The following is a 52,624-nucleotide window of genomic DNA, read 5'->3' as shown; positions in this document are numbered from 1 at the left end:
TTTTTAAATGTAATTTTTGAGAACTAGCAATCACCAAAATAAAAGCTAGACAGTCAGACAGAGACTGAGCTAGACAGAGAATTGAAAATTCCCAAAACAATGATTTAAGCAGTATTGGCTGTGTTATGTTTGAGCAAAAGAACACAGTATATGCCATGGAAAAATCCATTTAATTGCAGGAAATTGGTTTTAAAACTGCAAAAATGTATCTTGGCTCCATGGACAAATGTGTATAATTGGCTTAAAAATGCAAAATGAAATGGGCAGTGACACACCTCACAGAGAGCGAGAGAGAGCTGGTTGACACTACAAGCTCTATTAAATCCATGGTGTCTCTACCTCCTCCTAAAATGTTATATTGGACCAGTCCTTCACTTTGCTTTATCTCTCTGACAGGCCACATGGACACAGAGCTGTTGCTAGGCTACGAAGTGAACCTTCCGAGTGATGTGTTGGTGATGGAAAAGAGACCATGGTCTCAGCATTGACTCCATGTCAAATTAAATGCTCAATTAAAAACTAAAATGCCTGAGCGTCTGACAATCCTGCTGGCTGTGCTGCTGACTGTGTTTGGGGTTGTAGGTAGGTGTTAAGTCGTTTAACTGATGGGGTTTCCTTTTGGGGGGTATTCATTGTTCCATTAGCATCTACTGGTAATGTTAGGACCTTATTAGATAAATGGGTTTTGAATGGTTGCTTAATGTTCTCATGTTTAGGTTCTTTAATCTGTAGTTTGCTTTGGGTGTTAAGTATAGCATGGTGTACCGTGTGTACAAGGTCTCTGGAGTCTGTCGTGGTAAATGCACACTTCCCAAATTCATCCTCATACTGAAGTTGTTTAGCCTCATAAATCATGGAAAAGACAAGATTGCAAGGACCCCCAAAAAATGAAAGAAAATGTTACATTTTTAATGGCAATGTTTTCATATCTGCTGGCAATGTCATGCAATGTAATGATCATGACTAACCTGTGACTGCACTGTATCACTACGATGATGTCATTTCCTTGTGCCCCCAGGCTCTGTTTCTGCTGATCTTCAGCCTGTTTGTGGGACTGCTCAGTCTGTGTCATCGTGGTCACCTGGGCAGAGAACCCCTGAACAGGACCACATGACCAGACAAGCCATGTACCTGCTCCATGGAGCCTAAAGGGAAAATGCTGCCAGATAAATCATATTTGGCAGCAAACCAGGACGCTATGACCACCAAACAGGCCAGTGGTAGGACCACAAGATCACTGCATCCAGACTCTGAAAGCAGAAGGCTGCCCAGTTACTGAATGTTGCTCTGATGAATTGAGTGAATATACTATACCTTCCTCTATACCGCACCATAGAAGAAGTCATAAAAATGCTTATCAACTATTTCATTATATGATCCATTTATTGTACTGTAAAATGTTAAATAAAAGGGAAACATTGTGATTTGTATAATTGACTTTGGTCTTTTGAGGACTGTTGTGATCTATTTTACTGTGGAATGATAATCACTCGAGCATGTTGTATGTGCGTATGTGTGTTTGATTGACAGCCATATTATTGACGTTGGGACAAACTCCAGTGTAGGGCTGGGGGTCCTGTCTGTAGCTAATGAAAGCCAAATGCCCAGTACGTTTCCAATCATGATGCTGTTTAGATTGTCTCGGCACCCTCTGGAACCTCTGGTCGCTGAACTGCCGCTTCTAATCTGAGGAATTAGGCTCACTGACTGGTCCCCATTTCCCTCCCAAAGCAGAGCAGGAGACCGCCCTCTCCTCACACCCCCAACCAGGGGTTAGGAGGCTCCCTAATCCAGGAAATCTCCCTGGTCTCCCCCATACCCCGCAGGACGTTCCTAGAACAGGCAGACAGCCTGCTGGCTATGAAAAATAACATGGGAGATCTGCTATCGTCAGGGATGTGAGTCATTGCTGGAGTATTCTGGTAAAGCTTTGCTAGTTTGGCTCTCATATACAGTGCCTTTGGAAAGTATTCAGACCCCTTGACGTTACAGCCTTCTACTAAAATGGATTAAATAAAACCATTTCCTCGGCAATCAACACACAATACCCCATAATGAGAAAGCAAAAAAAGGTTTAGGAATTTTAGCTAATGTATTAACTGAAATACCTTATTTACACAAGTATTCAGACCCTTTGCTATGAGACTCGAAATTGGGCTCAGGTGCATCCTGTTTTCATTGATAATCCTTGATGTTTCTACAACTTGATTGGAGTCCAACTTGATTGGAGTTGGAAAGGCACATATCCGGGGAAAGGTACCAAAACAAAATTTTTCTCCTTAATTTCGTGCTATCCAATTGGTAGTCAGTCCTGCCTCATCGCTGCAACTCCCGTACGGACTCGGAGAGGCGAAGGTCGAGAGCTGTGCATTCTCCGAAACACAACCCAGCCAAGCCGCACTGCTTGAAACAATTTCCGCTTAAACCGGAAGCCAGCTGCACCAATGTGTCGGAGGAAACACTACACCTGGCCACTGTGTCAGCGTGCATTGCGCCCAGCCTGCCACATTTGAAACAAAACAAAAAAATACAAACCTGTTTTTGCTTTGTCATTATTGGGTATTGTGTATAGATTTGATGAGGGGAAAAAACAATTTAATCAATTTTAGAATAAGGCTGTAACAAAATGTGGAAAAAGTCAAGGGGTCTGAATACTTTCCGAATGCACTGTGTGCAAAGATGTATACAATACCAGTCAAAAGTTTGGACACACCTACTCATTCAAGGGTTTTTCTTTATTTTTTACGATTTTCTACATTGTAGAATAATACTGAAGACATCTACTGTGAAATAAGACATTTGGAATCATGTAGTAACCAAAAAAGTGTTAAACAAATCAAAATATCTTTGATTCTTCAAAGTAGCCACCCTTTGCCTTTGCACACTCTTGGCATTCTCTCAACCAGCTTCACCTGGAATGCTTTTCCAACAGTCTTGAAGGAGATACAGTGCCTTGCGAAAGTATTCAGCCCCCTTGAACTTTGCGACCTTTTGCCACATTTCAGGCTTCAAACATAAAGATATAAAACTGTATTTTTTTGTGAAGAATCACCAAGTGGGACACTTGAATTTCTAAGCAAACAGCCGGAGGCAGGGCTTTCTTCTATAGAGCTCAATTTTTATGAAATGGTCTGCCTACCCATGTGAGAGACGCAGACTCGGTCTCAAGCTTTTAAGTCTTTATTGAAGACTCATCTCTTCAGTAGCTCCAATGATTGAGTGTAGTCTGGCCCAGGAGTGTGAAGCTGAACAGAAAGGCACTGGAGCAATGAACTGCCCTTGCTGTCTCTGCCTGGCCGGTAACCCTCTCTCCACTGGGAATGTCTGCCTCTAACCCTATTACAGGGGCTTACTGGCTTACTGGTGCTCTTCCATGCCGTCCTGAGGAAGGGTGCGTCTCTTGAGTGGGTTGAGTCACTGACGTGATCTTGCTGTCGAGGTTGGCGCCCCCCCTCGGGTTCGTGCCGTGGGGGTTATCTTTGTGGGCTATACTCGGCCTTGTCTCAGGATGGTAAGCTGGTGGTTGAAGATATCCCTCTAGTGGTGTGGGAGCTGTGCTTTGGCAAAGTGGGTGGGGTTATATCCTGCTTGTTTGGCCCTGTCCGGGGGTATCGTCGGACGGGGCCACAGTGTCTCCCGACCCCTCCTGTCTCAGCCTCCAGTATCTATGCTGCAATAGTTTGTGTCGGGGGGGCTAGGGTCAGTCTGTCATATCTGGAGTATTTCTCCTGTCTTATCCGGTGTCCTGTGTGAATTTAAGTATTTTCACTCTCACTCAGAGGACCTGAGCCCTAGGACCATGCCTCAGGACAACCTGGCCTGATGACTCCTTGCTGTCCCCAGTCCACCTGGTCGTGCTGCTGCTCCAGTTTCAACTGTTCTGCCTGCGGCTATGGAACCACTGCCTATTCACTGGAAGTGATACCTTGTCCCAGACCTGCTGTTTTAAACTCTCTAGAGACAGCAGATACTCTGAATGATCGGCTCTGAAAAGCCAACTGACATCTACTCCTGAGGTGCTGACCTGTTGCACCCTCTACAACCACTGTTTTTCCTAACCACCATGCTACTACATCTGCATTGCTTGCTGTTTGGGTTTTTAGGCTGGGTTTCTGTACAGCACTTTGTGACATCAGCTGATGTAAGAAGGGCTTTATAAATACATTTGATTGATGCATTACTCCATCACTCTCCTTCTCAGTCAAATAGCCCTTACACAGCCTGGAGGTGTGTTGGGTCATTGTCCTGTTGAAAAACAAATGATAGTCCCACTAAGTGCAAACCAGATGGGATGGTGTATCTCTGCAGAATGCTGTGGTAACCATGCTGGTTAAGTGTGCCTTGAATTATAAATACATCACAGACAGTGTCACCAGCAAAGCACACAGACACCTCCATGCTTCACGGTGGAACCACACATGTGGAGATCATCCGTTTGCCTACTCTGCGTCTCACAAAGACACAGCAGTTGGAACCAAAACTCTCCAATTTGGACAGAGGACAGATTCCCACGGGTCTAATGTCCAGTTCTTGTGTTTCTTGGCCAAGCAAGTCTCTTCTTCTTATTGGTGTCCTGTAGTAGTGTTTTTTTTTTTCTTCTGAAATTTGACTATGAAGGCCTGATTCACGCAGTCTCCTCTGTACAGTTGTTCTGTTATCTGAACTCTGAAGCATTTACTTGGGCTGCAATTTCTGAGGCTGGTAACTCTAATGAACTTATCCTCTGCAACAGAGCTAACTCTGGGTCTTCCTTTCCTGTGGTGGTCCTCATGAGAGCCAGTTTCATCACAGCGCTTGATGGCTTTTGAGCTGAAAAAGCATGTGCGAGCAAGGAGGCCTACAAACCTGACTCAGTTACACCTGCTCTGTCAGGAGGAATGGGCCAAAATTCACCCAACTTATTGTGGGAAGCTTGTGGAAGACTACCCTAAACGTTTGACCCAAGTTTTAAACAATTTTAAAGGCAATGCTACCAAATACTAATTGGGTGTATGTAATCTTCTGACCCACTGGGAATATGATGAAAGCTGAAATAAATAATTCTCTCTACGATTATTCTGACATTTCACATTCTTAATATACAGTGGTGATCCTAACTGGCCTAATACAGGGAATTTTTACTGGGATTAAATGTCAGGAATTGTGAAAAACTGAGTTTAAATGTATTTGGCTGAAGTGTATGTAAACTTCTGACTTCAACTGTACCTCCTGTGAGTCCTGTCCATCACCGGCAGCTAAAATGAAATCAAACGCTACAGCACGTGTGCCACTCTACACTCCCTTGCCTCCTCCACTGATGATACTGTCTGCACACACTAGAGTATCTAGTGTCCTGCCAAGCATATCTTTGCTCCAGGGGGATACTCCTTGCCTGCTCTAGTCTGTGTGCACCCCCCCCCCCCTCAAAATACTGCTGACAGATCTTTTTATATATAATTCTGATAAAACGTGGGCTTAAAAAATGTCATTCATATTACATCTGAACATTTTAAAAACAGGAAAATCTGAGGGGGCACGTGCCCCCTATGGGCATGACACCTCTGCTCTCATCTTGCCCATAACGACACAGATGTGTGACATCCAAACAGAAAAGTAATCATTTGTCTGCTTGTGTGATTTCCCTCCGATGATTTAGGTTGCAAAGAGGCTTTTCTGAAAAGCATTTCAGCAGAGACACAGGTTTGTTAACCAGTAACAGATATGGAGTGTTATATATTATAGCTATCTGTCATCACTGTTGTCGGTTGGTCAGCACACAGGTTTCCACTGAAATGGTGATAATCAGGAACATCACTACACTGATGGCCGTGTCTTATGTTCCCAAGGAAACCAGTATACCGTAAGCTACCAATATTCCTCAATCACTGCACCATCTAGTGTTTGACAACTTAACTCCACATCTCTACAACTGCTTGTTGACATGGCGTGCTTCGTTTACGTAAACTACGGAAGAGAGATGTAACCAAATGCAGGAGTTTTCTCCTTGCTTTTCCCTGAGTTGGAGCTGTATGTTAATGTAGACCAGGGGCATGTGTCCTCAGCAGAGGGAGGGAGTGTTTTATTGTTTTGCCAAACTAGCTCCCACCCTGGGCCTGTGTCCAGCAGAATGACAACACCATCTCCCAGGGAGGAAAGATGGAGTGGGGAGGGGACACTGGGCTTAAATTAAACCCCCGCTGGCAGCCACAGCTCTCATATTATTCTTAGAGGTGTCGGTTGGATTCTTAAATTGTTTTCTGTTGTTGATCAGGACGCGGGGTACCACCACCAGTTCTTATTCAATGTCCCTACATTGACCCTTCTGTTTGTGTGTGTGCACACACCTTATTAAAATATATTCTCAAGTCTGTTCTGTTCTCACAGAACTGTTCTGTGTACTCCCGTTCAGTGAATTCCTATTCCCAGAACTGAGTCACGATACAGGGTAAGCCCACAGGGACACAGTATAATGGCCTCTAGTCCTCCCAGTAGGAAGAGACCGGTCCTGGCCAGACAGATGAATGGACAGACAGTCCCAAGTTTCCTCAGGTGGTCCTGGTGTAACTGGGTGTGTGGTAGCAGCCAGGATGATCAGTGGTTGGCTCTGAGAGCGTGGCCATGAGAGAGAGCAGAACCTCTTCTTGAGTGCCCCACTTCCTGGTCCTGTGCAACAGATGAGGAGCCATCAGTATAGGCTCAGTACAGGCACCATCTGGCACTGTAGCAGATCCAAGGCCTGTAAAACATCTGCTTACTGTTTACCATTACAACCTGAACAACCTATTCAAAGTCAGCGCTGAGAGGGAGTCTTGTAATATGTTTTAGTATTAAACTTTTTCCTAGTGGCCATCTGAAATGTTTTTCTTTATTTGAACATTATGGTTGGGGAATGTCGTGCAGACATGAGAGCAGTCGGAATCCACTTGTAAATACTATAATAGATCTGTACATAATGTTATGTGACAGTGCCAACAGATATGAAGGGTTTTTTTCATCGTCACTATGTCAGCCTGCTCCCTCTAACCACTCCTTGCTCCTTTCCATCCCACAGACCACTTCTTTAACCCCAATCGATTTACATGGTCTATCACTAGAAATGCTTTTCACGTCACACTAAGAACATTCCTCACTCTGAGGACTCTTAACACCACAGATGTCCCCTCATTCACACCACTCCAGTCATATTAATCACTTCACACATGCACCCGCACACATGTGCACTTCACACACATACAGTATACGCGCACACACACTATAGGGTGAAGAATTAGCACTTTCAGTTAACTGTGTATGTGAGTTTGGCAGCAGGCTCCTGTGGTGTAATTTATGGAAGATTCATGGCCACAGAGCTTTTCAAAACTACCTCTTTGTTAAGTGAGTGACATACGCTGATCACAAAAGCCTACATGGAAGAAGGTAAAGCTGAAAGAAGCCAACATTATTTTCTCACAGTGCAACAGGCAGCGTCTTGTGTAAAGAGCTTGAAAACACACCAATCACACAGCAATCTTCTGCAATTGTCATTTTCTTTGTGGCTGTTGTGGTTGAAGGGCTCTGTGTAGTGGTCTTCATCCTTATTATACTGACTAGAATGTAGCAGGGCCTTCACCACTAGATGTCAGGGCTCTGCTCGATAAAGTGCACTTCCCCTATTTGTCCTTTCAAGTGCTTTATCAATCACTGAAACAGATAGACAATGTTGAGTTCACCGCTTAACGCCAACCAAATGTCAACAGCATGTCTTTGAAGCCTTGGCAGTAGAATTAAGTTCCATGTTGATCACTTTTCTCTTTCTCACTGCAGTTTTGTTTGACACAATAGCAGCACAATAACGTAGGATAAACTGATTCAAACAATGCGGTCTCCATAGTGACAAACACACAAACTCCCGCTAGGGAATGTGTAGTGCGTACTATAGTTTAAGAAGAAAGAGGTCAAGATAATTCCATATAACTCCACAGAAACACTAGAGCAGGAGAGAACAATGATTTGTTTACTACATTTAGAGCAGAGTGTTGGCCTCCAACAGCTCATAGCTGATTTAGACGGGGAGGTGGGGGAGATCGGCTAGGAAGGGGGGCGCAATGGTCAGCAGCACAGTATGGGGATTTGAGCAGACTCTGTTTTTGGGAAGGGGGGGGTGCACGCCCCCCCCCCCCCCCCGATCCCCTCAGCCCTACGCTGAGCCCTTAATGCGGCAATGACGCCTCGCTGGCGCAGAGGCCACGCTACCCCGCATCTGGAGCCAATTACCCAGGAGGAGCTGTGACATAGAACCCCACTCCCCCGCTCCACTCTGCTGTCCCACACAGGACGGCCCAGTCTCACATTCACACATTCTTCTGCTTTTCACAACCTCATTCTCTCTCACTCTCGCTTTCTCCTTCCTTCCATTCCTCTACATCTCTGTCTACCAGTCTAGATTTCCATATCCTGTCTTCTCTCACCCCCATAACTTATCTTATTACATCTACTATAGTACTATTCACACACAGTCTGCATGTCTCCCCATATTAAACCTGAAATAGGAAACACAGAACTCGCTCTCTGACCCTACTCCAAAAAGGGTGGAAGGAATGATAAAGTAGGATAGTGAAGTCAAATGCACCCTGATTGGGACAAACTTTCTCTGTCTCTCTCCATCCATTCTAAACCAGCAAATATGAAGGTGTCACGTTTCCCAGTGGCAGAGTGCTGGTATGAAATATGCGCATGTAAATAAAGGAACACTTAGCACCAAATCAGCTTTTACGACTGATTTATGGCATGCTGGTTCTCCCCTCATTTCATCTAAAGGACTGCTTGTTTTATTTTGCAGGTGAAGAAGCAAACTAAGAGGTGCAAAAGCTAGAGGAGGGCAAACATACATTGACTTAGTTCTGCAAAGTATAAATAGTATGTTCTCACAAGAACAAATTATCCCCAAAATAAATGTTATTGTCGTCCAATGTTGACCCCAAGTTGCATTCAACCAAATTAGCTTTTTATAGGGTTTACTTAAGCAATAAGGCACGATGGGGTGTGGTATATGGCCAATATACCACGGCTAAAGGCTGTTCTTATGCACGACACAACGTGGAGTACATGGCCATATACCACAAACCCTGAGGTGCCTTATTGCTATTATAAACGGATTACAAACACAATTTGAACAGCAAAAATAAATGTTTATTCATACCCATGGTATACAGTCTGATATAACACGGTTTTTAGACAATCAGCATTCAGGGCTCAAACCACCCAGTTTATAATCTGGTTTATCATATAGCTTTATCTCTGTTTATAGCCCTGTGAGGACAGTGAATAGGAAAGAGTGACACTGATGGTGGATTACATATCAGCTCATTTGGCCTGGTTCTCACACATACTTACACCCCAACACACACACACAAACACACACTACATACGCCCACACACACATAACATGCGCACACATACATTTGACGCCACACACACACACACCACATAAGCTACTGCTCCACATACAATGCTATTACAGCTCAGTCTATTATCTATCCTGTTTCCTAGTCACTTTACCCCTACCTATGTGTACATACCTACCTCAATTACCTCGTACCCCTGCACATCAACTTGGTACCGGTACTCCCTGTACTGTATATAGCCATGTTAATTTTACTTATTGTTATTCACTGTGTACTTATTCCTCGTACCACTTTCTATTATATTTTTTAACAACTATCTTTAACTCTTAACTCTTAACTGACTTTCCTAGTTAAATAAAGGTTAAATAAAAACATGTAAAAAAAACTGCATTGTTGGAAAATGATCGGTAAGCATTTCACTGTTAGTCTCCATCTCTTGTTTACAAAACATGTGACATAACATTTGATTCTGTATTCAGGACGTCAGTTCTCTCTAGTCTTATCAAACATGAGGGGGCTGATGGGGTATGGTGTTGAGGCAATGCCCCTATAAGTGATGGAGGTAATTGGGTTCGGGCTGAGGGGGTTGATGTGGGAGGCATGGTGTTTGTATTCTAGCCCCTTGGGCCTTTCCTTACCGGGGTCAACACTCACATACAGAGGGCTGGGAATGGAGCTCACCATACCTGGCCCATATTACCCATATTCCCTGTTGTCTTGTTTAGCACCAATGCTATGGTTCATTAGCTGCAGCTATAGAGCTGTCCCGGGTTACAGAAGTGGAAATCTGTGGACGGTGAAGGGAAATGTGGAAGCACTACAGGTGGCAGTTACTTTAGTCATTCCAATGAATACCCTACACAGTGATACAGCTGAGTTGTGGTAGCTGCTTCTCTGTTAATGTGTACAAGAACGTTAACATGCCGTTTTTGTGTGTTTGTGGAGTATACACCAGAACATGCGTTTGAGTTCACATGTCTGTAGTGTGTGATAACTCTTGATTTGGGCTAGGCAACAGCTGTAGAGAGGAGAGTGTATAAATGGATGAAAAGTAGGGGGGAGCGAGAGAGACAGGAACAGTTGGGAAAACAGGGAGACCAAACAAATCATCCTCCATGATCGTAAAAATGCCTGCCATGGATGGCACCAGTGAAACATAGGAAGATGGCTATCAAATCAACACTTGAGTTCAACAGCAGTCTTAGCATGCCCTCTGCTGGACAGTAAGGTGTAATGCTCCACAAACCATGCAATGAAAACCAATATTTCATGGAAATAATAAAAGTGAGGAATGGTTACTCACAGACAATGGATGAATTGAATGTGAATACCTGAAATGAACATTTTCACAAGGGGTTGTTAAAGACCACCATGATGTATTAGCACATTTTTGTCCCTGAATGCCATTTCAACGAACTCTTGAGTGGGGAAAGGCACTGCATCTCAGTGCTTAAGGCTTCACTACAGACACCCTAGTTAGAATCCAGGCTGTATCACAACCGACCGTGATTGGGAGTTCTATAGGGTGGCGCACAATTGGCTCAGTGTTGTCCGGGTTTGGCTGGTGTAGGCCGTCATTGTAAATAAGAATATGTTCTTAACTGACTTGCCTGGTTAAATAAAGGTTAAATAAAAAAATGAAGACATATCTCTCTCTGTAATGTTTTTATGTCTGACTGAACACACTGACACCTACAATATACAAATACATCTGTATTCAGGTTAGTCATTCTGTGGTGATCATTGTGAAACAGATGAACCCAAACTATCCTATCTGTCACTTTTATCTCATCACTCCTCTTTTTATAAGGGCAGGTAAAAGCTGTTGTTTATGACAGCCTTTATCCCTGAGATGTGTAAGAGCCGTGTTAAAAGCTTTGTCTTTTATGACCATCTCTCTTCCCTGGGATGTGGCCTCTTTATTTGAAGCAGCTGAAAGAGAGAGATGTGGGGCGCTGACATTTGGCAGAGAAGGGTGAGAGGTCATGTCTAACACTAATAACAACCAGACTTTGATCATGACATTTATGGATGGACTAAACTCCCCTAAAGCACACCACATAGAGAGAGATAGACAGAGGGGAGAGAAATAGAGAGAACAAGAGAGAGAAAAGAATGACAGTTTGCACCGAATGTGAAAAAAATGGAGACCCACAGAGAGTGGGGTCAAGGGAGTTTGGAAATGAGGGCAGAGGGAGAGTGAGTGTGTCAGATGAAGATATTCAGAGACAGAGGGTGCAAGTAGGGTTAAGACTGGAGTGGAGTTAGGACCAATACATGAGTTTCAAGGTCATAATTTGTGGTTGCTGGTGACTTTTATAGGTTATAGGTCCTCTGAGGCTCTCAGAAGAAAACTCTCATGCCTTTTCATTATTAGAACTCAGCATAAATCAACTCCACATCTCCCATCCTTTTAATTCACATTAAAAGCCCCGTTGTTTCTCCTATGTCTTGCAGCTCATGGCCATGTGCGTTTAGATCTTCACAGCTGTGCCAGGTGAGCTAGGATTTTTCTCACACAAGAACTGTACAAAAGACCTCAGGGATGAACTACTGAGACTAGATAGCTTGCAGGCTCCATTCTGAGTATTTAGCTAAGTGTGAAGTTTAAGAATGTGTAGCTCGAGTTATTCACACTCTCTGTTCATCACAAGAGGGTGCTATTTGATTATTTATTTACAGTGCCTTCAGAAAGTATTCCACATTTTATTGTTACAGCCTGAATTTAAAATGAATTAAATTGAGATTTTGTGTCACTGGCCTACAGACAATACCCAATAATGTCAAAGTGGAATTATGTTTTTCGAAATTATTACAAATTAATTAAATTAAAAGCTAATGTATGCAATGAGTGTTTAACATGATTTTTGAAAGACTAGCTCATCTCTGTTCTCCAAACATACCATTTATGTAAGGTCCCTCAGTCAAGCAGTGAATTTCAAACACAGATTCAACCACAAAGACTAGGGAGGTTTTTGGTAGATGGGTAAAAATAAAAAATAAACAGATAATTGAATATCCGTTTCACCATGAGGCCAATTGCGACTTTAAAATAGCTACAGAGTTTAATGGCTGTGATAAGAGAAAACTGAAGATGGATCAACAACGTAGCTACTCCACAATACTAACCTAAATGACAGAGTGAAAAGAAGGAAGTCTGTACAGAATAAAAATATTGCAAAACAAACATCCTGTTTGCAATACGGCACTAACGCAAAACTGGAAAAAAAAATCTAATAAATGAACTTCATGTCATGAATACAAAGCGTTATGTTTGGACTTAACGTTACCCAGAAAGACTCGCTGCCAACGATGATTCTAACATTAATCAGGGGTGTAATTTAATACATTTGCAAACATTTCTAAAAACATGTTTTCACTTTCTCATTATGGGGTATTGTGTCTAGATGGATGGGAGAGAAAAAATAATACATTTAATAAATGTTGAATTCAGGATGTAACAACAAAATGTGGAATAAGTCAATGGGTATGAATACTTTCTGAAGGCACTGTATCTGCTGAGGACAGGTGAGTCATTTTGATACCTGCATGCTTTGAGGCAACCCTAAGCACAGCGGTGCACCATGGTAGTTATAGTCGTAATGTACTTTCTAACAGTATTATATTAATCCTTGACAGTAACCGAGGAGACTACAATATCTAACACATATTGGCAAGACCTTTTACAGTTGCATGCAGGTAGCAATCAAATTTGTCAGAACAAAATGTAAACACATTGAGAAAGAAGAAACTTTACAGGGAAATCATTGTTGCTACTTCTGGTAGGCTACTTCCCTTTTACGGAACTTCTTTGAAGAGCTTCTTTGAAGAAGGTCGTTCTTCAGGACGTGCGAGCTTTCTGTTTTAGTTCACTTCAGCTGGGGTGTTTCGGAAGGCAAGGACACACATTTGACCAGGAAAGTGCTCAGGACCAAGGGTCAAGAGCACTGTGAGAACGCATCACCTGAAGATGGCAAATGACAAGAGCAACGCGTTCGAATCGCTTTAGGACGCAACATTGGACTCCAATTCAGTCAACGATATTGATGTATATTCTTTAGAAATTATATCAGCAATTAAGAATGCTTTGCATGCATGTTAAATCCATAGCGTATTTTTAATTTTAGTTAAGTATATATTGTTTTTACTTTTTTCTTTAGAGGAACAATATCATGAAGTTTAACGGGTATCTAAAGCTTAGAATTGGTGAGGCGTTGGACCTCAAACCAACTACTTTTTCCCTTCGCCATTCTACAATGTTCAACAAAACAGCTCCCACTTTGGACCCTTACATTGTGATAAAGGTGGACGAGTACAAAATTGGACAGACGCATACAAAGCAGAAAACCAACATGCCAACTTTCAACGAAGAGTTCTGCCTCAATGTCAACGACGGCAAGCATATAGAGTTGGCTGTATTTCACGATGCGCCCATAGGGTATGACGATTTTGTTGCTAACTGCACATTTCAATTTGAGGACCTGATGAAAACTTTGAACACAGAAGAGACTTTTGAAGGATGGGTGAGTAGCTAAGTCCTGGGCAGTTGGCACTGTGAGGATGGATAGGGATGTGGTTGACATGCTTGCCTGACACACTTTTATCCTCTTGGCAATTCGGGATAAAAGCTTAATTAATATAGTCAGACTGTAAGACACATACAGTCATTAAAGGGAGTCGAAATACACTGATCATGCTTTTTTTTTACTCTTTAGTAGTTCCCTTGGAACTTTTGGGGCTTTTGCATATACAGGTATTCCCGTAAATAATTGGTCCAAATGTCACAACATTTCTAAATGGTTTGAAATAAAAATTATTTTCATGCAGTTCCACATGTGTACTTAGAGGAATAAAAGTGAATATATCTACAAATTGGCCCGTAACTCCACTTATACAACAAGATAGGCCTAGTACTACAGCCGTGGCCAAAAGTTTTGAGAATGACACAAATGTTAATTTCCACAAAATGTGCTGCTTTCAGTGTCTTTAGATATTTTTGTCAGATGTTACTATGGATACTGAAGTATAATTACAAGCATTTCATAAGTGTCAAAGGCTTTTATTGACAATTACATGAAGTTGATGCAAAGAGTCAATTATTTGCAGTGTTGACCCTTCTTTTTCAAGACCTCTGCAATCCGCCCTGGCATGCTGTCAATTAACTTCTGGGCCACATCCTGACTAATGGCAGCCCATTCTTGCATAATCAATGCTTGGAGTTTGTCAGAATTTGTGGGTTTTTGTTTGTCCACCCGCCTCTTGAGAATTGACCACAAGTTCTCAATGGGATTAAGGTCTGGGGAGTTTCCTGGCCATGGACCCAAAATATCTATGTTTTGTTCCCTGAGCCACTTAGTTATCACTTTTGCCTTATGGCAAGGTGCTCCATCATGCTGAAAAAGGCATTGTTTGTCACCAAACTGTTCCTGGATGGTTGGGAGAAGTTGCTCTCGGAGGATGTGCTGCTACCATTCTTTATTCATGGCTGTGTTCTTAGGCAAAATTGTGAGTGAGCCCACTCCCTTGACTGAGAAGCAACCCACACATGAATGGTCTCAGGATGCTTTACTGTTGGCATGACACAGGACCGATGGTAGCGCTCACCTTGTCTTATTCGGACAACCTTTTGCCGGATGCCCCAAACAATCAGAAAGGGGATTCATCAGAGAAAATGACTTTACCCCAGTCCTCAGCAGTCCAATCCCTGTACCCTTTGCAGAATATCAGTCTGACCCTGATGTTTTTCCTGGAGAGAAGTGGCTTCTTTGCTACCCTTCTTGACGCCAGGCCATCCTCCAAAAGTCTTCGCCTCACTGTGCATGCAGATGCACTCACACCTGCCTGCTGCCATTCCTGAGCAAGCTCTGTACTGGTGGTGCCCCGATCCTGCAGCTGAAACTTTAGGAGACGGTCCTGGCGCTTGCTGGACTTTCTTGGGCGCCCTGAAGCCTTCTTCACAACAATTGAACCGCTCTCCTTGAAGTTCTTGATGAGCCGATAAATGGTTGATTTAGGTGCAATCCTACTGGCAGCAATATCCTTGCCTTTGAAGCCCTTTTTGTGCAATGCAATGATGATGGCACGTGTTTCCGCACAGGTAACCATGGTTGACAGAGGAAGAACAATGATTCCAAGCACCACCCTCAGTTTGAAGCTTCCAGTCTGTTATTTGAACTCAATCAGCTTGACAGAGTGATCTCCAGCCTTGTCCTCGTCAACACTCACAGCTGGTCCTTTTGGGGAAGGGCTGAAATGCAGTGGACATTTTGGGGGGAGGGGGGGATTCAGTTCATTTGCATGGCAAAGAGGGACTTTGCAATTAATTGCAATTCATCTGATCACTCTTCATAACATTCTGGAGTATATGCAAATTGCCATCATACAAACTGAGGCAGCAGACTGTGAAAATTAATATTTGTGTCATTCTCAAAACTTTTGGCCACGACTGTACACATTGTTTAAGCAGAGTTCATGTAGACATTGGCAAGTCAAATTCAGGGACTTTTCAAGCACTCAATAATTTATATAATTGTACATATAGGGCCTAATACAGAACCTAACCCCCCCCCCCCCCCCCCCCCCCCAAAAAATGCAGAGTGTAAAAATAATAATAGGCCATTACCACTTTAAGAATGCTTTTTTAAAACCTTGCCAATATATTGATACTCAAATTATTATTACATTCTAAAATATGTGAGAATAATGTGGACATTGCCTGACTGTAGCCTATGTGGCTGACGCAGGCCATGGATAGTGGTAGCCTTAACCTCACCATCGCTGTTTTTATAATGAGAAAGTGCCCCAATACCAGTTCCCCAAAAAAACAGTTCCCCTATTTATATGGAATGCCAACTCGAAGCCAACATTAGATGTTGTCATAATAACCACACATGGTTTTACCACAGCGGAGAAGCCCAACACCCTTCAAATGAACCGGTGAGAAACAAATGAAAGTGGCCTCATTTCTCACATATAAACGGTTCAAAAAAAGAATTCACAGATCAATATAAGCGACCAGTAATTACAATAACTTTTCAAGCACCATATTGAGGAAATGTCTGATTTTTCAAGGTAGGCCTATTCCAGTAGCCTACTTGAATTTCTGAGCTCCAAATTCAAGTTAAAGTACAGTAGCTTAGCCTACTTCAAGCTCCTTGCAAATTGCAGGTGTAACATGGAAACCAAAATGTATTTGTCATGTTATTTCATTACCAGATCATGTTGTGAAGAAGCCCACTAGGCTATCTCATTTGTTGTCATTATATCCAGAATAATGAATAGGAATAGCGTTGGGTGCAAGCAGTAGACTTGGTGTACAATCCGAGGCACAAAAACATATGAAGCTGACTGAAAAACATGAACTCATAAGTATAGCCTGATGCTTTTTCTTTTAAATCTAAGAAGACGCTACTGTTAATCAAGCAGACAACAACAAAGGATCAATGTCAGTTGCTAAGGATATTAGATCCAATGTGGTATAAGGCACAAAAGCATATTCTGGACATTCCTCAGAAACACATTTTTTTCCAGCACTTGGGCTGTTGTTTCATCACATGCACCATCACAACAGCTGTTCATCACTTGACTCTCAATTGGAAAATTCCTTCCTGGATCAGATGATGATGTGTGCAAATCTCATGGCTTAACTAATCAGCTGCACACCAAATGTTCATCCAACAAGTATTTTGCATAATTATTGAAGAACCACGTCAATGACAGTATCAGTTTAGGTTTTAAGTATTAAGGTAAGGTGACTCTTTTGGTTAGAAGCATTCGATTTTGAAATGTATAGCCTACATTATTTTCGATTTGTGTGCCTGTAAACTCTTTGCACCCAATAATAGATGTAAATGTAACATAGTTGCACTGCATTTCTAAGATCTGTCTGAAAGGGAGATCCAGGATTCTTAGGGGTTCAAGTTGAATGTCTTATTTAACTGATTAATGCATAATATGATATAACAACTTACATGCCGTTAATGCAAGGACAGAAAAGGTCATGTTTTATGTCACATGATTTTGGACAAGTTCGTCAAGACATCAACCACGATAAAGGGTTAAAAAACCTTGTGAATTTTATTGACCATGGCTATGATCCCCCTTATATCTTAATGTAATTACATGAAAAAGGTTGGCAGATTATTATCAGTGACTTATCAACAGTTATAACAAGTTATTCAGTGTAGGAAATCCTCACTGGTACCCTAGTTTATAGAAAAGCCCCATACACATTCCATAATGTACTGTATGTTGATAAACTGATGCCAGGAGCCATGGAACACAAGATTCTTCTTGTCGACCTGCATCGTTTACACTCATTCTGCCATTCCTTTTCCAGTCCTTTCTGTACAGGGCAAGTGATATCCAAGGCATGCAGATCCCATAGTCTCCATTTCCCATAAGAATCTTCAGCAGCTCGTTATAGGTGGCATCTTGGTGGATACCTCTGTGTATTTAACTTAAGCCTGTCAGAAAGTCAAAGGTGACATCACCAAGAGGTATTTGTATTTATTAGGGATCCCCATCATCTGTTGCCAAGGCAGCAGCTACTCTTCCTGGGGTCCAGACACATTAAGTCACTTACATTACACATAAAACAAAAGATAAAACAGGACAACATATAACGTTATTACACCACCACATATCTACAATACAACATGTATAATACCACCATAGAACAATATTACAATGTACGTTTGTGTGAGTGCGTGTTCTAGCGTGTGTGTGAGTATGTGTGTGTCTGTACTTGTGTGTGTGTCTCTTCAGTCCCCGCTGTTCCATAAGATGTTTTTGTCTGTTTTTACATCTGATTCTACTGCTTGCATGAGTTACCTGATGTGGAATAGAGTTCCATGCAGTCATGGCTGTATGTTGTAAAGTGCACCTCCCATAGTCTGTTCTTGACTTTAGGATTGTGAAGAGACCTCTGGTGGCATGTCTTGTGGGGTATGCATGGCTGTCCAAGCTGTGTGCTAGTAGTTTAAACAGACACCTCGGTGCATTCAGCTTGTCAACGCTTCTTACAAAAACAACTAGTGATGAAGTCAAGAGATTGACATGCATATCGTTGTTAGCTCCCCGTCTACATTTAAGGGTCATTCGTGCTGCCCTGTTCCGAGCCAATTGCACATGACGACACGACTGAACAGTAGTCCAGGTGTGACACAACTAGGGCCTGCCGTGCCTGCTTTGTTGATAGTGTTGTTAAGAAGGCAGAGCAGCGCTTTATTATGGACAGACTTCTCCCCATCTTAGCTACTGTTGTATCAATATGTTTTGACCATGACAATTTACAATTCAGGATTACTTCAAGCAGTTAAGTCACCTTAACTTGCTAAATTTCCACATTATTCATTACAAGATTTTAGTTGAAGTACAGCGTTTCGTGGATGATTTGTCCAAAATACAATGCTTTTAGTTTTTGATATATTTAGGACTAACTTATTCCTTGCCACCCGTTCTGAAACTAATTGCAGCTCTTACGTGTTGCAGTCATTTCAGTCACTGTAGTAGCTGACGTGTATAGTGTTGAGTCATCTGCATACATAGACACTGTCTCAAAGCCAGTGGCATGTGGTTAGTAAATATTGAAAAAAGTAAGGGGCCTAGGCAGCTGCCCTGGGGAAATCCTGATTCTAAATGGATTATGTTGGCGAGGTTTCCATTAAAGAACACCCTCTGTGTTCTGTTAGACGGGTAACTCTTTATCCACAATATAGCAGGGGGTGTAAAGCCATAACACATACGTTTTTCCAGCAGCAGACGATGATCGATAATGTCAAAAGCTGCACTGAAGTCTAACAAACAGTCCCCACAATATTTTTATAATCAATTTCTTTCAGCCATTCATCAGTCATTTGTGTAAGTTCTGTACTTGTTGAATGTCCTTCCCTATAAGCATGCTGAAAGTCTGTTGTAAATTTGTTTACTGTAAAATACCATTGTATCTGGTCAAACACAATTTTTTTCCAAAAACTTTACTAAGGGTTGGAAACAGGCTGATTGGTCGGCTGTTAGAGCCAGTAAAGGGGGCTTTACTATTCTAAGGTAGCAGAATGACCTTTGCTTCCCTCCAGGCCTGAGGGCACACACTTTCTAGTAGGCCTTAAATTAAAGATATGGCAAATAGGAGTTGCAATATTGTCCGCTATTATCCTCGGTAATTTTGCATCCAAGTTGTCAGACCCCGGTGGCTTGTCATTGTTGATAGATAACAATAATAACCACACATGCCTCTGTCGTGCTAACTATGCCTCCCGGTAGCAGTATGTGAAGTATTGCATTGTAAAGTATGCTGGAAACCACAACTAATCTAATTCCTGTGACTTGCATGTACAAACAAGCTGAAGTGTGATAATACCCTATCTTAGGGCATGTCATATACAGATGTTCATGTGATGGTATCAAGAGCTGGTATTACTCTCCACGTTTGTCTTTGGTTGATGTGTGTTGCTTTCGAGGTTACACCCTCTGTACACCATAGTAGGCTACTACTGGTTTGGAATTTGTCTGTCACTGGAGAGAGAATTTCCCTCTGCAACAGTTTCGCTCATCTGGTTTACTTTCAGGTCCTAGAGGAGTAAACAAAAATGTGATTGGTGTGTAACCTGAACTTGTACATGCCTGGGACAGGTCGATCTGGTAACGTATGTGCGCCTTGAGACTCAACGCCCTCCAGTGGCTATCTGGCCTTCTTATTATCTCGCATGGTCATGCAATACAGTGGTCTGCCATACTCAAAAACTCATCTGTGTCATGGTGCCCAAAAGCTGTTAACAGACAGCTCACTCCTCTTGAAAAGTAGAATCTGAGCTAGATTTTTTTTGTAAAGCTTCCACCAGGAACCAACCAATGAAGGCCAGAGTCAAGTACAGTGGGTGTGTCTGTGAGGTTTGGCAGAAATGTGTGCATAGCCTGGCTTCACTCTTTTACGAGATGCAGCCTTGAAAATACTCATCTGATAGATCTGAACTGTGAGACCAGGGTGACGTGTTCACTGCCGATATAGCGACGTGACCCGCGGTGTTTGTCATTATACCCTGATGAAGACAGCTTGGCTGTCGAAATGTTGGTTAGTAAATGATTGCATCTGAGCTCCTAGAGCGTGCAGCTCTCCTTTTCTTTTTCAAGTATTCCACTCTGCTAGCCAAAACCTAAACAGGTGTGCGTTTCTTCCAGCTCAAGATCTGAACTGAGACTTGTTTTGCTTCGTTAACTCTCAGATGAAGTGCTTGGGGCCCTATACCTATGACGTGTAGAGTAGGGCACAGGCCTCCACACGCCCACACCACTGTTGTTGAAGGTTTCCCACCGTCTGCTTTACGCTCAAAGGCTCCCAAGTCTTTTCCATCTCATCTCCCTTGTTTTATAGCTTCTCTTGGTTCAGAGCCAAGGACAGCACTTTCTCATCGGTGTTCCTCTCTAATCAGTACAATGTTGCATATTAAACACAATACTTCAGTGTCTTTGATCTAAGGGCTCACACACACACACACACACACACATACACATGGGTGGATAGGTTTCTTTATCTAAACAAGTAGCAGTATGAGGCTTTAACCTCAAGAGAGCAGCTCAAAATAGAAGCATGCAGTCATATCTGTTGTCTCATGGGCCTGCGGCTCAGCCTTACAGTACGTGCCATCCACCCACTCCTCTCACACCCCACTCACAGCCTTAACACTGGAGGGAAGATTCCACTAAGACCCACAATTTTACACCTGTGATGACTTCATTAGTGTTCTGTGTTGAACCATCCTTCAGGTTCATCTTGACAGTCTTGTCTCTGCTTTTAAGCAGAAGTGGATGGAATAGACTCAGTTTAACTGTAAATGTTTGTCAGGAACTATCGCTCCTCCCCCGGAAAAAAAAGGACTTCCCCTTACTGCCGTGTGGTACTCAGTCAGACAAAGTTCCTGCTTTTTAAATTTAGTATGGTCGTGTCAGCATCAAAGCCTGATTTAGTCTGAACTCTTCTGTCTTCATCTGACTCTGGAGTTCTGTTTGCCTCGGTTGATTCCCTGAAGACACAGGTCCAGCGTTCTCAGAGAAAGAGAACAGGACAGTAATGGGTGACAGTAGGCTAATAGTTTATGAGGACAAAGGAAACATGCGTGGAGGGTGATGCCATGTTAAGGAGAGAGGTGGAATTATCATGATCTTACATCTGATGGTGTACTTAGTCTGGGATTTTACATGTCCTTATGTTTGAGCCTCAGCAGTAGAATGTGTTATGTTAGAGATATGCCCTCCTCATAGCAACTGACCAAGAATATTGAATGGAGAGACAGGCTGGTAGAGATGACTGAATCAGGATGGAGATGATCTTGCAGTATCAGCCCAGTCATGTCACTTTTGTCGTGGGTTGTCAAGATTTTCCATTGGGGGGGGGGGTCTGTCTGACTAGAACAGTGTCTGTAGTTTGCTGTAAGTAACCCCAGTTTCAATGAAGTGGTTAGTGCATGGCCTCTGCAGCAGTGGAGCTCTTTTCAGGTTTCTGACTGTCTTATGTCTATTGTCTGTCTCTGGCCGTATGTCTTCTTTATGCTGATGCCTATGTCTGTGTGAGATAGATGTTATTTTGAGTGAAGCAGGGTGTCATTTACTGAAGCTAGCTAAACAAGCTGGACCGGCTCTCTAGTCTCTCTTCCACATTGCTCACATTCTCCCCACATTACATACACACTCAACCATTCACAACACACGCACCTACACGCTACATACCGGTATGTTACACAAGGATCTAACATCATGTCTACACACATTTACATACCTATAACACACTCCCCCTACACCTTGCATAGGGGAGAGTGGGGTAAATTGAGCCATGTTTTACATTGAGTCACTCCGTCAAGGGAAATATAATATTCTTTCTGACAAAGATATTTACACATACTGTATTTCAGGATGTTGTGTATCCCTGGAAATAATCACAATTCATGTAAACAGTACAGTTTTGACAACAAGCTTGTCCAAAAAGAGAGGTATCTTGGCACAACGTATGGGGTAAGTTGAGCGCCGGACAGGGTAAGTTAATGTAACAGTATAACTTTAGACTGTCCCCTCGCCCATACCCGGGCGCGAACCAGGGACCCTCTGCACACATCAACAACAGTCACCCTCGAAGCATCGTTACCCATCGCTCCACAAAAGCCGCGGCCCTTACAGAGCAAGGGGAACTACTACTTCAAGGTCTCAGAGTAAGTGACGTCACCGATTGAAACACTATTTTCGCGCGCACCGCTAACTAAGCTAGCCGTTTCACATCCGTTACATTAAGTCACCTACAAATTCCTCTACTGAAGAAATAGTTCCACTACCTTTTTAAAACCATGTCTATCTTTATTTCCCAAACACAATTTAACACAGTCACTAGACTTATTAACACCTACTGTAACAAACACTTTGTACTTTTTTTGTACACTTTTATTGTTACCTCATATCCCAGCGATAATGCCTTGCATTACGCCTGGGAAACAAAAACAAATCTATTGGCTCAACTTACCCCAAGGCAAACATTTAACCCACACAACTTCAAGGATGCACTTTCATGCTAGGTTTAGGACCTCATTTTGAAGCTTTGAGACCCAGACTGATGTATAACACAATCTTAAAATGATCTACTTTGATTTAGATACCATTATCATGAAACCTCTAACACAATAAATTAATTTGACTTGGTGAAAAGCTGTTTTTTTGGATCTAACTCACTTTTCCCATGTTTTTTTTCCTCCGTGAAATGATGGTCTCTTCCTAAATATTTGTGTATGGTTTCCTAGAAAAAAGAGTGTCTCAACTTACCCCTTTGGCTCAACTTACCCCTATCTCCCCTACAATAAATATAGGTTATATTGCATTACATATGTTGGTTTGGGAGTTACCTGGTTGGTTGGGAGTCACATGGTTAGCTTTTACTCATTGAGTAGTCTCGTCTAATGTCTAGTCTCCTGTGTTTGTGTGCAGGTGGACCTGGAGCCAGAGGGCAAGGTGTTCATCCTCATAACACTCAATGGCTCCTTCATTGATGGTAAGGATTTTTCATTGTGTATATCACACCAACCATCTATCTATTTCATCCATAGATAGTATTGCCATCTCCCTCCCTCTCTGTTCGTATCTTTTTATTTCTCTTACACTAAGATGGCACACATTCTTTCAAGTCCTTAAATATTCAGTAACACTTTGTTCTGTTCGACATAATGTACAGTAAGTCCCTCCTCCCTCTAAAGTTAATTGTCTGTCTGCTTTAACACAGCCCCTGATGCAGCTGATTACTTACAGGCTGTCAGACACAGATATTCAGCATCACAGAAACCTGTTTGTGTGTGCGTTCATGCATGTGTGTCGTGACTGACTTACTGTAAGTCATACTGCAGGTGCTTTGACTGATGGGAATCTTATCGACTTCTTTGTTTCCTTTCCGATAGAACATTGTTGCTTTAATCATTCATATTTTATCCTCTGTTCTCTGTCTGACAGACATACTCCCCTCCGGGTCGTTCCATTTAATTTCAGCAAGACATCTCAGATTTTTCCGAAAACGTTTCTGTAGTTAGAAACAGAAAAGATTAGCATTCCTACAATGTTATTTTGTTGAAATATAATTTGACCGCTGATAATTTTTTGTTGTTGCCATTTGTAGGATTCATATAATATTCAATAAATATAGTACCTAATATCCGATTTGGACCAAACGTTTTTTTCTGACAGTGAGTAAGACACGAGTAATCTAAATAAATTGTCAAAAACCACCCACGCACCCCCCCATCCCACGGCCATCCCAACCCAACAATGAGTATACAGTATCAGTTCTCTGTGCTTGACAAGTAGTATTGGGCTGCTGCTCGGAGTATTGTTTCTTCATCTTATCTTATGCATTCTCCGTGAAATTGTTGATGTTTTTTTTTCTGCTCAGTGAAATTGGTTATTGAAGTTGTTAGCTTTAAGTCCCATCCTACATCCTGATATTACCAGGTTTTGACCACTGTGCTGTTCCTACTATTAGGTGATTTGTTTTAAAGGGGATTTTTTTGAATGACTTCATCATCTCTGTACCCTACATAAACAATTTTCTGTAAGGTCCCTCAATCGAGCAGTGAATTTCAAACACAGATTAAAATACTAGGGAGGTTTTCCAATGCCTCGCAAAGAAGTGCACATATTGGTAGATAGGTACAAAAAAAAAAGCAGACATTGAATATCCCTTTAAGCATGGTGAAGTTATTAATTACACTTTGGATGGTGTATCAATACACCCAGTCACCACAAAGATAACTCAGTTCCCAGAGAGGAAGGAAACCGCTCAGGGATTTCACCATGAGGCCAATGGTGCCTTTAAAATAGTTACAGAGTTTAATAAATGTGATAGGAGAAAACTATGGGTATACTTGTAATCGTTAAGGACTGAAGAGTTTTTCAGGATAAAAAAATAAATGTAATGGAGTCAAGTACAGGCAAAATCCTAGAGGAAAACCTGGTTCAGTGTACTTTCCACCAGGCACTGGGAGATGAATTCACCTTTCAGCAGGACAATAACCGAAATCACAAGGCCAAATCTAAACTGCTTACCAAGAAGACAGTGAATGGTTGTGAGTGGCTGAGTTACAGTTTTGACTTAAATCTGCTTGAAAATCGATGACAAGACCTGAAAATGATCTAGCAAAGATCAACAACCAATTTGATAGAGCTTGAAGAATTTTGAAAAGAATAATGGGTAAATGTTGCACAATCCAGATGTGGAAAGCTCTTAGAGACTTACAGTACCCAGAAAGACTCACAGCTGTAATCACTGCCAAAGGTGATTCAAACGTATTGATTTAGGGGGTGGAATACTTATCTAATCAAGATATATTACTGTCTTATTTATTTATTAAAATAATAAAAAATCTTCCACTTTTTCAGAGTTTTGTGTAGATTTTTGACAATTAAAAAAAAATTAAATGCATTTAATCCCACTTTGTAACACAACAAAAGGTGGAAAAAGCCCAAAGTTAGCATTTGAAACAGTGGCCAACAAAACCAAAGCATGGGTTGCTGTCATACCTTGTCAATAGACTGCTTATTGGCAGGGGTTGGATTCAGGGAACCGAAAATCAGATTTCTTTTTTTTTTTGGAGGAACAGAATGAAAACTAAGAACGAAAGTGATCTATACTGTTTCGGAACAGGGCCGTTATATTAAAAGCATGGGAACCGGTTAATAACGTCCTTTTTTTCCCTAGTCCCACAAGAAAATGCAACAAAGCGCCTATGCAAAGCCTGCCAGCTGAAAATCTTGCCAGAGTGTGAGTGTGTAGGCAACCTGTTCCCTGCCCTCCCTCCCAAGCATGCATAGTCTACTGTAGCTACTGACGTTACAGGCGAGATTCAGAAATTAGGGAGAGAGATTTTTAATTTGAGAACAATGGATTTACTTTATCATTGCTAGTTAAGTATAATATAACATTTCACATTGGATTTATTAAGTACAAAAAAGTAAAACTTGTTTTTATTTTAATTCTGGTGCCGCTCTGTACACACAAGCTTGTTAGCTAGCTCTGGTCTAGCTCTCAAACTCTAAGCAACATTATGTGTAATTTAATAGAACTGAATCATTATCAAGGGCTAGCTCTGGTCCAGCTTTAGTTAAGCCAACTTTCTGAAGTTCAAAGACGTTCCTTCACAGAAGCCGTTCCTCTGTAGATATAATTCTGTGGGCCTAAATCAGATAATACATGTCATAGCAACAAGATGCCCAGCGCCCTCCTCACCACAAAATTTCAATCGCATGTTGCACCCTACACTACACTTGTCTGTCCAATGCATATACAGTTGAAGTCGGAAGTGTACATACACCTTAGCCAAATACATTTAAACTCAGTTTTTCACAATTCCTGACATTTAATCCTAGTAAAAATTCCCTGTCTTAGGTCAGTTAGGATCACCACTTTATTTTAAGAATGTGAAATGTCAGAATAATAGGAGAGAATTATTTATTTCAGCTTTTATTTCTTTCATCACATTCCCAGTGGGTCAGAAGTTTACATACACTCAATTAGTATTTGGTAGCATTGCCTTTAAATTGTTTAACTTGGGTCAAACGTTTCGGGTAGCCTTCCACAAGCTTCCCACAATAAGTTGGGTGAATTTTGTCCCATTCCTCCTGACAGAGCTGGTATAACTGAGTCAGGTTTGTAAGGCCTCCTTGATCACACACTCTTTTTCAGTTCTGCCCACAATTTTTTTATAGGATTGAGGTCAGGGCTTTGTGATGGCCACTCCAATACATTGACTTTGTTGTCCTTAAGCCATTTTGCCACAACTTTGGAAGTATGCTTGGGGTCATTGTCCATTTGGGAGACCCATTTGCGACCAAGCTTTAACTTTCTGACTGATGTCTTGAGATGCTGCTTCAATATATCCACATAATTTTCCTGCCTCATGATGCCATCTACTTTGTGAAGTGCACCAGTCCCTCCTGCAGCAAAGCACCCCCACAACACGATGCTGCCACCCCCGTGTTTCACGGTTGGGATGGTGTTCTTCTCGGCTTGCAAGCCTCCCCCTTTTCCCTCCAAACATAACGATGGTCATTATGGCCAAAGTTCAATTTTTGTTTCATCAGACCAGAGGACATTTCTCCAAAAAGTACAATCTTTGTCTCCATGTGCAGTTGCAAACTGTAGTCTAGCTTTGTTTATGGCGGTTTTGGAGCCGTGGCTTCTTCCTTGCTGAGCGGCCTTTCAGGTTATATTGATATAGGACTCGTTTTACTGTGGATATTGATACTTTTGTAACCTGTTTCCTCCAGCATCTTCACAAGGTTCTTTGCTGTTGTTCTGGGATTGATTTGCACTTTTCACACAAAAATAGGTTCATTTCTAGGAGACAGAACGCGTCTCCTTCCTGAGCGGTATGACGGCTGCGTACTCCCATGGTGTTTATACATGCATACTATTGTTTGTACAGATGAACATGGTACCTTCAGGCGTTTGGAAGTTGCTTTTATTTTGATTTTGCCATGATGTCAAGCATAGAGGCACTGGGTTTGAAGGTAGGCCTTGAAATACATCCACAGGTACACCTCCAATTGACTCAAATGAGCCTATCAGAAGCTTCTAAAGCCATGGCATAATTTTCTGGATTTTTCCAAGCTGTTTAATGGCACAGTCAACTTAGTGTATGTAAACGTCTGACCCACTGGTATTATGATACAGTAAATTATAAGTGAAATAATCTGTCTGTAAGCAATTGTTGGAAAAATAACTTGTGTCATGCACAAAGTAGATGTCCTAACCGACTTGCCAGTACTACAGTTGGTTAACAAGAAATTTGTGGAGTGGACTCCAACCTAAGTGTATGTAAACTTCCGACTTCAACTGTACATAGTTTGCCCGCTCCATAGCAAGCTTCTCTATCCATTGAAGCAATTTAATGTTGAGCGAAATGCAAAACGAAACAGAAAGGAACTATCTAAATTGTTCCTTTTTTTGTGGTTTGAACTGGTTCAGTACTTTATTTTGCTGGTCGGAACAGTGGAACGGAACGAAAAAAAGGATGTTTCTGTTCAGAACGAAACAATTGGAAAATCATTTAAATTTCTACCTCTGTCTGCTTACAGAGGTAGAAGGAACACCACCATCTAGTGGTCAGAACCTGGTAATATCAGGATGTAGGATGGGATATAAAGCTAACGACTTCAATTACTAATTTCTCTGAACAAGGGGAAAGAAAATTCACCAAATTCACTGAGAATATATTACATAGGATGAAGAAACAATACTCTGAGCCGCAGCTCCATACTACATAGAAAATTGATGCTGTATACTGGTTGTTGGAATGGCATTGGTGAGGGGTGGGGAGATGGGGTGGGGAGATGGCCTTTGACCATTGTTTTGGATTCCTCAGGTCCTTCTCCTTGTTAGGGAAAAAATGTTTGGTCCAAATCGGGTGTTAGGTACTTTATTTATAGAATATTATATGAATCCTATCAATTAAAATTGACAATTTGGATGCAATTAATGAGCTTAATTTCTCAAAGATAAAATTATATTTCAACAAAATAATGTTGCAGGAATGCTAATCGTATCTGTTTCTAACAACATAATTGATTTCAGAACAATCTGAAGTGGTGGGTGTCAGTCTTCGTTCTTGTGCTTTTTGAGTAGAAACAACCCCTCTAGCAGTTTGTACAGTACTCTGTTATAGTTAATTCACCACTGAAAATCATCAAGACCTTATCTAAACTGCATCTGACCGATACACTGTATAAATCATAACTGCACTGAGCTCTGCACATTTCTCTCACTTTATCATCATATAACTCATAAACATCTGTTTTAAAGATCCCTGATACGTGTACGGTTGGGATAGGTCGTGAATGCTTTAGAGAAGGTCCAGCCATTGAATTACTGTGGTGTTTAGCAAACTCTCACCCTCAAGTTCCCTTTTTATCTGCTGTCACTTCTGACTGGTTTTCAAACTTGTCAAAATTCTACTCTGCTCCAATAAGCATGTAGAATGTGTATGTTTTCCCAGTGAACAAACATAGTGTGTTTGTGTTTAGCTGCTGTGTGTTTGTGTTTAGCTGCTGTGTGTGTTTGTGTTTAGCTGCTGTGTTTGTTTGTTTGTGACAGCCCAGCTTTGCTGTATGTTCCGTCTCATACCCTAACTCTTCTGTGTTGTTCTATTCTGCTGTGTTTTTAGCGTTGCCACAACACTGTTATGGGGGTTATTGTGATGTGGAAGGAAATGCAGGGGTTAAGGTTCAGCACTGTAGGAGGGCTGCTTTTGACCATGAGTAGTGTTGGCAAACTGGGACTTCATACAGGAACTACCAAGACCTGCCCATAACTCACTGATCTGTATTATCCCTTTGGAAACTCCCCTCGCATTACGTCTGCTCAGCTTTAATGATGGTCCACGATAGTGGCTGACTGGATAGTGTCACTTAGGGGTGCACCAAGTGACATCTTGTCTTATATCCTAGTTCAATAAAGAGAAATAACTTGTTTTTGTTTGCTGTGGCGAGCAAATCAACCAAAAGCAGTCAACATCTGACAGTTGAATGCCGTACTCGCTGTAATACACCACCATCTCTCTCTCTCTAAGGTGTTGGGACTCCACATCATGCACGTTTTTGTTGTATACTTGTGGTTTCAGCACCTCACAAATAAATTGTCAGTTTAAAAAATGTCAGTTTAAAAACACGTACCATCCGTGATATGCTTGTTGTGTACTCATTTTAACATGTCTGTCTGACCTCCATCCCATTGTGTTCTCAGATGACGCCACGGGGAAGGCCAAGGTGTTCAAGCAGTTCAACAGGAAGAGGCAAGGGGCCGTGAAACGCAAGATCCATCAGGTCAACGGACACAAGTTCATGTCCACCTTCCTACGGCAGCCCACCTTCTGCTTCCACTGCAAAGAGTTCATCTGGTAAGGGCACACACACACACACACACACACACACACACACACACACACACACACACACACACACACACACTCCACTGCCCTTACCTCAGAGAGTTCATCTAACGTGGTACACCAACTGTGACTGTATTGTCAATTGTGTAAAATAGTAACAGCCCATTACAATCTATTTATTATGTAAACATTATGCCTTGCATGATTTCTGATTGTCAGGTCTTTGGTTACAGGGGTGTGTTTGGGAAGCAGGGCTACCAATGCCAAGGTAATTGACACTGTTTTCTTTGTTGGGTCTTTCTTTCTGCTTTCTGTCTCTCTTTTCTCCTTCACACCATTATGTGACCCCCGCCCACTCAGACAGGAAGTAAGTGCTACTCCACAGAGAGTGAGCTCTCACACCTCTTTTATTATAGAGTTGCTGAACCCAACCTCCATCTCAACTTACGGTGCCTGGCCTCCATCTCACAAACACTCTGTTTAAAGTTCACTTTCATGAAAATAATTTGGCATCGTGCTCTTTCTCTCAAACAATCGATTAGAATCACCAACGTTTCAGCAGGAAGATGCCTTTGTCAGAGTTTCTTTCTTTAAATGAAAGGATCAGCGACAGACATGGTTTGATTGTTTGCTGTTTAGTTTCCATGTTTTCATTCTGTCTGTCTGTTTCCCAGTATGCACGTGTGTGGTTCACAAGCGATGTCATCAGTTGGTTGTCACGGTGTGTCCACGTATGAAGAAGCCTGTCAAGGAGCCGGTGAGACAACATACAGAGACCAGCCATTTTACCTTCATCACCATATCCCTATTCCACTACATTAATGCTGTAACAGCTCTGTCATGTCATCACTATGACACCCACACCTGCATGCATTCTCCAAAAAACCAACCCCCTCATCAATGGAATGTGTTCAGACAATGCAAAGACAAAATGTTGTCTTTTTACCTGAAATACACTGTGAAAAATGTCAGGGGATTCCAGAGTCAAAATAGGCTGATCTACAGGTGCATTGTGTTACAGCTGATAGACCTTAGACGTATGATGAACATACATGTATTCAGCAGCTGTGTGTTGATCAGGGACCCTGCCCAGGATGCTGTTTGTGTTGAGCTGTTCAGTGAGGCAGAAAGGTGTGGGCCAACAACATCAAGCTACTGAATATTATCACACATATTCTACAAGTACACCAAAGACATTTTAGGGAACTTGTCTCAAACTGAGTTTCAATGTATGCTGAACATTCAAGTTTCATGTCCCGGTCTACTACACATATGAACACACCATGCCACTGAAGAAGAATAGGAACTAAACAGATTGACACTTGACTTATTAATATACTGGTATGTGAAGAAAAACATTTATGTTTTGAGAAGTAGCATAATTACTTGCTAATGAATTATGATGCCATATGATGGTTTGCTTGAGCAAGCCTAGGTCAATGGGGTGACATACTGATGAAATCTCATTCACAGACCACCAACCAAGGCTTCAGTATCAACGTCCCTCACAAGTTCAACATCCACAACTTTAAGGCTCCCACCTTCTGTGACCACTGTGGTTCTCTACTTTGGGGCCTTGTCAGACAGGGTCTACACTGCAAGAGTAAGATTCTTTCATTTCTCATACTCTCTCTTGCTCTCTGATGTTTATGGACAGGTACGGCTTATTAACCTGTACTTCCTGTGTATTGTGTGTCTGTCCTCTGCAGGCTGTAAGATGAACGTGCACATCCGCTGTAAGGGAAACGTAGCACCCAGCTGTGGGGTCAACAGTGTGGAGCTGGCCAACAAGTTGGCAGAGATGGGCCTGCAGGCCGGGGGGTTCTCCAAACGCAATTCGCTGGTAGGAGAGAGAGCGAATAAGACATACATACATACATACAGTGCCTTCAGAAAGTATTCACACCCCTTGACCTTTTCTACATTTTGTTGTGTTACACCCTGAATTTAAAATGTAATAAGTAATCTGTAAGGTCCCTCAGTCGAGCAGGGAATTTCAATCACAGATTCAACCACAAAGACCAGGGAGGTTTTCCAATGCCTCACAAAGAACGGCACTTATTGTTTGATGGGTCAACAACAACAAAAAAGAATGGTAATGTTTTTAATTACGCTTTGGATAGTATATCAATACACCCAGTTATTAGAAAGGTACAGGCGTCCTTCCTAACTCAGTTATTGGAGAGGAAGGAAACCCAGTTAAGGATTTCACGAGGCCAATGGTGACTTTTAAACAGTTACAGAGTTTAGTGGGAGTGATAGAAGGAAACTGAGGATTGATCAACAACATTGTAGTTAGTCCACAATACTAACCCAATTGACAGATGGGAAAGAAGATTGCCTGTATAGAATACAAATATTCCAAAACATGCATCCTGTTTGCTACAAGGCACTAAAGTCATACTGCAAAAAATGTGGCAAAGTAATTCACTTTTTGTCCTGAATACAAAGTGATATGTTTGGGGCAAATCCAATACAACACATTACTGAGTACCACTCTCCATGTTTTCAAGCATACTGAAAATCTATGGCAATACCTGGAAATGGTGGTCTAGCAATGATCAACAACCAATTTGACAGAGCTTGAAGATTGTTTTCTTTTAAAGAACAATGGGCAGATGTTGCACAATCCAGGTGTGGAAAGCTCTTAGAGACTTACCTAGAAAGACTCACAGCTGTAATTGCTGCCAAAAGTGCTTCTACACAGGATTGACTCGGATGTGAATACATATGTCAATTAGATATTTCAGTATTTCATTTTCAATAAATGTGCAAACATTTTGGTAATCATGTTTTCACTTTTTCATTATGGGGTAGTGTGTGTAGATTGGTGAGAAAAAATGATAAATTTAATCACTTTTGAATTCAGGCTGTAACACAACAAAATTTGTCAAGGTGTATGAATACTTTTCGAAGCCACTGTACGTACGTACGTACATACATACATACATACATACATACCAATATGAACATACTCAGTAGTTAAATGCTCATCCTGTTGTTCACCAGTCCACTGGAGTGCAGGGCCAGGAGCGGGCCCTCAGTGTGAGGAGAGAGAGTGAAACCCCTCAGCAGCAGACCAGACATCTGGGCATCTCTGACTTCACCTTCCTACAGGTGCTGGGGAAGGGCAGCTTCGGCAAGGTGAGACAACCACCATGGACTGTGTGATGGTCTAGAGTTTGGTACCGGTAATTAACGTGTGTGCTGTGTTCCTATTTCAGGTGATGCTGGCTCGGTTGAACAGCGGTGAGCGGGTGTTTGCAGTGAAGGTGCTGAAAAAGGACATCATTCTGCAGGACGATGATGTTGAGTGCACCATGACAGAGAAGAGAGTGCTGTCACTGGCCAGCTCCCACCCGTACCTCACTCAGCTCTACTGCTGCTTTCAGACACCGGTAAGAGTCACACACACACCCACGCACACTCACTGGCAAGTCTGTAGCTGTAATGCCTAGAGTGTCCTGTTGAGGGCAGCAGTGCCCTGACGTTATCTGAGTGGGAATGCAGCACAGTGTGAATGACCCTCTGCATGACAGAGCTATTCTCCCACCCAGGAGCCTAATCTGCTTTAGCTGTTTGAACCCTCACTGGCCTACTTCACTTTGGATCAGAATAGAGCAGTGTTGAGTGATGGATCCATGATACAGCCCATTCCCTTCCTCTGTTACTAAAAGTGAACTACCTTTACTCCTTCCTATACCCCACTCCCTGTTCCTCAGGCTACCACTTCATATCACACCCCTTGTGTTTGATTAGCCCACTATAATCTCATTTTGCCCTGGCTCCTATACACAGCTTTCTTATTCTTAACTGCCCCTAGACCCCATCTATCTTAACTTAATAGTTTGCTGTCTTTTTCCTTTGTTATTAGAGGGGGTAAATTGACTTGCTTCAGGTCTAATTGCACCTGCACTCTCACAGAGCCTTTCCACGCCATTCATAACCATGATTCTAATGCAGTTGTGTTACTAGTTAATATCTTATAAGCTATAAAAAATAAAGAGAGTCGCTTATAGTTTATTCGCTGTTAGTCACCACCTCTAGATAAAATCATTTTTTTCTGGGTGTGCGCCAGCTTATGTTTTTTATTCGACTTGTTAATATCTTACCAATGACATGAAGTCAATGTAAGACATGTTTAGGAGATGATCATAGTAAGGTCAATCGAAACTCTATAGACTCTCTACCTAGCTAGTGTTCACAGGGTCTGTTCTACCATGTGCTGGCTAGTCATGTCTGGGACATTTATGACCCAGACAGTACTGCTCATGTTCTGGAATTTTTTTTTCCTGCTCATGTTCTGGAACATGCGGGTGTCTAACCTGTAATGAGAAAAAAGGATGTATTTGCACAGTGTATTTTCTCATTAGTGTTATGGAGTTGTGGCTCTGCAGTGATGGCTGCATGAATCTGCTACATGGGCTCATGAAATGTATGAGTATTAGACACCATTACCTCCTTGACACGAGGAATTGGTATGTCCTCGAGCTGTTGTGGAGGTAGTGGGGTTTCATTGTTGTGTATTTGAGAAAGGAGCCGTTGTCCCTGTGTTCCAGGACCGCCTGTTCTTTGTGATGGAGTTTGTCAATGGGGGCGACCTCATGTTCCACATCCAGAAGTCCAGAAAGTTTGAGGAGTGCCGCGCTCGCTTCTACACCGCCGAGATCACCTCTGCACTTATGTTCCTGCACAGCAAGGGCATCGTCTACAGGTCTGACACACAATCACATGCTCTTATATAGAGACAGCTAACATTTAGTTGGAGTGATGCCAAGGTGGCCTTTGACTGGTTCTAATCCATCTAGTATTTTTACGGGGCTGTTGTCAACTTACTGTGATGGCCAACACAAAGGTCTCTGTCAAGCCTCATGTTGATAAAGGTGGCAGCATCATGTGAGCGGCTACGCTAAATGTTGAGTTTATATTTAGATAGCCCTCCGTGTCAGCGCCACATAGCATGACTGCTAGCTTCACGTGACGAGCTAATGTCCTTTCCTGGAAATAGCCTAACCCTAGTACTCCAGGTCTTGCTCTATAACAGTACTAAAGACCTCGTGCTGACTTCTCAGCTCATGGCCCCAGATGTAGCCCAAGTGTATTATGTAAAGTAATGTCTTTATCGTGTCTCAACTATCTCTTCCTTGTGCTCTTTCACCCTGAGGTAAAGGGCTAATATTATCAGCCTATCAGGGGCAATAAAATAATAATAATAATAATTGTTTTTGCAAAAGTGCTTTAACCTCGATTTTACTCCATTAATATAGTGTTGAATCGAAGACCAGAGCTAATAGTACCTAATGTCAACATGTTACAGACCACCAGCGTACCCTTTTGGAGAACACATTAGTTTTAGTGTTTGTCTCGAATGTATTATGATTAGATCGTAATCTCTTTATGTTTGCTGACTGTGCTGTTAGTCATTCTCACGTTTGAAGACCAGAACCGCACACAAACTAACTACCCAGCAAGCACATTTGGCTCCTTGGAAGTTGAGGGAACGTACGTTTTTGGTTCTGGGAACTAAGCCATAAGTTTCCTGACCGTTTAAAAAACGTTCAGTTTTACCGTTCTGAGAACTTCTGTGAAAATGTTGCTTGTTCTGGGATCATACATACAGGAGATTCTGAGAACATTTTACTATGGTTCCCTAAATGTTTTCCTGGGAGGTTTTATTAACATCCTGAGAATGGAAATTCGAGATGAACTTTCACTGAATGTTTCAATGGGACTACATAACACTGCTAGCTCAGGTTAACTGTTTTGTACTCCAAGCACACATAGGACACATGGAAATTAATTAGCTTAGGCAATTATCATGTAGACACATTTTGTTATTGTGGCAAGGCATCAGTGAGATTCTAACCTATGATCTTCTGTTATGCTGAAGTATTGAAATTCCCCCAGGAGAATGTTGTTTCATAACGTTCTCTGAACTATTTGAGAACATTCACCATATCAAATCAGTTGGAGAACATTCATAAAACATTGCCAAAACTGTAATTACATGTAACCATGTTTTGAACTTTTAGGAAATTTAATGAAGTCCCAATAAAATTACGTTATTTTGTCAAGTTCCTTAAATGTGCAGAGAATGTTCCAAAGCCAATCAACTGTCCTGCTCCATTCCCAGAAAGTTGTGGGAAGATAGAATAATCATAGGACAACCACGCTCTAAGAAACATATGGTTCTCAGAACATTATGTGCTAGCTGGGTAACCATTAACATGTAAAACGGTCTGGGTGTACATCACTAACTTCTCCCTCTCCTAGAACTTCCCCCTCACAGTATTCTAGTGAAGCACTTTGTTCCTCTTCGGCTGCAGCTGTTTCCCAATCACCAGTTGTAGATGTGATTCTCAGCAAATCAGCATGGCTGTTTGTCCTCAAGGTCATGACCACACCTTCACTATGACCTACATCTCACAGACAAAGGTCTAATGTATATTGTCTATGTTAATTCCCTACCCACCCAGCCATGCCTCTCACAGGAAGTGATGAAGAGGAAGTGAGTGGATGAGATAGAGACTGCAGTTGGCTTGGAGATAAACACTGAGATAAACCAGAGGACAGGAAGCAGGCAAGGTTTGTGATTAAGTAGAGGGTCACTCTGTGTAGAACAGTGCTTCATTAGACTCAAGCCTAAAAAAAACACCTGGCTCCCTCACAGCTATCTGTTGTTTCTATGGAAAACTAACTCTTGCCGGGCTGCTTGTCGGTGTTGATGTTGTACTGAAGCTTCATGATGCCCTATGACCCTCAAACTCAACTCTGGACCTCAAAGCCAGTTCCATTGCATCTTTTCATTGTTCCCCTCTAATCAGGGACTGATTTAGATCTTGGGACACCAGGTGTGTACAATTCATTATCAGGTAGAACAGAAAACCAGCAGGCTCCGGACCTCGTAGGGTAAGAGTTGCCTACCCCTGCCCTATAACATGTAGTGAAATGTATACTCCTGGGTTGAATTCCCATGACATTAGTGTTCGGTTGAAAAGAGAGCTGCCCTCACTTGGCCTGTGTTGTTTGTTTTGCCGTAAGCCAGAGGCACCATGAGGAAGTAAATCAGTATTACACAATGAGTTTACGGTAAGTCAGGACAAACCAGCTTAAACCAACCACACTCTCCTTCCAGTAGTGTGTGTGTGCGTGCGTGGCTTAACTTGGCACACTGTCTTTATCTCTTTCTCTCCCTCTCTCACACACTTAAATGTTTTGTCAGATCATTACCTCACCTTTACCTGCTCACTCAGCTATGCCAGTCGATCACCTTGGTGACATGACATCACTGCTGTGTCACCTGATCTTAGATTAATGCTATTGGCTTGGTTAATCTGTTTTTCAGACTGCCAAGGCTCCAAAGGCCTCAATGGGGGGAGGGGGGAGACAACTTAGTGTGACTGGGGATGATTTATTATGTAGGAAACAACTTATTGCTTTGCTCTGCTCCTACCTTATAGTTTCTCCTGATGATAAGTATTGCTAATAAGTAGTGCTAATTCAAAGACGCTAGACAACCTTCAAAGATACTAGAGCGACGAGCACATTCATTTCCATTTATTTCCCATTTTGACAGGTCAATATTGACACTGCAGCACACCCCCCCAGCCCCATTAGGCTCTGTCATGAATGTGACAGACTTCTCTCTGCTGCCAGTACTGTAGCTCTCTGTTCAGCTCTATTCTCCATGTCTCCTGGTCCTACAGGTGGTCACTGTCCTCATGTGGCCTAACTCACCACACTCTTTCACCGCAAATACTTATTTTAAGCAACAACTTTCAACGGGGTTGGCTTGGGACAGTTTAGCAGTCACAAAATGTAATATAGCAGCATTTGCTGACTCGCTGAGAATGGGGAACATACTGGAAGTGAAATAGTTGCCCCAAAAAAATGTAAAGTACAGATTTATGGGTTTAGCTGTGGCGTCTACAGGTCAGGAGATGTTTGTAATGAGGTATTTGTGTGTGAATGTTTGTGCTGTTGTGTTTTCCAGGGATCTGAAGCTGGACAATGTGCTCCTTGATAAGGACGGACACTGTAAGCTGGCTGATTTCGGCATGTGCAAGGAGGGCATGTTTGAAGGTGTGGCCACAGGCACCTTCTGCGGGACTCCTGACTACATCGCCCCAGAGGTCAGTTTACCCCCTCCACTCATACACCCCTTCCTCTGAACTAAGATACCATTCTTTACCCCAATGGTAATCATGAAGCATCAGTTTCCCATAAGTCTGTCTAAGGTCATTAGAGTTCACATTCTTTATAGGAGCCATCCGAAGTCCCAGCCCCACTACATCACCCCACCACTCTGAATACCAACACTGTGACCACTGGTCCTCTAGTCCAGCCTCTCTGCTGGTTAGTAGTTAGGTAACACACCTGTGTTGGATTGGCCACCTACCACCGTTTCAGTTCTGTCAGGAAAGCCCCATCTGCCTCTCACAGGCTCTGTTTGCCAACATTTTTAAAATCACCACCACCAAATGTACCAAGAGAGGGGTCTTTTGTGAATATGAATGTGTGTATTGGAGTGTGCATGGGTTTGTAGGGGAAGCATATAGTTAAATTTTTATGACTGAAGGGCACAAGTCTGGATTTATGAAGGGCTTCATTGCCATCCCCAACACTCAGTCCTCAGTGTATCCCAATGAAGAGCAGCTAAACCCAGTAACCGGTCTTGGCGTGGTTTCTGATGTTACCTTCTGTAATACTCCAGTACAAAAACTCCCGGCGATGAAGTACAGTACAGGTTCTTTGCTGTGGTGTGTAATGTGGTTTTATGTGATGTTTTTGTGGGTACCCAGATCCTTCAGGAGATGCAGTACGGGCCGTCTGTGGACTGGTGGTCTCTCGGCGTGCTGCTCTATGAGATGCTGTCTGGCCACGCCCCCTTTGAGGCAGAGAACGAGGACGACCTGTTTGAGTCCATCCTGAATGAGGAGATCAGCTATGCATCCTGGCTGAGTGCTGAGGCAGTCAATATCCTGAAAGCTGTAAGTCTATCCTCAATGCGGAGCTCATCAATCTTTCCTGAATGTCAATAAGAGTCAATGTTGTTCATGTTACAGAGGCCTTTATAGTGTTTACAGTGCCTTGCGAAAGTATTCGGCCCCCTTGAACTTTGCGACCTTTTGCCACATTTCAGGCTTCAAACATAAAGATATAAAACTGTATTTTTTTGTGAAGAATCAACAACAAGTGGGACACAATCATGAAGTGGAACAACATTTATTGGATATTTCAAACTTTTTTAACAAATCAAAAACTGACAAATTGGGCGTGCAAAATTATTCAGCCCCCTTAAGTTAATACTTTGTAGCGCCACCTTTTGCTGCGATTACAGCTGTAAGTCGCCTTGGGGTATGTCTCTATCAGTTTTGCACATCGAGAGACTGACATTTTTTCCCATTCCTCCTTGCAAAACAGCTCGAGCTCAGTGAGGTTGGATGGAGAGCATTTGTGAACAGCAGTTTTCAGTTCTTTCCACAGATTCTCGATTGGATTCAGGTCTGGACTTTGACTTGACCATTCTAACACCTGGATATGTTTATTTTTGAACCATTCCATTGTAGATTTTGCTTTATGTTTTGGATCATTGTCTTGTTGGAAGACAAATCTCCGTCCCAGTCTCAGGTCTTTTGCAGACTCCATCAGGTTTTCTTCCAGAATGGTCCTGTATATTGCTTCATCCATCTTCCCATCAATTTTAACCATCTTCCCTGTCCCTGCTGAAGAAAAGCAGGCCCAAACCATGATGCTGCCACCACCATGTTTGACAGTGGGGATGGTGTGTTCATGGTGATGAGCTGTGTTGCTTTTACGCCAAACACCTTACACATTATTTGAGTCAATTGGAGGTGTACCTGTGGATGTGTTTCAAGGCGCCTACCTTCAAACTCAGTGCCTCTTTGCTTGACGTTATGGCAAAATCAAAGTAAATCAGCCAAGACCTCAGAAAAAAATTGTAGACCTCCACAAATCTGGTTCATCCTTGGGAGCAATTTCCAAACGCCTGAAGGTACCACGTTCATCTGTACAAACAATAGTACACAATTATAAACACCATGGGACCACGCAGCCGTCATACCGCTCAGGAAGGAGATGCGTTCTGTCTCCTAGAGATGAATGTACTTTGGTGCGAAAAGTGCAAATCAATCCCAGAAAAACAGCAAAGGACCATGTGACGATGCTAGGGGCAATAGGTACAAAAGTATCAATATTAAGGCACTTTATGTTGGTGTTTCATTTATTTCGGCAGTTACCTGTATGTCAAAGAGTACATTTAGTCTCTGAACCAAAGTGCAAGGAAATCTATATCTTCAAAGTTGTATATTTAGAGCTTCGTGAGAAAAAACAATAAGTACAATTAGCCTACCAGTCAGCTGTTTGCATAATGGGATACCAACATTATAGACCCCCATTTTTAAGTAGCAACACTTCCATACAAACGTAACTGGCACCCAGACATCTGTGGCCAACAATGCACGCCACTAGTGCTATATCAACAGGTAGAGAATGCATATAAGCCCCAGTGGTGTAAACTACTTAAGTAGTGTTTTATTTAAGTAGTTTTTTCGGGTACTGTAATTTACTATTTATATTTTTGACAACTTTTACTTCACTACATTCCTAAAGAAAATAATAATGTACTTTTTACTCCATACATTTTCCCTGATACCCAACAGTACTGGTTAGGTGTTGAATGCTTGGCAGGACAGGAAAATGGTCCAATTCACACACTTATCAAGAGAACATGGTCATCCCTACTGCTTATCAAGAGAACACATGGTCATCCCTGCTGCTTATCAAGAGAACACATGGTCATCCCTGCTGCTTATCAAGAGAACACATGGTCATCCCTGATGCTTATCAAGAGAACACATGGTCATCCCTGCTGCTTATCAAGAGAACACATGGTCATCCCTGCTGCTTTTGATCTGGCCGACTCACTAAACACACATGCATTGTTTGTAAATGATGTCTGAATGTTGGAGCGGACCCCTGACTATCCGTACATTTTTAAAACAAGAAAATGGTGCCGTCTGCTTTGCTTAATATAAGGAATTTGAAATGATTTATACTTTAACTTTTGATACTTAAGTATATTTTAGCAATTACATTTACTTTTCATACTGAAGTATATTTAGAACCAAATACTTTTAGACTTTTACTCATGTATTTTACTGGGTGACTTTCACTTTTACATGAGTAACTATCTATTAAGGTATCTATACTTTTACCCAAGTATGACACTTGGCTACCTTTTCCACCACTGATAAACCCTCAGGTTAGAGCGATCACACTTGGCAGAGGTTTGGGGATAGTTTTTGGTCAGTGCAGCGCTGTAGCTATGTGTATAACAGATCACATGGGTCTTAGTGTATGACAAGCCTCACACACAGTGCTCCCTCACTCAGCCAGCTGTTGTGTTAGCCCTGTCCTCTTACCTAACTATATTAAGGCACAGTCTGCTGCGCCTCTGCTGCTTTGGCTATAAATACCCCCCCCGACTCAAACAGAGAGCACACTGTTTGGTGTTTGACAGTTGAGATGCTGAGGTGGACATTGTCCCACCTCATATTTGACTCTCAAATAAGAGCAGGGTAAATGTATTTTGGTGTCTTGTTGCTCTGCATTAGAGGTCTTCTTGGATCCCAAAATCGAGATCCGAACCGAATTGGATCCGTTAAATTCCTTCCCGTCCGACAGGAAAAAATATCCAATTGGGATCCGAGGTGGGCCAGATCTGACCCAAAACATGTCCGAGCTGAGAGAGAATTGCATCCACCCGTCTGTAAAAAAAATGCAGCTTTATTGCTGCGCAATCCAACACAAAATGTGACATGTCTGGTAGTGTACTTTAATGTGCATTTTCAGTTATATCTAAAATAATTGCAGTTTGGTATTTTCACAATGATATCCCTATAGTTAGATGGAGAACATTGAGGTTTTCAGAAATGTTTTCCTTATTTGTGTTGATCAAATATTTGAGAAGGATGATTTTTTATGTGATGATCATTGCGTGCCAGACAAAGCAGCGAATAGTTCACTTTTGCCTGTAACCTAATATTATGTAGGCCTATTCTTTTACTGAGCAACATTACAATCTAGTCTATTTAACTTTTTTGATCAACATTGATTTAGATGAAAGTTAGGCCTGTTTGACCAGCAAGCTTCAAATTCAAAATACATTTTGAATAGGCAACGAAAGGATGAAGTCTCCCATCTGCATTCCCGTGTAATTTCCAGGAATTAGGATCTTTAGGTCTAGGTTACTATTCCCGCTATGACAACGCTATTTTTGGATTGGAGAGAAGAGTAGAGGATCAAAGGAAATGGGTCAGTCAGTTCATGATGAGCCAGAGAGAAATGCACTATGTAATTCTGTCCTCCTCAACCGACCACAAAGTTGAAATTGGGCAATCCTATTTGAGACGCCTTGTGAGTTCTGTGTGGTAAGACATATTTTAGTAGGCTATTTCTTTAACTCGAGTCTAACTCATTATATTGGCCTAATAATTTTTTTTCTAAATGAAATGTAGATATATCCTTTAGGCCTACAGAATTAGCCTATACAGCCTGAGATTGGTTTGGATGCGGGTTTGATAGAAAAGTCATCCACGCCACGGCTGTGTACTCCTACCGTCTGGAGAGTTAAAAAAAGATTAATAATTGAATAGACAAGTTGTCCTGATTTCTTATACCTATCCATGCCATACACAATCATTAAATCGGCAGCCCTTCAATATTAGGCTACTATGTTTTCTGCAGATAAACCTATGGCGATCAGTCTACCACACACACACACAACATGAGAAAATCCTATTTTATTTGTCACATGCGCCGAATACAACAGGTGTAGACCTTACTGTGAAATGCTTACTTACAAGCTTTTAACCAACAGCGCAGTTCAAGAAATAGAGTTAATAAAATATTTACTAAATAAAGTAAAAATAAAAAGTGACACCGTAGAATTACATGACAATAACGACGCTATATACAGGGGGTACCGGTACCGAATAAATATGGAGGGGTACAGGTTTGTCAAGGTAATTTGTATGTGTAGGTAGGGGTAAAGTGACTATTCATTGATGATAAACAGTGAGTAGCAGCAGTGTAAAAACAAAGGTGGGGTGGGGGGTGTCAATGTAAATATTCCGGGTGTCCATTTGATTAATTGTTCAGCAGTCTTATAGCTTTGGGGTAGAAGCCGTTAAGGAGCCATTTGGACCTAGACTTGGAGCTCCAGCACCGCTTGCCGTGCAGTAGCAGAGAGAACTGTCTATGACTCGGGTGACTGGAGTCTTTGACAATTTTTTGGGGCTTCCTCTGACACCGTCTGGTATAGAGGTCCTGGATGGCAGGAAACTTGGCCCCAGTGATGTATTGGATCGTACGCACTACCCTCTAGTGCCTAACGGTCAGATACCGAGCAGTTGCCATACCAGGCGGTGATGCAACCGGTCAGGATGCTCTCGATGGTGCAGCTGTAGAACCTTTTGAGGATCTGGGGATCAATGCCAAGTTGTTTCAGTCTTCTAAGGGGGAAAAGGTGTTGTCGTGCTCTCTTCATGACTGTATTGGTGTGTTTTGACCATGATAGTTTGTTGTTGATGTGAACACCAAGGAACTTGAAATTCTCAACCCACTCCACTTCAGCCCCGTCGATGTCGGGATATGTACGTACGGTCACTGTGGGGACGATGTCCTCAATGCACTTATGACTGAGGTGGTATACTCCTCAATGTTATTGGATGAATCACGGAACATATTCCAGTCTGTGCTAGAAAAACAGTCCTGTAGCATCCACATCATCGGACCACTTCCGTATTGAGCGAGTCACTGGTACTTCCTGCTTTAGTTTTTGCTTGTAAGCAGGAATCAGGAGGATTGAGTTATGGTTAGATTTGCTAAATGGAGGGCGAGGGAGAGCTTTGTATGCGTCTCTGAGTGTGGAGTAAAGGTGGTCTAGATGTATTTTTCCCTCTGGTTGCACATGTGACAAGCTGGTCGAAATGAGGTCAAACAGATTTAAGTTTTCCTGCATTCAAGTCCCCGGCCACTAGGAGCACCGCTTCTTGATTTGCGTTTTCATGTTTGCTTATGGCCTTATACAGCTCGTTGAGTGCGGTCTTAGTGCCAGCATCGGTTTGTGGTGGTATGTAGATGGCTACGAATAATACAGATGAGAACTCTCTTGGTAGATAGTGTGGTCTACAGTTTATCATGAGGTATTCTACCTCAGGTGAGCAATACCTCAAGAAATCTTTAGCGTTAGACATCGCCCACCAGCAGTTATTGACAAATAGACACACACCCCCACCCCTCTTACCAGACGTAGCTACTCTGCCCTGGCGATACACAGAAAAACCAGCCAGCTCTATATTATCCGTGTCGTCATTCAGCCACGACTCGGTGAAACATAAGATATTACCGTTTTTGTCCCGTTGGTAGGTCCCGTTGGTAGGATAATCTTGACCGTAGATCATCAAGTTTGTTTTCCAGTGATTGCACTTTGGCTAATAGAACCGATGGTAATGTCGATTTACTCACTCGCCTTCGAATCCTAACAAGGCACCCCGACCTTCTCCCTCGTTATCTCCACCTTTTCTTCACGCAAATGACAGAGATAGCCTACACAAATTACTTAGCTAACCTAAATAACTAGTAAATTGAATAAATAAATTAAATAGCTCAGGTCTTGAAAATATGGGCGACCGTCTTTTCCCCACCGTATCCACAATGTGCATAAATGAGGCCCATACAGAGGATTTCCCTGTCGGTTTTGCCTCCTTGTACTCTTTCATTCATTTTCTTCTTTACATCAATAAAGAATGTCTCAATGTTTCATTAACTGACTTTATATCGACGGGCTATCACTCTTTCCCTCTGCGTCGTCCTCCTCCTCTCCTACAACAAGTAGCCTATTTTACCCCACGTCAGTGACATACAGTGGCTCATTTTCATAAAGTGAATATGATGTTTTGTTGCAAAATAATATTGACACATTTGGTTTGATGAAAGATGTAGTCCTTTGAGAGAATAAAATGTAAATGTGTGAACTTTGTGTTAATGTTGTTTAGGAAGTTAGGAACTCTTCAAATATAATACCGACCTCAGATCCCGGGTCAGTATTTCACATATTTTCACAGAGATCTGAGGTTCATAACCACTGAGCAGGATCCTGCCCAGGATCATAGGGTTAACGACAAAATGTCGGGTCAGATATCGGGTTCGGGTAGATCCGTGAAGCCCTACTCTGCATATCTCTCTATTAGTATAGTTATAGATATAGTTGGCTTTTTCCCTGCATGGTGTCTCTCTGCAGAGTTTAGTTCTTAGGCCTGGCAGAGTGGATGGATCGCACAGCCCCGGTAGAGCTAGTGGAAAATATGATAGACTCAAATAGGATTGCCCAATTTCAACTTTGTGGTCAGTTGAGGAGGACAGAATTACATAGTGCAATTCTCTCTGGCTCATCATGAACTGACTGACCCATTTCCTTTGATCCTCTACTATGCTCTCCTAGCCTCTGCTTGTCTCCTCCTTTCTCTACATCTTCTCTCTTCTCCTCTTTCACTGTGAGTTGCTTTGTTCAGGTGGAAAGTAACAAGATGGCACTGGGGTGATTAAGAGTGTTACTTAGATTAGATATTGCTTTAATTCTGGTCTAGTCTCTGTTCGTTAACTGTGTTTGGGTCTGGTGTGACAAGACCTATTAATGTTAGGGTGGAATGGGGGTGAATCTGGTCTCATTCATCCTGGGGGAGAGAGAGGGCTGCTCATTAGTTTTGGCTGAATGGGAATGCCACTGCTAGCCCCAAGGTGTGTGTTCAGACTCCTCCGCCAACACAAGGCTGGCCAATATACATTAATTTGTTCGTCTGGAATCGCTCCTTTGGGAAATGTGTTTTTAATGTTGGTTTGTTGTGTTTTCTTTTACTGCTAATTCCCCTCAAATGCTCTTACACTCCAACTTCAGATGTTGGACAGAAGAATGTGATAGGTCCACGTCTTAAGTCCAGGAAATGGTTGCTTGGTTTTGTTGGCTCACATTTAAGATGAATTGAATTTTCAAAACACATTTGTGTCTTGCCAGATGCCAAGATCAGCTGGAAAAGAAGGTGCTACTGGGCCTTTGTGTGTATGTGTGTGTCAGGGAGGTGGATGGGATGTTATTCAAGTTCGAACCAGAGCTGATGCAATTCTCAAAAGTCTAATTATAAGCCACACTCAAATGATATATTCCACCCTTTCATTAACACACATTTATATAATTTTATTGTACTGTTATTCACTTCTCATATGCAGTTATATTTCTGTGCTCTCTTCAGTTCCTGACTAAGAACCCTGCCCGGCGTCTAGGATGCGTGGCGGCGGAGGGTGGGGAGAACGCTGTGACTAACCACGTCTTCTTCACTGGAATCAACTGGGACAAGCTGAACTGCAGGGAGCAGGAGCCGCCCTTCAAACCCCGCATCGTAAGACACTCACACACCTGATACACAAACCCTGCATCGTAAGACACACACACGCACACCTGATACACACACCCGGCATTGTAAGTCACACACTCCTGATGCACCTGACAAATTACACAATGATGTCAATACAAACTGTTTACAGTAGACACTCCTGTTGAATTGTAATACCTCCTTCTGTCTTATTGTACCATTTACAATGCACAACCAGTTTCCTCTCTTATCCATTGTATTATGGTAAGTAGTGGCCTGGGTTATGAAGGTGGTATCTGTTGGCAGTTACCCCAAAGTCTTTATAGAACCTCTCACTCATCTTTTGTGTTATTGTAACATTACCTCCTATGCTGTCTAACCAACACTCCAGAAAACTGCAGAGGACGTGAACAACTTTGACCCAGACTTCACCCAGGAGGAGCCCACCCTGACGCCCATTGAGGATCTCCTTCCCTCTGTCAACCAGGACGAGTTCCACAACTTCTCCTTCACCTCTCCTGAGCTGCTGGACGACTAGGAGGCCCTGTGTGACCCCCCCCCCCCCCCCCCTGCACCTCTAGACGACTGGAGCCATACAGGATCACAATGTGTCTAGCTCTGGCTAGTTCACTGGCACAGTTGACTGTTTGGCACTGCCTTAGCCTGTATCTCTAATTTTGAAAGGCAGTTTAGACTCAGCCCTCGTCACTGTGGTATATGACTGTCTGGTTCCCTGTGGAGAGAGAGAGAGAGAGAGAGAGAGAGGTTACTCAATGAGGCCAGATTTTAGTCAGATGTTGTTTTTCCATGATCCTTCCCTTCATCTTTGGAAAACATGGGACAGTCTTGACTTGTAACCTTGTGTATTAATGCGTAGTAATGCTCTTACAGTATCTGACTGCAATGCAAAGCAATTTTAATGGCAATTTGTCCCCTGATATGGAAAGATGAATTTGCCTACAGGTACTTCAAGATGAATACAAGCACTTTTTGAACTAATGGGAAGTGTGTGTGTCTTTTTATTAATTTGGCATACCTTTTGTTCAATGCTGGGATCATTATTCATCAAAAGTGCCTGTGACTCCAGCACAAACGATGGCAGGGTAAAGGGTAACGTAATCAGCACTGCAAAGGTTTCCCAGAACAACTGAGCTGCTCGTTAATACTGGAAGGACTACAGAGGGGGCTGTGTGAAATAGTTTCTCAGTGACGTAAGTCCTTTACGGAGAACACACACTCACACACTCACTCACTCACTCACTCACTCACACACTCATTCGAGCAGATACATGTCAGACACTTTCCCCCTAAACTCAAACACAGGGATGCGGTATGTGGAGAGAGAAGAGGAAGGGAGAGAGGGAGACATTGTCTTACACCTTGTATTGTCTCTGCTTTTTAAGAATACATCTCACCCTGTGCCCTGTCAAAATGGTGCATTGCTAAAGCTTTGTTCCCTGCATTTAAGATGGGATTATGAAAGCATGTTCTAATGAGAATGTTTTTATACATAATTTTCTGAAGGAATCTTTTGTCATTGGTCAACAGTGCGAGATGATGCAACATTTCATCTGAATTGAATGAACTGGTGATTCAGAGCTGTTGTGAAATTTCATAACGTTTTTCTCTGTGCATCTGCCTGCACATGTCAGCACCTGGTGAAGAGTTGGGCAAATTGAGAAGGTATAGCAGATGTCAGACAATCAAGAAAATCAATTACGAACATGCCAATGGTCAAAACAAAAGCATATTTTTAGGTTTATATGGATTAAGGTATGCTTTAATAACTGCCAATACCTCAATTCTTTCTTTCCATGTTAATCCAGTTCTATGTGATCACAGTCCTTCAACAGTTAAATGAATACCATTTATTCATTTCCCCCCAGACCCACCCTTTCTCACACACTCACAGAATTTATCTGCAATGAGACATTCCTTGTTTGTGGGCAGACATGCTGGTAGACAGGCTGCAGGCTGCCAGCACAGTGAAAGCTGTTTTCAAGGCTGTAAAACCATGAAGGTGATGGAAAATTCTCTCCAATGTCCGTTGACTTACAGTACCTTAAGAAAGTATTCATGCCCCTTTTTTTGTGTTCTAGCCTGAATTGAAAAATGTGTAAATGTATGTTTTTCCTCACCCATCTACACACAATGCGCCATAATGACAAAGTTGTAGCAATTTAAAAAAAAAAATGATATACAGAAATATCTAATTTACGTAAGTATACACACCCATAAGTCAATACTATGTAGAATCACCTTTGGCAGTGATTACAGCTGTGAGTGTTTCTGGGTAAGTCTCCAAGGGCTTTACACACCTGGATTGTGCAATATTTGCCCATTTTTATTATGTTCTCATTTCTTCAAGCTCTGACAAATTTGTTGTTGATTATTGCTAGACAACCATTTTATAATCTTGCCATAGATTTTCAAGTAAATTTAAGTCAAAACTGTAACTTGACCACTGAGGAAGATTCACTTTCTTCTTGGTAAGCAACTCCAGTGTAGATTTGACCTTGTGTTTTAGGTTATTATCCTGCTGAGAGGTGAATTCATCATCCAGTGTGTAAGGGGTGTGGAACTGGTGGCAGAGAAGTCAGACGCAGGAGAGCAGAACTGGGTATTAACCGGAGCAGTTTAATATACAAAACCACCGGCATCCAGAATAACAACGTATGGGTACAAAACCCGTCGCGCACCAGACAACAATGTGCACAAACACTTACAACAAACAATTCCACACAAAGACATGGGGGGGAACAGAGGGTTGAATACACAACACGTAATGAGGGAATAAAAACCAGGTGTGTGGGGAAAACAAGACCAAACAAATGAAAAATTGATTGGCGATGGCTAGAAGACCGGTGACGTCGAACACCGCCCGAACAAGGAGAGGAACCGACTTCGGCAGAAGTCGTGACACAGTGTCTGGGGGAAAGGAGAATGAACCAGGTTTTTCTCTAGGATTTTGCCTTTGCTTAGCTCCTTCCCATTTTATTTTTTTATCACAAAAAACTCCCCAGTCCTCAAGCATACCCATAACATGATGCAGCCACCACTATGCTTGAAAATATGGAGAGAGGTACTCAGTAATGTGTTTTATTGGATTTGCCCCAAATATAAGTATGAATTGCTTTGCTGCATTTTTTTGCAGTATTACTTTAGTGTGTTGTTGCAAACAGGATGCATGTTTTGGAATAGTTTTATTCTGTACAGGTTTCCTTCTTTTCACTCTGTCAATTAGGTTAGTATTGTGGAGTAACTACAATATTGCTGACCCATCCTCAGTTTTCTCTTATCACAGCCAATAAACTCTGTAACTGTTTTAAAGTCCCCTTTGGACTCATGGTGAAATTCCTGAGTGGTTTCCTTCCTCTTCGGCCACTGAGTTAGAAATGACGCCTGTATCTTTGTAGTGACAGGGTGTATTGATACACCATCCAAAGTGTAATTAATAACTACACCATGCTGAAAGGGATATTCAATGTCTGCTTTTTTATTTTTACCCATCTACCAATAAGTGCCCTTCTTTGCGAGGCATTGAGGGACCTTTTAAACCTTCTACACCATGCTCAACTGAGGGACCTTTTGAGGGACCTTTTAAACAATTATCTGTGTGTGGGGTACAGAGATGAGGTTGGCATTCAACATTCATGTTAAACACTATTATTGCATACAGAGTGAGTCCATGCAACTTATTATGTGACTTGTTAAGCAAACTTTTACTCCTGAACTTTTTTAGGCTACCATAACAAAGGGGTTGAATATTTATTGACTCAAGAAAGTCATGTGTAATTAAATTGTTGTTTTTTAATTGAAAAACATAAATCTACTTTGACATTATGGGGTGTTGTGTGTAGTCCAGTCACACAAGAAATCAACATTTTATCCATTTTAAATTCAGGCTGTAACACAACAAAATGTGGAAAAAGTAAAAGGGTGTGAATACCACCTGCCTAGAGCTAACACTATACATGACCTATTCAAATATATTGGCGACTATATCCGATTATACTGTCTATGTTGCTTCATGACTCTCCTGAGAGAGGGAGAACGAAAATGCAACCCTAACCATAACAGACATCCATCTGTTTGAGTCATCATGTACTGAATATCTTACATTCTTACTGTCGTCACAGACGATAAATGCATAAACAGGAAACCACAGAGTGTCACGAATGTCACATCTGATAGCTACAGGATGGTGAGGTTTTTGTTCGTTGAAAGAGACTTCGATGTTGGCCAAGCATTGTGCTAATAAGCAGCTGGTCCAGGAGATGGAAGATGGGTTTGAAAACAGCACTTCTCTGGCCTTCTGGGAAATTACATTAGTCAGTAGAAACAATGTGCTGTGTTGAACCTGCTCAGATCTAGATGTTCTTGACCCTATGTTCAGATAGTATGGGAACTTCCTGCCATTTTATCACTGAGAAAGTCTTCAGACTCCTTACTGGAGTCACTGATCTTTCCTGTGGGTGTTGTGCTGGAAGAAATTATTACAGTAAGTATTAAAAAAAATACCATTGTCTGAAAACAATGCCAGAAAATGTCCCTCCCCTAAACAGAGCATAGCCCACTTGGCAAAAACTGTTAGAATCCAGGTTCTTTCCACATAAAAGTATATGGGATGCTGTTGAATCAATGTGGAAAACTGATTGGATTTGCAAAAGTCATGAATTTAAGGGATTAAGGGAATGTTGTATTTTTCCCCCCAAAAATGTAAAACCTAATTCCAATGACGTGACCATTTTTGTTGATTTCAGGTTTCATTTGTTAGTTGACCACTAACCAAATGTAAATCAAAACTAGATGTTGAAATCACGTCTGTGCCCAGTGAGAAGTAATGGACAAGATGGTACAATGAACATTTTGTACATTGTTGTTCCACTAGCCTGTGCTACAAAGACACATAGACTTTAGTTGGAAAAGAATGCCTTGCACGGCTCTAAATGTAAAGTTGCAGAAAGATTTGTATGAATGAAACTTTCTATCCCATAATATTTCAGTAAAACTCTGCCAGCACTAAACTCACATAATCCCACCTCTATCATCTTTATTCTATGATTTACTGGAGCATCAATTTAGCTCAAGGTTTAAGTTCAAATACATTGACCTCTGGAGTCACCAGTGCAGCCTACTCATCTGCTTTATTCAGTCCTTGCCAAAGATTGAACCCCTGTGCAATGTGAGTACTGGTGTGGGCATTGAGCTAAACCACTTGCCTCTTTGCCTCCATTTGTTTACCTCCCTATGCCTCTGTCTGGCAGCTTTTCCTGAGGCCTGTTATGGGTGGATATACATACTGTCCAAACTGCCATTATACACCAGCTCTGGTTGCTGCTGGCAGTGACTCTGCAGTGGCTGATTGGATCTCAGTTTACCTCCTCTGTCCTGGCTGATTGATGACCTGGAGGGGACTATTCAAACTGTCTAAAAGCATTATGTCACAGGCCTCGATTTGACATCCACCCCACACAGAAAATTACTTGGTTGAAACAGGACGATGTTTATGTTTGGAGCCACTGACAGTATTTGAGCGTCAGTTTTGCTGAATGTCTCTTGCTAGCAGACTTGTCTGTCATTCTGGTCTTGCGTCACCCAGTTGAGCCAACGTATTCTAGGAAACACATCTGCAGCTTTGCAGGCAGGTCCCACATCCCCCCCCCTCGACAGGTTTTAGTTTTTTCCTTTCAATTAAGACCTAGACAACCAGGTGAATTCATCAATCAATTACAAGGGAGGAGCGAAAACCCGCAGACACTCTGCCCTCGTGGAATGAGTTTGGCACTTGCCTACAAGGAGGTGAGAGTCCTGGCGAAGTGGTGCCAGGAAAAAAACCTCTCCCTCACCGTCAACAAAACAAAGGAGCTGATCGTGGACTACAGGAGACAGCAGAGAGAGCACTCCCCCATCCACATTGACAGGGCCACAGTGGAGAAGGTCAAAAGCTTAAAGTTTCTCTGAAGTTATTTGTCACGTGCTCTGAATACAACAGTAGACTTCACTGTGAAATAATTTCTTAAAAGCCCTTTCCCAATGATGCAGAGTTAAAAAGTAAGAACATTTGCAAATAATTTGTAAATGATAACACAATAAATAATATTGAGGCTATATACAAGGAGTACCAATAACTAGTCAATGTGCATGGGTACGATGTATTGTAGTTGAGGTAATATGTACATGTAGGTAGGTGTAAAAGTGACTAGGCAATCAGGATAGTATGTAGAGTGTGAAAGTGGTGTGTGTGTGTGTGTGTTGGAGTGTCAGTGTAAGTACGGTGCATTCGGGAAGTACCCCTTGACCTTTTCCACATTTTCTTAAGTTACAGCCTCTAAAAACGTATTCAATTGTCACAGAGGAACTCTGGAGCTCTGTCAGAGTGACCATTGGGTTCTTGGTCACCTCC

At 42.0% G+C, this 52,624-nt stretch overlaps 1 protein-coding gene and 1 long non-coding RNA gene across 2 annotated transcripts in view; both read left to right on the top strand.

Moving 5' to 3' along the window:
• The window catches only part of LOC139375169 (uncharacterized), a 4,842-nt gene extending 3,662 nt beyond the window's left edge, over positions 1–1,180 (top strand). Inside the window, exon 4 of the long non-coding RNA XR_011627760.1 lies at positions 1,019–1,180. This is a non-coding gene — a long non-coding RNA (uncharacterized lncRNA). The remainder of the gene's footprint in view (positions 1–1,018) is intronic.
• Positions 1,181–13,167: 11,987 nt separating this feature from the next.
• LOC139375167 (protein kinase C eta type-like) lies at positions 13,168–46,875 on the top strand. Its single transcript, XM_071116716.1, has 14 exons — positions 13,168–13,885; positions 23,325–23,388; positions 29,623–29,776; positions 30,001–30,035; positions 30,442–30,524; positions 31,241–31,370; positions 31,477–31,610; positions 32,777–32,911; positions 32,992–33,165; positions 34,327–34,481; positions 37,761–37,899; positions 38,569–38,757; positions 46,099–46,245; positions 46,610–46,875. Exons 1-14 carry the CDS (start codon positions 13,535–13,537, stop codon positions 46,754–46,756), a joined length of 2,037 nt encoding a protein of 678 aa, XP_070972817.1. The 5' UTR covers positions 13,168–13,534; the 3' UTR covers positions 46,757–46,875.
• The last annotated feature ends 5,749 nt before the right edge of the window (positions 46,876–52,624 follow it).

This window comes from Oncorhynchus clarkii, chromosome 19 (assembly GCF_045791955.1).
Source record: "Oncorhynchus clarkii lewisi isolate Uvic-CL-2024 chromosome 19, UVic_Ocla_1.0, whole genome shotgun sequence".
NCBI lineage: Eukaryota > Metazoa > Chordata > Actinopteri > Salmoniformes > Salmonidae > Oncorhynchus > Oncorhynchus clarkii.
Note: the sequence above shows the minus strand (reverse complement) of the source record. Positions and strands in the feature narration are given on the sequence as shown.

Excerpts from the sequence above, each read along its gene's own strand:
- LOC139375167 (XM_071116716.1), top strand. The coding sequence starts at position 13,535 with ATGAAGTTTAACGGGTATCTAAAGCTTAGAATTGGTGAGGCGTTGGAC. Across the intron at positions 30,036-30,441 it reads GCAGGGCTACCAATGCCAAG|TATGCACGTGTGTGGTTCAC; the intron begins GTAATTGACACT and ends TCTGTTTCCCAG. Across the intron at positions 32,912-32,991 it reads GGAAGGGCAGCTTCGGCAAG|GTGATGCTGGCTCGGTTGAA; the intron begins GTGAGACAACCA and ends TTCCTATTTCAG.